The sequence below is a fragment of the Xenopus laevis genome, chromosome 6L, assembly GCF_017654675.1.
Source record: "Xenopus laevis strain J_2021 chromosome 6L, Xenopus_laevis_v10.1, whole genome shotgun sequence".
NCBI classification, from domain to species: Eukaryota; Metazoa; Chordata; class Amphibia; order Anura; family Pipidae; genus Xenopus; species Xenopus laevis.
The window spans coordinates 3,942,175-4,003,122 of NC_054381.1; the positions used below are offsets into that span (position 1 = coordinate 3,942,175).

The window sequence follows — 60,948 nt, forward strand, 5'->3', positions numbered from 1 at the left end:
GAATGGCCATAAGGAAGGCTAGGGGACAGAAACAAAGTGCCAGCTAGAGAGCCGAGGTCTAGGAAGCTGACAGAGAGCTGTCCAATAGATGGAGCAAAATGTCTGTGAAGCATATACTCATGTAGAGCTGCAGAGTGAAATATGTCTTTTGTTATCACATTGCCACAGTAATAAAAATGATAAAGGGTAAGAGTTACACAAAACATGTTTAACAAACAACACACTGCAGCGCAACTCCACAAGACTATACACTTCACTCACTGTTCCCTGGATCTTGATTAAATTGGTCTTTACAATGGGGCTGGTGTGGGTTAAAGGTGGGAAGGGATGTGTTTGCTTGAGAGACACCACAGACTGTACAACTTTGCAATTGATTGCTCTGGTATCTATGGCATTGCCTGGGGAACTCACACTCATACCTGTCTCACTGGCACAAACAGGGGGATAATTACTATCAGTGTTACACACATACTCCCTGTCTACTTACCCCCATCACTAACTGGCACTGCTAAACTTTCAGTGTTCAGTTCTTCCATTCCCTGTAATATTTCTGGTTGTGGCTCCGGGGAAGCTGCCAGTAAGGAAGAGACAGGTGTGAGTAAAGCTGGGATATTTTTAACTCCTATAAAAGGGGTTGTTCACCTTTAAATTAACTGTTAGTATGAGGTAGAGAGTTATATTCTGAGACAATTTTCATTTGGTTTTCTTTTTTTATTATTTGTGTTTTTTGAGTTATTTAGCTTTTTATTCGGCAGCTCTCCAGTTTGCTGTTTCAGCAGTCTGGTTGCTGCTTTCCAAATTACCCTAGCAACAATGCATTGATTTGAATAGGAGACTGGAATATGAATAGGAGAGACCTGAATAGAAAGCTGAATAATAAAAAGTAGCAATAACAATACATTTGTAGCCTTACAGAGCATTTGTTTTTCAGATGGGGTCAGTGACCCCCATTTGAAGGCTGTAAAGAGTCAGAAGAAGAAGGCAATAACTATAAAAAAAAGAAAAATGAAGGCCAGTTGAAAAGTTGCTTAGAATTGGCCAGTCTATAACATACTTTGTTAACTGAAAGGTGACTCACCCCTTTAACAAGGAATTCCTTGCACCTCTGTATTCAGCAATAGAGAGTTACAGTCTCACTATATCCCTGGCACATGAGCAGCCACAGTGAGCCAACAGCCTCCCTTTATTTCATTCCATCTGAAATGCCATGTACAGGAACCCGCTGCAGATTTATCAGGAATATGAATAGGAGAGGCCTGAATAGAAAGAGGAGGAATAAAAAGCAGCAATAACATTTTGTAGCCTTAGGCTATGGGCTCACAGGCTGAAGGCTCCGGCCTGCAAACACACACAGGCTGAGAGAAGCAGATCTGCTCAGTGTCCTGCTCCATTCACTTGAATCAGCCTGTGTCACATACAGTGGAACTGAGATCAGCCCAAATACATGAAAGGAGACATCTCAGGGCTGATCTCAGTTCCACTGTATGTGACACAGGCTGATTCAAGTGAATGGAGCAGGACACTGAGCAGATCTGCTTCTCTCAGCCTGTGTGTGTTTGCAGGCCGGAGCCTTCAGCCTGTGAGCCCATAGCCTTACAGAGCGTTTCTTTTTAGATGGTCAGTGACCCACATTTTGAAAACGAGGGCCGAGTTGCTTAGAATTACCCTCTATAACATCTGTCCCTTGTTCTGCTGACAGGCCCCACACACGCCTCTCCTGGGGAATGGGATCACCCAAACTTGCAGCAAAGCCATAAAGAGAGGCTGCAGCCATTAACTAGGATGAGGGGATGTGGGAAAGCAAAACAATGTCTCCCTGTTGTTTCATAGAACTATTCTATTAGTGCATTTAAACAAACAAATATCACCACAGGATTGTGCCTCAGAAGCCCTATGAACTGTGTATTTAGCAAACTCTCTAGTGTCTGACAATCACTGTTACTGAGGAGAGAACTTCTCTCTCACAGACATTACAGCAGCAGCAGGAGGAGGGAAAATCAATTTCCCAGCAGCCCAGGGACACAGGAAACAGGAAGCAGTTACAGGAAGGTTCAGCCTTTCCCTCTATCAGGTCTGGGTACAGAGAGAAGCACAAAGATCTCACTCCTCCCCCTGGGAAGGCAGCTCCGCCCTTTAGCCAATGAGCTTGTTTGGTTTGAGACCAATGAAATGATTGTGTGTCAGAGTTGTCCCTACTGCACAGACACGGCCATGTTGCTGGTGGGCAGATGCTAATCAGGAGAGCTGGCAGTGCAGGGTCAGTCACACGTGGGCACCAGATTAGAGACAAATGGGATTTGAGTGTCAGTTAAAGGGATGTGTCTGATGAGTGTGACTGTTTTCTGCTTGTTACTGAGTAGAATTGAGAGTGGATGAGAGCAGTGCATGCTGGTTAGTTCCATCTCTTTCCTGTCACACAGCTGATGTCAAGCTCAGGGACACAAGGGCCCCTCCCCCAGGCAAGTCACAAAGGATTGGGTCCCATGTTGAGAAATGACACAGACTTGTGATTCCTTTGTGTGAGGAGAGTTCACTATTGCCAGTATTTATGTAGTAATGAGGTTATTGCTCACTGCTCCCTCAGCTCTAGTACAACTCCCAGTATCCCAGCAGCAGTGGAGTAGGATGCCGGGAGTTGTAGTTCAGACTATACAGGGGGTCCCAGTTCAGAGGCCTGATATGAATGCTAGAAATAGTATATAGTTGTTACACAATGGAATCCTCGGTCATTTCTACTTTTATCTCTTTGCCACGAGGGGCCCAAGTGTTTTACTTCTGGTCTCACTCACTGACCCAAGTCCCATCCCCCCATTTCTATTCACATAAGTGGCCTCTGTCCTGGGATAATATCATGGTCTTGTCATTAATATCTCACTCCTACAGGGGTAACACAGACTTGGGGGACCCACTGACTCCCATTAGGAGACTATTCACCCTTGTATTCTGTGCTGGACTGGGACACTAATAACCCACCAGAGATCCTGATATCAAGGGCCCACCATCTGGAGCCCTACAAATGTTTCTTCCTATTGGGAACAACTCTGGTACCCCCATTCTTGAGGTTCATTGTTCACATGGAACGTATTAATATAGCCACATAAATGTAGTCTATGGAATACATATGTCATGTGAAAGTTTAGTTGCTCCAAGAACCATCACTTTACTACAAAATATATCATGTGACTCCAAGTGCAAATCCAAGTGCCACTGCGATTCCTTCAGTTCCATTGAGCAGAAGAAACAGTAGCTTATCTGAAAGCTGTTCCATTATGAAGTGCTGGCTCTTTCTGGAAGCTCAGGATCAGGCACAATTTACTGGGATGGCTTCGACACACCAATATTACAACTAAAAGATACATTTGTTGGTTCAGGAATAACATTTTAAATGTTTACTTATAAAAAAACGAAACCATAAAATCACAACAGAATTCTGTCATCATGTTTATATACCTCCTGGGTGAAAATGGAGGTTGGAGAAGTCAGGCAGGGAAGAATGGCAGCTAAACTCCAATATAGAAGCCAAAGACAAAACAAAAGAGAAATCACTTTATATTCAATGGTTTTTAATAAAGAACCAAGAGAGAAACATGGAAACCTGTGGCAAAGAACGTTGCGTGTTTAGCAACTCTCCTGCCGTATTCCTTTCCCTCAGCCCATTAGGAATATCAGGAACCACTTGCATTTGGGGGATCTCTTGCCCATTTGCCCCAGTAGTCATTGTGTGAATCCCAGTATAATATCTGTGCATCTCTGTCTGTACCCAGAAGCCCCTGTTATCTGTAATTGCACAGAATGACTCCTTCCTCTCAGCTCCTCCTCCTCCTCATGGTTTCACTACAAAATGTTAATCTTTTATAGACAATAAATCCAAGTGGGGTCCCTGGTCGCAGTTTCAGTGCATCTGCTTCACCCCTTTATAAAGTCATTTTTAAAAGCAATTAAAATGAGGCACACAATTAATTCCCAAACACTAAAACTGATTCCAGAACAATCAGGGCCCCCAATAAAAAAGGCCAAGGAACACTGGGGTAGAGTTGTTATGTTATATCCTCCAACCTCCCAACCCATAAGGCTACGGGGCCCATGGAATCCCAGTTAGAGCGTTAGCTCCAGGAGCCAGACATAGGCCACTGATTGGCCGTTTGCTAAATCCCCATGATAATGTGAGAACTGCGAGAGGCACATTCACTAAAAGAATCACACTATGAAAACCAGAATTTCTCTATTTCCGCTGAAGAGAAGAAACACTGAATGCAGTTTAATGAAGGAATAAAGTGCTTGAGGCAAAGAAATGTTCATTAGACAGAGCTGCTCCCGGCCAAAGTGAGAATAATGAAGGGCAAAAATGTTCTCCTGGGCTACAGATTGGTTGGCTCCCCGGCCCTTTAATCGTCAGCTCAACTGCTAAACACAAGTAACGATCCCCCTTATTATTTCTACCATGTTTCTCTGTATTCCAGCAATATGTAGCACAGTAACACCAGGCGCTGGATTCATTACGTTTCATCTTCTCTCTTTCTTTCATGATTGATTTGTATAATACAAAATATCAAAAAGTGTCTTTTTCTACTGATTTATAGAATTAAGTCACCCAAATGTTCCCATTGGCTGCTTTGTGTGTGGGGGGTGGGGGGCATACTTACAATTGTAGGATTCCAACAAATCAGTAATTAGGTAGACCTGGAAGAGAACTGCAGAAGAGATCTAGAAAGCAGATTTCTGTGGTACCTATGGCATTGCCAGGGGAATTCTCACTGATACCTGTCTCACTCATACCTGTCTCACTCATAGCTGTCTCACTCATAACTGTCTCACTCATACCTGTCTCACTCATACCTGTCTCACTCATACCTGTCTCACTCATACCTGTCTCACTGATACCTGTCTCACTCATACCTGTCTCACTGATACCTGTCTCACTCATACCTGTCTCACTCATAGCTGTCTCACTCATAACTGTCTCACTCATACCTGTCTCACTCATACCTGTCTCACTCATACCTGTCTCACTCATACCTGTCTCACTGATACCTGTCTCACTCATACCTGTCTCACTGATACCCGTCTCACTGATACCCGTCTCACTCATACCTGTCTCACTCTTACTTGTCTCACTGATACCTGTCTCACTCCTATCTGTCTCACTCATACTTGTCTCACTGATACCTGTCTGACTCATACCTGTCTCACTCATACCCGTCTCACTGATACCTGTCTCACTCATACCTGTCTCACTCATACCAGTCTCACTGATACCTGTCTCACTCCTATCTGTCTCACTCATACCTGTCTCACTCATACCTGTCTCACTCATACCCGTCTCACTGATACCCGTCTCACTCATACCTGTCTCACTCATACTTGTCTCACTCATACTTGTCTCACTCATACCTGTCTCACTGATACCTGTCTCACTCCTATCTGTCTCACTCATACTTGTCTCACTGATACCTGTCTCACTCCTATCTGTCTCACTCATACTTGTCTCACTCATACCCTTCTCACTCATACCTGTCTCACTCATACCTGTCTCACTCATAACTGTCTCACTCATACCTGTCTCACTCATAACTGTCTCACTCATACCTGTCTCACTCATACCTGTCTCACTCATACCTGTCTCACTCATACCTGTCTCACTCATAACTGTCTCACTCATACCTGTCTCACTCATACCTGTCTCACTGAGAACCTGAGTGCCCTCACTATGCTGCTACTGATGCTGAGATTGGGTAGAGGCCACACAATGAAAACCAATGAGATGGAGCTGTCACTGAGACAGAGGGTGTGTCGGCCATTTCATTGGTGGGCAAATATTACTGTATTAGAGAGTCCGACACCCAACATATATTATACTTGTGGTGGGAGTTCCCTCAGAATTAAAGGGGATGTTCAGCTTTAAATTAACTCTTTATATGGTGCATATAGTGATATTCTGTAACTATTTGCAATTGGTTTTCATTTTTTATAATTTGTGTTTTTTTGAGTTATTTAGCTATTTATTCAGCAACTCTGCAGTTTGTAATTTTGGCAATTTGGTTGCTATGGTCCAAATCCCCCTAGCAACCATGCACTGATTTGATTTAGAGACTGGAATATGAATAGGAGAGGCCTGAATAGAAAGAGGAGTAATAAAAAGTAGAAATAAAAATAAATGTGTAGCCTTACAGAGCATTTGTTTGTTTAGATGGGGTCAGTGAAAGTGAAAGCTGGAAAGAGTCAGAAGAAGAAGAAGGCAAATAATTCAAAAACTATAAAACAGAAAGCAAAAAGGTCAGTTGAAAAGTTGCTTAGATTTTGCAGTTGGGGGGCTATTGTAAGATATTGGGTTCTAGACGGTCCAATTAAACTGCAAGCTCCGCCCATGTCTAATCTACCAATCACATTGCAGGTTGAGCTCCATTTACACCACTGGTATTTACATAGTCAGGTGAGTTTCTCACGAGAGCTGCACTGCTGCCTCCCCCTGTGCACCTGCAGGTCCTGCTACTGTGTGGGGCTCCCAGAGGTAACTTGGGGCTATTGATGGGGAAAAGGGGGTTTGTGGGCTTGAGGGTAAGAGCTTTGCTTACTTGTGTTACCTGCATCGATTGGTATTGCTCTATACAAACCTATCCCTCTCAATTGCTAATTAATTAGGGTCTCACTGCCCCCCCCCCCACACGATTGCAGATTCTTCTTCCTCCTAGTTAAGCCCCGGTCTGCTACATTGTTCAGGAGTCATAACCAGCAATGTATTAAAAAGAAACAGGCCTCGCTTTCCATAGCAATTACATTTGCACTTAACTTTAATATAAATTCCTTCAGATATTTAATGAATGTGAATTGGGAAACTTAGAATCACAACACATTCTCTTTTACTTGCAAAAATAGTTATTATGGGGAGTTCCCAATTTACCAACAGGCAAGTGTGGACTTTATATGTGAAGCTTATTCTAGTGTGGGGAAATCTGGATGGGCTGCAGCTGAGAAAGAACATCATTAAAGGGGAAGTTTTGCTGAAATACATCCCAAATATAATCACTTGCCTAAGTAAAGAGGCAGCATCACTTTATTTTGCCAGTAAAAAGCATTTAAACCTGGAAGTACATTGATATCAGTGTTACACTGTTTATTTACTCACGTGTCCAGTATTGTGGGTTCTTTGCTACACAAAAGGGGAGGGCGATATATAAAGTCAAAAAAGTGACCAAGGGTGACTGTTACCCCAATGTTTCTATATATCTGTAACCTTGTTATGAGCTAAGGGAGCCCAGTCTGAAGATCAGTTAGGGGGAGATTTGGGGTGAGTGTTTATTTGTACCCTGGGTACCCCTGGAACTATAGCAGGGTGACACCCCAATGTTTCTATATATCTGTAACCTTGTTATGAGCTAAGGGGGCCCAGCCTGAAGGCCCCTACTGTTTTCCCTAATTGAATAACTAACTCCCCCATAAATAATACTAATAAAATAAATAGAAGTGGCAGCTTTATATGGTGGGTTTGTGTTCCTTGCTGTCAGGTTCTCCAGAGATGGAAACAAGGAGGTTAGAGGGGAAACTGGAGAATAAAAAGCTGGACACCGAAATTCTTTTTCCCACAATAAAGAGAGAAACGTATTCCACTTCTGCGGCTGGTAAGTAATGTTTTCTAGGTGAGATTCTGGGTTTGTCGGATAGACGGGAAGGGGTCGGGGCACCTGTAGGATGTTCTGCTCCAAACACATTCATGGCTTTGTCTTTACTGGCAGCTTCCCAGGAGGCAGAACATGAAATAATAGAGATAAAGAAAGAACTGAAGGATCATCCGCACCCAATGGGATTCACAGCAGCTCCACTTGCTGGTGGGGGTAAGTAGCCAGAGACTAGTTCTGTGCTCTGGGGCAGATAGTGAAATCATTTGAGGAGTTCAGTAGCAGAAAGTGATAACATTTATCTGAGGAGATCCAAATAATCTCTTTATTTTTGTTAGACAGAACCCATAGAAATTACATTTACAACGGTCCATTGAAATTATGTAAATAACTGGTGTTGGTTTAAATTATAATATCTCTCATTAGGCAATGTATTTGGGTATTTTAATATAGAATCCAAAGTACCTTCCTGTATATCCCAGGAAACTGAATCCAATCTTTCCCAATATACAGAGTTAACTGCACAGCTGCCTGTACCTGAGAAAAAACAAAACTCTGAAAAGTCTACTTTAGATAAATCATGGGCCCAGGTACTTTGCCCCTCCTGTGAAGCCGTGGCGGAACTACTGGGGGGAGCCAGGGCCCGCACCCCCTCAGGGCCCCCCGGCTGCTCGCGCACCACTCAGTTCTGCGGCTGTTTCCGGCCGTACGGAGGGGGGCAGGGCCCGGCTGCACGTCCCGCGCCAGGGCCCGCCCCCTCTAGTTACGCCTCTGCTGTGAAAGGTTCTGACTTATCCCTATCCAATTCCAATTTGTCCAGTATCAGCAGAGGCCGGACATCAGTGAAGGGACTGATTCCAAATGGATTGATCTATACTTCAGTAAAGTTACCAGATCAATTAGCGACACTATTGTCTGGATTGGTCTGGCCACACACACGTTAATGGGATACTGTCATGGGAAAACACATCAGTTAATAGTGCTGCTCCAGCAGAATTCTGCACTGAAATCCATTTCTCAAAAGAGCAAACAAATTTTTTTTTTTATATTATCTGACATGGGACTAGAGATATTGTCAATTTCCCAGCTGCCCCTAGTCATGTGACGTGCTCTGATTAACTTCAGTCACTCTTTACTGCTGTACTGCAAGTTGGAGTGATATCACCCCCTCCCTTTCCCCCCCAGCAGCCTAACAACAGAACAATGGGAAGGTAACCAGATAGCAGCTCCCTAACACAAGATAACAGCTGCCTGGTAGATCTAAGAACAGCACTCAATAGTAAAATCCAGGTCCCACTGAGACACATTCAGTTACATTGAGTAGGAAAAACAACAGCCTGCCAGAAAGCAGTTCCATCCTAAAGTGCTGGCTCTTTCTGAAATCACATGACCAGGCAAAATGAGCTGAGATGCACCTACACACCAATATTACAACTAAATACACTTGCTGGTTCAGGAGTGACATTTTATATTGTACAGTGAATTATTTGCAGTGTAAACAGTGTCATTTAGAGATAAAAACTACATCATAAAATCATGACAGAATCCCTTTAAGGTATTGTCGGACTGGGACACCAGGGGCCCACCAAAAACCTTAGACCAGGGGCCCACTCTTGGTACTAATATTCTTCATCTCCTCTATCAACCTCTATTCTCCTTGTCTGTTTTCTTTATACTATAATCAATTATTCCATCTATTTATTCTCTTTGTCCTCATAGAAATAGGGAATGACCATGAAATAGACCGAAAGTTTAGCAGCATGAGGGGCCACTGACACCTGGGCCCACAGGGAGTTTTCCTGGTATCCCTGTGGATAGCATTGTGCAAATCTTCCAACCAGGTTCCAATCCCCCACTCCTCTGTGACAGTGGGAAAGAGAGCAGCACAAGAACAGGAAGACTATTGATGAGCAATAATTATGTATATTTTATTAGCAGGGATGGACACTGAGAGCAGTGAGAAGCAAAGCACTGGAAAGGATCCCATCAGGAAGAAGAACCAATGCCAAGGAGGGAGAGTAGGTCACCCAAGGAAGAAATATAAATATGCAGATAGATTACAGTTCCTCCTGCCAACTTTATATGCAAGAGGGTGAGTGCAATTATATATCCTTCCTTCTTGTAAGTAATTATTTATATCATAATAATTTGACATTACTAAGCATATTTTATAAGGGATAATGTACCCCCTACTGTAAATGATAAGGATATTAGAAGTCACTGAGGGGTTGTTCTATGACCATATAAAGGCACAAGGCTGCAGGCTGAGTTATACAGGGAACTCTGAGTATCACTCATGTATTATAAGGGAAAATGTACCCCCTACTGTAAATGATAAGGATATTAGAAGTCACTGAGGGGTTGTTCTGTGACCATATAAAGGCACAAGGCTGCAGGCTGAGTTATACAGGGAACTCTGAGTATCACTCATGTATTATAAGGGATAATGTACCCCCTACTGTAAATGATAAGGATATTAGAAGTCACTGAGGGGTTGTTCTGTGACCATATAAAGGCACAAGGCTGTAGGCTGAGTTATACAGGGAACTCTTGAGTATCACTCACTTTTAGAATACTGATATTACAAAGACATGATTCGAGCTGATGGCAAAATTCTATATGTAATGTATGTATTTATATAACACAAGATATTGTACATAAAAATGTGAACAAGATGCCAGGGCCATATGAAATACACCCTCAGGTACTAAGAAATTAAGAGGAAAGCTGATGTCATTCCTGTATTGAAAAAAGGATTACAATCTCAGCCTGGCAATTATAGGCCAGTAAGTCTGACATCAGTGGTGGCAAATTATTTGAAAGCTTGTTAAAGGGGTTGTTCATCTTTGAGTTAACTATTCATATGATGTAGAGAGGGATATTCTGATACAATTTGCAGTTGGTTTTCATTTGTTATTATTTGTGGTTTTTGATTTATTTAGCATTTTATTCAGCAGCTCTGCAGTTTGTAATTTCAGCAAACTAGTTGCTCTGGCCCAAATCTCCCTAGCAACCAAGCACTGATTTGAATAAAAGACTGGAATATGAATAGGAGAGGCCTGAATAGAAACATGAGTAATAAAAAAGTAACAATAATAATACATTTGTAGCCTTATAGAGCATTTGTTTTTAGATGGGGTAAGTGACCCCCATTTGAAAGCTGGAAAGAGTCAGAAGAAAGACGCAAATAATTTAGAAACTATAAAGAATAGCTAATGAAGACCAATTGCTTAGTTGCTTAGAACTGGACATTCTCTAGCATACTAAAAGTAAACTTAAAGGTGAACCACCCCTTTAAGGGATCACATTCAAAATTATTTTCATTACTTGATCCCAACGAAGATAATTAATCCTTCTTGGAGGCAAAACCAGCCTATTGGGTTTATTTAATGTTTATATGATTTTCTAGTAGACTTAAGGTATGAAGATCCAAATTACGGAATGAGTTGTTATCCAGAAAACCCCAGGTCCTGAGCATTCTGGATAACAGGTCCCATACCTGTATTTTGCAACAGGGGGTTCTTTTATTTATTATAATAAACAAGTTTCAGTGAGTCATGTGACAGAAATGACATCACTAAGCTCCAATTATAACTGATGACATCGCTAAGCACCATTTATAAGGATATAATTTACAGGATATTCATTGTTTATTATATAGTGAATGAAGTACCCCCTCTTGTAAAATATAAGGATATTATAAGTCACTGAGGAGTTCCATGACCATATAACACAAGGCCGAGTGTTTTTATACAGGGCATGAAACTCAGAGGTTACTTCTAATATCCTCATACTTTGCAACTGGGGGTACTTTATTTATTATAATACACAAGTTTCAGTGAGTCATGTGATAAACATGACATCAGAACTCACGGTTTTTAACTGATGACATCAGAACTCACCATTTATAAGGATATAATTTACAGGATATTCATGGCTTTTGTGTATTATAAGGATATAATTTAAAGGATATTCATTGTGTATCAAGGATATAATTTCTTGGCTATTCATAGCTGTGTATTTTAATGATGACCTGATGTTACAGATTCTATGGTTACTGTAAGTGACTCTTGAGTATATAACCATTCCATTTACTCTTGATTCTCAGCCATTTAAGGAAGAAGGCGCTTCCCCCAGCAGAGAAGGGAGCAGTTTTCAATGGCCGCCCCCCTCCCATGAGCAGAACTGATCCCCCATCCCCCGCTGCTCCCCTCCCATCAACTTCATTGTCTCTTCAGACTCCGCCTCCCAGTAGGAAACGCAGTCGCTTGGAGGGAGTTGAGGGAACACTTGTGGGAATGTTGCGTTGCCTTGTGGACGTTCTCACAAAACAAAATGCAGAGAGTAAAGTAGAAGATTGTCCGGATCTCGTTTTCCTTAAATCCATGCTGCCGGGTATGAAGTTGGTCCCACCAGAGAGACGCGCTGCACTTAAAGCTGAGATCTTCCAACTCATTGTCAGCTATATCCCACACCAACCTCTTGTACCCTCATTACCCATCCCCCCTCCTAATCACTCCTACCCTCCATTCCCTATGCCAACACCCCCCACTCTATTTGGCTGGTATAACTCCCCTCCCCCATACCAAGGGAACCCTCCTCCTACAGGCTCGGCACCAATCCACTACCCAGGCTTGTAACCCTTTTCCTTAAAGGATAAGTAAACCTTAAAAATAAGTGAATGTAAAGCTGATGAGGGTGCTATTCTAAGCACTTGTGTAATGTACGTTCATTATTTGTTTCTTTTAGGTTCCAAGATATTAAGGGATACATGTACTGTTAATATGAATGAATTTTGTTACAACAGCGCCACCTGCTGGTCAGTTTCCCACCAGTCTGAGCAGCAAGTAGTCAAGGAAGTTGTCAGGAGAAAGATGTTCTATTGCTTAGGAAAGATTTAAAATGAAAGCAGAATCGGCAAGCACTCTACGTCCACTCAATGTTAAAACGAAGAACCTTTATTTCAACATAATAAAAGCAAAACATTGTCCGGACGCGTTTCTTATTCACGATACGTAGTCATAAGCATGGCATTCACAAGTGCCGAATGGCTTACTTAAATCTAAGCCACCGGATGTTACATCATTGATTATGCAATCATTAAAACCTGGGTGATTAACCCCGTTTCAAAACAGCCCAACATTTTAACAGTTAAAATAAATTATTCCTCGTTTACATTATCATATCATTTGATTAAATGGAATGCAAAGTTCATCAGTTTATGTACAATATATCTCAATAACTTTTTGACACTTTTTCCGTATGCTTCTCATTCATTATTCCCTGTAATATGAATATAATTCAATTCATCATTTTAACATTTCTCATTGCATATCTAAAACTACTTTGGGGATGAAATTTAGGCAAGATGGACATTTCAATTTATAAATTATTTATATATTAGAAGAAAATCAGTAAATTATTATCTAGATTTCTTAGAAAATTCTGTATGAACCCCAAAGTAGTTTTAGATATACAATGAGAAAGGTTTCTAATTTTATTCCTAAGCAGAAGAACATCAGCCTCTTTCTTTCTCCTGACAACTTCCTTGACTACTTGCTGGTCAGACTGGTGGGAAACTGACCAGCAGGTGGCGCTGTTGTAACACAATTCATTCATATTAACAGTACATGTATCTTGGAACCTAAAATAATTAATGAATGTAAATTACAAAAGTGCTTAGAATAGCCCCCTTGTCAGTTTTACATTCACTTATTTTTAAGGTTTACTTATTCTTTAACATTCCCATTCCCAAAGAGGCGGGGTTTAATGTTACTGGGTGGAGTTATAAAAGCATCATGGGATGGGTGCAACTACACGTATCCCCCGTGACCTGGAGGCTTGCTCAGTGTCTGTATACATGAGAAATATTCTTTCCACCAGTGCTGCTATAACTTGTGTTTCAGCCAATATGTTAATATTTTAATGTTTGTACCTTATGTCACTTAAATAAAGTATTGGATTTTAATTTTGCATATTGGGACTTTACATACTGTTATGTTAAGGATTCGTCTTTTTTTATATATCATACAGTTTGGGTTTCTGATTTAGTACTTGGGTATACTCTCTCCAGAAAGGAGTATTTCCAGCATCATTAGGGTTAATAGTGGGGTACCCTTGGCACAGTAGAACAGATTGGAGATTTATTCAGGGGCAGCTATGTGACTGGGGGTTCAGTGTACAGGGGCCCCTACACTTAAAGGAACAGTTCAGTGTAAAAATAAAAACTGGGTAAATAGATAGAACATGCAAAATAAAAAATAAAAAAAAATTCTGATATAGTAATTTGGCCAAAATATAATTTATAAAGGCTGGAGTGATTGGATGTTTAACATATTTGCACAGTCTTATCTATTTACCCAGTTTTTATTTGTACACTGAACTGTTCTTTTAAAGGAGAAGGAAAGCTACGGAGGCATTTTATTGCAAATAGATTAGCTGCAATAGTGCAAGTTAGAATGCTATATTTATTCTGTAGAATGTTTTACAATACATGAGTAAACGGCTCTAGAAGCTCTCTGTTTGTTTAGGATAGCAGCTGCCATATTAGCTTGGTGTGACATCACTTCCCGAGTCTCTCCCTGCTCACTCATAGCTCTGGGCTCAGATTACAGCAGGGAGGGGAGGAGGGAGAGGAACAAACTGAGCATGCTCAAGCCCTAGCCCTGGAGGTTTAAGCTGAAAACAGGAAGTCTGATACAGAAGCCCATGAGTACACAATAGAAGGAAAGAAATGTGCTGTTTCTTTTGACAGAGGACTCAGAGCAGCATTACTTTGAGGGTTTACTGGTATATTTAGGTGGATCATTCTGATCAGGCTTACTTAGTTTTAACCTTTCCCTCTCCTTTAAGTGTAGGGCCCCTGTACACTGAACCCCCAAGCACATACTCTGCCCCTAAATAAATCTGTTTTTTTTTTTTTTAGTTGAATACTGACCTGTTCCTTTAAAACAGGCAGGTTGTAGGTTTAGTTCCCCTTCAACTTCCCCTGTACTGTCCAAGAAAAACCCTTTTTATTAGGGATGCACCGAATCCAGGATTCGGCCTTTTTCAGCAGGATTCAGATTCGGCCGAATCCTTCTGCCTGGCCAAACTGAATCCTAATTTACATATGGAAATTAGGGGTGGGGAGGGAAATTGCGTGACTTTTTGTCGCAAAACAAGGAAGTAAAAAATGTGTTCCCCTTCCCACTCCTAATTTGCATATGCAACTTAGGGTTCGGATTCAGATTGGTATTCGGCCGAATCTTTTGTGAAGGATTCAGGGCTTCGGCCAAATCCAAAATAGTGGATTCGGTGCATCTCTACTTTTTATAATTAAAGGCTTTTTAAACGTCACTGCCTGTTGCTGCAGAATTTTGTCTTAGTTCCCCTTCAAGACAACTTGGATCTGGACCTTCTTCATTTTTGTTAAAAGGCATTTCTTGTGTGATTCCCGTTCCTGTAGGACAGTGAGTGGATCTGCCATGTTGCACAGCTCCTCAATGTGACGGATCTTCCTGGACAGCTCGTCCTTCTTTATTTCCAGCTGCTCCATCAGATCAGTGAGTGTGAGTGAGAGCTTCTCTTTCTGGCTGGAGATGTCACTCAGGAGTCGCTTCTCTAGGGCTTCCAGCTGTTCCCTGATGTCTCTAAACAGGGCAGTGACTCTCTCTGTCTCACCGGCTGCTTTTTCTGCCACTTCTCTCCTGCGCTCCTGCAGTCTCTGGGCTCCTCTCTCAGTCTCCTCTCTCTCTGGCCTCAGTTTCTCCACAACTTTCCTCAGTGTCTCTTTCTTCTTCTCAGAGGCCTCACTCAGCAGCTCCACCCTGTGGCCCCTGTGCTCTCCGGCCAGACAGCAGGACACACAGACACAGACAGACTCCTCCCAGCAGTAATATTTCAGGGGTTCATCATGGACTGAGCATTTCTTGTCCCCCATGTCCATTGTGGGTTCTATTAAGACGTGTTTCGCTGACTTGCTGTGCATCCTCAGGTGCTTATTACACACAGAAGCCTCACACAGGAGACAGGATTTAACAGCAGGTACATGGGAGTCACAGTAGGTGCAGGGGATCCCAGTGTCCCCCGGCTCGGGCTGAGCAGAAAGGAATCGCTCTGCTATGTTCCCCAGAGTTCTGTTCCTGGGCAGGGCAGGGCGCTCCTTAAACTCCTGTCTGCATTCAGGGCAGGAATAAGGCCCAGATCCCTCCCAATACAGCCCCGGCAGAATGGGCATGGTAGAGATACAGGTAGAGTCCTGCGTGGAACCAATTCATAAGACCCTGACTCAAACCTGCGACCTGAACCACAGCCCACATTACCCCCGGGCCCCATAGTCAGAGGGGGTGATGTACGGTAGTTACACCACTGCAGGTATCAGGGGCCAAGAGAAGAATTCGAATTTGTGCCATGTATAATGTTACCTGGAAACATCCAGCAAGTTGTGTATAGGCAGAGTCAGTTAGTAGTTTCACCCCCCTAACTATACATTAAGGCTGGGCCCCATCTTGTGAAACGACAATGACTAATAAGCAGGACCAGATTTACATAGTGGGAGCCCCTAGGCCGGCTTCATTCTTCGCCCCCTGTCCCCTCCCCTTTATTCGTGCAAATTTTCATCATCTGGACCGGAGCAATGGAGATTGGCACACGGGAAATGTAAAAAATAATTGTATCTGCAGCACATTCCCAGTGTTTTTGCACCAATGTGGGTGTGGTTGGGCAGCATGCCGCCCCCTGAAATCTTGCTGCCCTAAGCCCGGGCCTGCAAATAAGTGGCCCTCTGGTTGCTCTTCAGTAACAACTCCCGGCAGTTCCTGACATCTGGAGGCTGATGAAAAGATGCAGGGAGTTGAACAACCGGCTGTACCTGTATTTCTACTAAAGAGCCTTTTAGGGAAAATTAATTTGGGCTGAAGACTAGTGGATTTGGGGGACTGTGCCGTGTGGTGTCTGTACCTTGGTATAAACGACTCATGTTCTACACAAACAACACATTGGAATGGGGGTGAATTCTTAACAGGCCACTGATTCTCCTTCCCCAGGGAGAGATTTCACTCACACACAGGATTATTAGTCACACATTTTTATGGAGCCCCAACATATTAATCACTGGGTCCTGTGCCAAGACTTGGGTGGTGCAAGGGTCCCTAGTGCTGATCAGCCATTCATTTCCCTATATTTATAGCTGATGTGTCTAATCATGGCATGCCTAACAAGCAATTATTCAAGATACTTTGTGCATGGTGTAACAGAATCCAAGATAAGCAGGTCTCTTGGGAAAACTGAGACTAGCAGCATAAAGGGCAATTCACCTTCATTAGCCAAACTGTAAGAACGCATAAAACATTGCACTAAAACTCCCAGAAATTAAACTTTCCATAATCTGCCAAATTTTGTGAAATGGATGTGGTAATTAGGGGGTGTGGCATGTGACACAGATCCACTGTTCTCTCGAATTCTAGTCAGTGGTTATTACTGGAGGGCATCAAACTGAATGTTATCCCTTGACTCAGGGTCTTGGATGTATTTGTATGTGAGCTGAGGAGCTGAACTGTTTCATATATATACTGTTCATTAGGATGACAGTGGTATAAGTAGTGATTACTGAGAACTCTGATAACTGGGGGTAGAGACAGCAGAGCTCACAGGTTCAGATTTATTTTGGGTGCCTGACCCCTGACATGTGCACTGTGCTGTTGGCCCATACTCTTCGTCTTACTGTGAATGGGTCTCTGCAGTGTGTGTGTCTCCTGGTGTCTCTTTAAACAAGCTCAAGGCTGAGCAGGTACTTGTCAAGGACTTTCTATAAAGGGATCCTGTCATGGGAAAACATGTTTTTTTTCAAAACACATCAGTTAATAGTGCTGCTACAGCAGAATTCTGCATTGAAATCCATTTTTGAAAAGAGCAAACAGATTTTGTTATATTCAATTTTGAAATCTGACATGGGCTAGATATATTGTCAGTTTCCCAGCAGCCCCCAGTCATGTGACTTGTGCTCTGATAAACTTCAGTCACTCTTTACTGCTGTACTGCAAGTTGGAGTGATATCACCCCTCCCTTTCCCCCCCCCCAGCAGCCAAACAACAGATTAATGGGAAGGTAAGGAGATAGCAGCTCCCTAACACAAGATAACAGCTCCCTGGAAGATCTAAGAAAAACACTCAATAATAAAACCAAGTCCAAATGGGACTGATTCAGTTAAATTAAGTAGGAGAAATAGCCTGCCAGAAAGTAGTTCCATCCTAAAATGCAGGCACAAGTCACATGACTGGGGCAGCTGGGAAACTGACAATATGTCTAGCCCCATGTCAGATTTTAAAATTAAATATAAAAAATCTGTTTGCTCTTTTGAGAAATGGATTTCAGTGCAGAATTCTGCTGGAGCAGCACTATTAACTGATGTATTTTGGAAAAAACATTTTTCCCATGACAGTATCCCTTTAAAGAATTGCAGACAAAACATAGACCTTTAGAATTTGTTGAACGATTCTCAGCAGGGCCGGAACTAGGGTAAGCAGAGTAGGCATGTGCCTAGGGTGCAAAGCTTGGAGGGCGCCAGGCACGTACCTTTCTCCGCTTCCTATCCCTAGTCCGGCTGAGTGCGCTCCTCTCCTCTTCAGTCCTGTGTACTGTTTGTGCGCCAGCGCGTGCGCATGCGTGCATGTACATCGCACACGGTAGAAGGGGCGCCCGGCTGGCTGGGTTGCCTGGGGCGCCTGGCCCTGATTCTTAGATTTACTGCTTGATTCTGGGTTCATCAGAGATTTGTGCTGCTCTATGAGTAATCCAGTTCCATGTGATGGATCCTTGTCTGGAGTCAGAACATTGGGGGAATGACTGGCTTCTAGCACTGGGGGCACTCATGTCTTATCCACAGAGCAGGAGGTTCAGCATTTAGGAACTCGTCTTTAGAAGAAAAACACAAATAAGTGACAAAGAAGGTGTGTGTTATGCAAATCATATTCACAAAGTGTTCCCTAAAGCATATAGTACAGGTATGGGACCTGTTATCCAGAATACTTGGGACCTGGGGTTTTCGGTTTTTAAATAACGTTTTTTTTTTTGAAATTTGGATCTTCATACCTTAAGAGGTAGCTTTATTTAGATTTGAGTTGTGCTTTCCACGAAAAATTTTAGTTTTTGAGTTAAAAAAAAAATTTGTATATTGTAGTTTCTCAGGGAGGGACGGCTTCTGACTTTAGAGCATCCGCCCAGCGTTGCCACACCAGATTAAATTTGTTTGGTGCATTCCTATGTACAAACACTAATTGGACCAGTGTGAGATGCTCCTGCATAAGTGATTTCCACACTTGCACAGTAGGGAAGGTCTCCTGAAAGCCACTTAAGTGCTGTACATTTATGTGCTAGAAAAAGTGATTCCCTCAAAGGTGTATATAATGTGATTTGGCAAGATGCATAGTAATACCCTTAGGCAGGCTTTGGGGGACGCTGGAATTTGTAATGTAGTGATTTCGGTAAGTATCTCACATATCTCTGTCCAATTGCAGAGCAACTCAAGTGGAAAAAATCTGCACCGGGCATTTGAGATTTGGGCCAGCCGTCATTTGGTCTGACGTTTGCCCTGTGCATGTGGGCCGGGGTAATGTTTGCTTGGTGTAAAATAAGGGTTTGGGAGAATCTGCTTCTTACATTGAAGGTTACCAGACTTGGGGCCTCCAGGGCTTCCTCCCATTCCTCATCTTCTAATTCTGGTATATTGAGTTCCCACCTACATCTGAAATGTCACACCGTTCGTTTTTTATATTTTAGCAGAGTAAATAAATCCATGATAGAGGGTGGTTTCTGCAGAAGCTACTTAAAGAGATACTGACACCTGAAATTAAACTTTTTTTTACATCTATTATAATATTGGCTTTGCAAGCTACTTCTAACTTTGCCATAAAGTATTTGCCCGATGCTTTTACATTACCTGTCTGATCCCCCATGTTCCTGTATGAGGGGGCTGCCATATTTGTGCAGCAGGAGTCCGTTAGCATTAGAATCTGTAACTAACAGGCTGAGATGGGACAGTCAGGTTGGCAAAGTCAGAGAGTCAGGCTTAGGAACTTCAACTAACAATTATATACAAAAACAAACCTCTCAGCAAAAAATGATCAACATGACCTATAGGTAACATCTAATGTACATTCATATGCTAAAATTCATTTTTTAGTGTCAGTATCACTTTAAGTATTCTAGCGTGTTTTCCACAGAGGATTTTGATAATAAGAACGAGGATAGTGGCCATTGAGCCGTGGCAGCCTGATAGTATTGGTATATATGAAAGTCATTTTTAACTTGTTCCAAGGTTTTAAATACACCATCTACATATAGATCATCAATTATTTGTATTCCCTGCGGATGCCAGAAGCTCTGCAGGTTCATGTTTTTAAAGTGGGGGGCCCTTTCATTCTCCCACAGTGGAGTATTTGAGGAGATCCCCTGATATTGGGTTAGTGTAAGTGCGATCTCCCCACACTCTATAAAGAGTTTTTATAATAGGGAGCGGGCACTGTGGTGGCACTGCTTTTACTCCAGCATGTGCTAAGTATAGTGTAGGAGGAATCTGTTTTGTCCTGATTAGTCCATGGCAGCAGATGATGCAATTGGGATGCTAGGTAGTAGGGTCTCCAGTCTGGGAGGGCCATCCCACCCATCAATCCCACCCATCCCACCCTGCAGACTTGAGAGTTGCAGGACTGAATATGCAAATCTACTATGCTTCTCTGTCCAAACAAATGTCTTGGCGTCTGAGTTTAGTCGGGTAAACACCTTTTTTGATATGTCGATTGGGGTGTTTGCAAATATAGTAGTTGCGGCAGGAAGATCATTTTACAGATAGCCACTTTGTTAACGGCAGTTTATCTGACTGCCTATTTTAGTAAGCATGGAATTAAAATCGTCTTGCAGATAATGTCGACGGTTTTTGGCAAAGGAAATTCCTAAGTATCGGAAACTGGTTACCCATTGCAGAGGTTGGCTGGGTACTTAATAACTTGGGGTTTCATTATCCAGAGGAAATATATGGGATTTTCCCAATTTATAAGCAAACCAGAGAATTTCCTGAATAAATTTACTGTGCGGAGGAGTCTGGGGAGCCTGCTGCAGGGGCTGATGGAGAGGGGTAAAACCATTGTATGTATATAATTCTATTCATATTCCAGTCTGTCTCTGTGCCTCGTCCCTTTTTTATTCATTCAAACTATTTGCCAGGCAGCTCTAAACAGTGTTTTTATTTATTTATACTAGTAATTTTAATGATTCTCTTATAAATATTTCCAAACAAATGTAAATAACTCTAGTTTTCTATAAATGGCAGGATTTATTTTTTGTATTCATATTTGGGATAGGGCGGGTTTGGCCAAATACTGAACCTAAACACTTATTTGATTGTTCACGTTTGAGCAAAATTGGCAAAACTGCATAATCTGAGAACAAATATTTGCTAAAGCAGTGAGTGAGGGCGATTTTACTGACATTATACAAAAGGGTGCAAGTAGGAGACTCATTAGAGTTGTGATGCTTATGTGTAATGGGAGTCTGCTAAATTTCATTCCCACCATTGGCTGTTACATTATACATACTTCTCAAAGTCAGCAGGGCCCACACATACTGAAAGCTCTAACCACCAATATAATGGTGGCGTATCCTTCTCTGGGCTCATGTTGTTGCTTAATGTCACGTTTACTATTGGTTCAGATTGGGCTATGTCACTGATTGGAGGAGCTAGGTACCGCCTCTTAGGGAAGGCTGAATGATGTCAGTTCCTCCTTCTATACACAGGCCGGACAGAACCGAGATGTGAGGGGAGTGGGGAATCACTGAGGAACAGACTGGAAATTGTCCCCTGCTGCTCCCTGTAACTCCCTGCAACTCCCTTCTCCTGTGTCCCTGACATTCCCATCCCCTGTACTCACATCTCCAGCCTCATCTACTGGGTAAGTCATTTTCCCTCCTCCTCCTCCTCCTGTACTGTCTGTGGGACTGGGGCTTAATCCTGCTGCAGGGACTGATAGAGAGGGGAGACTGGGGGTTAATCCTGCTGCAGGGACTGATAGAGAGGGGAGACTGGGGGTTAATCCTGCTGCAGGGACTGATAGAGAGGGGAGACTGGGGGTTAATCCTGCTGCAGGGACTGATAGAGAGGGGAGACTGGGGCTTAATCCTGCTGCAGGGACTGATAGAGAGGGGAGACTGGGGGTTAATCCTGCTGCAGGGACTGATAGAGAGGGGAGACTGGGGCTTAATCCTGCTGCAGGGACTGATAGAGAGGGGAGACTGGGGCTTAATCCTGCTGCAGGGACTGATAGAGAGGGGAGACTGGGGGTTAATCCTGCTGCAGGGACTGATAGAGAGGGGAGACTGGGGGTTAATCCTGCTGCAGGGACTGATAGAGAGGAGAGACTGGGGGTTAATCCTGCTGCAGGGACTGATAGAGAGGGGAGACTGGGGGTTAATCCTGCTGCAGGGACTGATAGAGAGGGGAGACTGGGGGTTAATCCTGCTGCAGGGACTGATAGAGAGGTGAGACGGGGGGTTAATCCTGCTGCAGGGACTGATAGAGATGGGAGACGGGGGGTTAATCCTGCTGCAGGGACTGATAGAGAGGGGAGACTGGGGGTTAATCCTGCTGCAGGGACTGATAGAGAGGGGAGACTGGGGGTTAATCCTGCTGCAGGGACTGATAGAGAGGGGAGACTGGGGGTTAATCCTGCTGCAGGGACTGATAGAGAGGGGAGACTGGGGGGTTAATCCTGCTGCAGGGACTGATAGAGAGGGGAGACTGGGGGTTAATCCTGCTGCAGGGACTGATAGAGAGGGAGACTGGGGGTTAATCCTGCTGCAGGGACTGATAGAGAGGGGAGACTGGGGTTAATCCTGCTGCAGGGACTGATAGAGAGGGGAGACTGGGGTTAATCCTGCTGCAGGGACTGATAGAGAGGGGAGACTGGGGGTTAATCCTGCTGCAGGGACTGATAGAGAGGGGGAACTGGGGCTTAATCCTGCTGCAGGGACTGATAGAGAGGGGAGACTGGGGGTTAATCCTGCTGCAGAGACTGATCGAGAGGGGAGACTGGGGGTTAATCCTGCTGCAGGGACTGATAGAGAGGGGAGACTGGGGGTTAATCCTGCTGCAGGGACTGATAGAGAGGGGAGACTGGGGGTTAATCCTGCTGCAGGGATTGGACATGTAGGATAACAAGGTGCTCAGTTGATGATTATACATTTATTGTTGATTATGATAAAGTCGGTCACGGTGCTTAGCCCTCCTTTATTGATTCCAACATTGGGGTACTGCTATTCAGTTGATCTGAGTATTGTGGATAATATGTGGAGATGAGATGTGCTTTCTGATTCCAAACTACAAAATACTTCTGTGCAGTTGGTCACTTTAACATATATATATTATATAGCAATTTATACACATAATGTGGAGTATAGCACTTGTGTATTTTCTGGTCCAAATAATATTTTTCCCATATAAATGCTTCTTCACTTTTTCCAGTTGGTTTCAGGTTGTTCTCCAGAAATATTGACTTCCTCCAATTACTTTCCATCTTTTGTTTGTTCTTGTTTTTACCCCAAAATGTAAGTTTATAGTATTAATGTTCCAGCTCAAAAGACCCACCTGTTTAAAGAAGCTTATTCAATGTACCTTAATTAATCAGTCATTGCTGGATCATAAATCACAAATTGTTTCTAAAATTCTAATGTCTCAATTGAACCCTAACCTTAAGTTTATAAACTCTAATTTGAAGGGTCCTCTAATCGTATTGTATCTATAACCCTTGTTTGTTATCCTCCATTTATTCCCTGTTGTTATAACTAAGGTAAAGCACTGAGTATCTTGTCGGCGCTATATAAATTAATGATGATGCAGATTCTGTTCCAATTGGCTGATCATTTCTCAGTAGGATCTATGGGGAATATAAGTGCAACTATTCTAACAGCTGCATTTAAAGGAGAACCAAACCCCCCAACTAATGAAAACCCTTACCCTCCATAGTCTCCTCTCCCTGCACAGGTGTTAATACCTGTAAATGCCCCTAAGGGCAAGGCCAGACGTGGCGTTTTTACGTTGCGTTTTTAAAAAAGAACAGCCAGGCGTAAATACGATACTGAAACCACATGCGACTGTCAACATGCGTTTTTCAGCACGTAGGATTCTTTTCCCAACATGCACTTCTCATTGAGAATTTGGACGCCATATTTAAAATACGCTGCGTATTTACGTAACGTGTGGTTTCAAACGTGCAGATCCCATAGAGTCTATTGATTTGTAGTTTCTTGACGTATTGGTGATTCTGCTAAAAAAACGCCAATACTGGCGTCCTGTGGCGGATTTCAGCTTGCAAGCGCCCTGTGTGAATTGTAGGGATGTACCGAATCCACTTTTTGGATTTCACCGAACCCCCCGAATCCTTCTCGAAAGATTCGGCCGAATACCGAACCCTAATTTGCATACGTAAATTAGGGGTGGGAAAGGAAAAACATTTTTTACTCCCTTGTTTTGTGACAAAAAGTCACGTGATGTCTCTCCCTGCCCCTAATTTGCATATGCATAATGCCCCTAATTTGTATTTGCATATGCAAATTAGGATTCGAATTCGGTTTGGCCGGGCAGAAGGATTCAGCCGAATCCGAATCCTGCTGAAAAAGGCCGAATCCCGAACCGAATCCTGGATTCAATCGGTGCATCCCTAGTGAATTGTCATAGTGCGTTTTCCATTAGTTTCAGTGGTAGAGCGGTTTATGCGTATTTACGCCTGGCTGTTATTTTTTAAACATGCAACGTAAAAACGCCGCAAAAATGCCACTTCTGGCCTTGCCCTAAGTCCTTAAAGGAGAAACAAACCCTTAAAAAAAAAAAAACCCCTACCCTACATAGATCCCCCTCTCTGGGCAAATGCCCCTAAGTCTTTACTTACCCTTTGGTGCAGATTGTGTCCAGCGGAGTCCACGGGCGCCATTTTCTTCTCTAATCTTCAGAATGAGACCAGCGTAGCGGCCCAGTTGGAGTAATTTTCTGCTTTGCGACAACTGCGCAAACTCACGAAAATTGCCAAAGTGCCGGTCTTATTGCGAAGATTACTGAAGCGGCTGAAGATGGCGCCCGTTAACTGTGCAGGACAGAATCTGCAAAGGAGAGGGGGGTCGGTGACCCTGTGTGTGTAGAAAGTGCAGCAGAGAGGAGGATACTGGCTAAATAAAGGGTTAAATAGAGACAAGAAGAGCAGGGGGAAGCTGTGTAAGTGGATACTTTGTGTAACATCCCTGTTTGTAGGGGGAGGCAGCTTTATCCATTCTTTTTCTAACTGCCGATTCTTTTCTAACTGCCGACTGATGGCCCACGGGCTATTTCTATTGGTCACCCACGGGCAACTGTAAAATCTCTTTTCACTGGTGTCAGGGGGAATCTCTGGGCTAAAACATATGGTGCAGCCTTCAGTAAATAGAACTTGTGGCAGTTGTGAGATTCATACTGTATATCCGCCTCAGTCCTATCCCTGACTCTTGTCTCACAGACTCCAGACACGAGATAAAGCCCCGTATGTCCTGCTGTACGGAAAGCATTCTGAGCATGTCCTAAACCGCTTTCCGTACTGCTCTGCGCCTCTCTCCCTCCTCTCGCTGCTTCTAACTGCTGCTGCGGGAAATACCGCGAGAGGAGCCTAGCTCCCATGATGCTTTGCACTCCCGGCTCAGATGAAAGTCCTGCGTGTGCTGCGGGGATTTAGCCTCACAGAGGCCGGAAATGGACTGAGGTAGGAGCGGATATCATGAAAGTGTCACTGCTTTGCTGTTAATGACAGTGACTGGAGCACGTTACCGCCTCTACTTGCTGCTCTGTACAATGGCAGCCGCTCCTCACATTTATACCAGCTGCAGGATTACCGGGTGTAATTTTCAAAAGCAGCCAAAGTCGGCTCCAAACGAGCCAAGAACTAGCCCGAGGCGCTTCAACAGTAGCCCAGAAATAGCTCAATATGTGCAGTGAAGAATAGTCTAAAAAACGAATGAATATATGTGAACATACACCTTTTTTGTTTAGCAAATTTTTTCCTTAAAGGGATACTGTCATGGGAAAAAATTTTTTTTTTCAAAACACATCAGTTAATAGTGCTGCTCCAGCAGAATTCTGCACTGAAATCCATTTCTCAAAAGAGCAAACAGATTTTTTTATATTCAATTTTGAAATCTGACATGGGGCTAGACATATTGTCAATTTCCCAGCTGCCCCTGGTCATGTGACTTGTGCCTGCACTTTAGGAGAGAAATGCTTTCTGGCAGGCTGCTGTTTTTCCTTCTCAATGTAACTGAATGTGTCTCAGTGGGACATGGGTTTTACTATTGAGTGTTGTTCTTAGATCTACCAGGCAGCTGTTATCTTGTGTTAGGGAGCTGCTATCTGGTTACCTTCCCATTGTTCTTTTGTTTGGCTGCTGGGGGGGAAAAGGGGAAAGGGGGGTTATATCAGTCCAACTTGCAGTACAGCAGTAAAGAGTGATTGAAGTTTATCAGAGCACAAGTCACATGACTTGGGCAGCTGGGAAATTGACAATATGTCTAGCCCCATGTCAGATTTCAAAATTGAATATAAAAAAATCTGTTTGCTCTTTTGAGAAATGAATTTCAGTGCAGAATTCTGCTGGAGCAGCACTATTAACTGATTTTTTTTCCCCATGACAGTATCCCTTTAAGTAAAATGGCAGAGATTTGCCCCAAAATTGTCTGAAATTGAGGAAAGTCACAGGAAAATGTGAGAATGCAGTCCAGTGTAAAAATAAAAGCTGTGTAATAGGCTATGCAAAATAAAATATGTTTTTAATATAGTTATTTAGGCAGAAATATAATGTATAAAGGCTGGAGTGAGTGGATGTGTAGCAATAGCCAGAACACTACTTCCTGCTTTTCAGCTCTCTAACTCTGAGTTAGTCAGTGACTATAAGGGGGGCCACATGGGACATAACTGTTCAGTGAGTTTGTAATTGATCCTCAGCATTCAGCTCAGATTCAAAAGCAACAGATATGTCCCATGTGCCCCCCCCCTCAAGTCTCTGATTGGTTACTACCTGGTAACCAATCAGTGGAAAGCAAGAGAGCTGAAAAGCAGGAAGTAGTGTTCTGGCTATTATGTTACACATCCACTCACTCCAGCCTTTATACATTACATTTTTGCCTAACTGACTATATTAGATACATTATTTATTTTGCACAGCCTTTCTATTTACCTAGTTTTTATTTTTACACTGAACAATTCCTTTAAGAGTGACGGGAGACTGGGGTACAGAGCCCAAAATCTGGTAACTCCCGATTTCTACACAAGTCAGTCCCACTGCATGCTGGGTATTGTAGTCTTATATTCAACGTGGCAGTTGGCAAATTGTTATACAAAAACCACATTACCCAACATGCATTGGGAGACACAGGATTGGCACATTAGGGCAAGAAAAACATTGGCTGGTTTCCAAAGTGCAAAAGGGCCAAAAAGTAGCCCAAATCCTTAACTTGGCTGGTTTATACTTTCAAAACCTGCCTCGCCTTTGAATTGGTAGCCAAATTTGGCTGGAAAACACCGACCCGGCAATGGGGTGGTTCACCTTTAAGTTAACTTTTAGTATGTTCTAGAATGGCTAATTCTAAGCAATTTTTCAGTTGGTCTTCATGCCTAGTTTTTCTATTATTTGCCTTCTGACTCTTTCCAGATTTCAAATAGGGGTCACTGACCCCATCTAAAAACAAATGCTCTGTAAGGCTACAAATGTATTGTTATTGCTACTTTGTATTACTCCTCTTTCTATTCAGGCCTCTCCTATTCATATTCCAGTTCCTTATTCCATTCAGTGCATGGTTGCTAGGGTAGTTTGGATCCTAGCAACCAGATGGCTGACATTACAAACTGGAGAGCTGCTGTATAAAAAGCTAAATAAGTCAAAAAATACAAATAATACAAAATGAAAACCAATTGCAAATTGTCTCAGAATATCTAACTGTTAACAACCCCCTTTTAATCGACTGTTGGTCTTTATTATTTTTTGGTTAGTTTTGAGTGATTTAGCTTTTTGTTGAGCAGTTCAGCACAGCACATGGGTGTCCATATTGGACAAAGAAGTGTAATTTGTGGCTATTGTTTTATTGAAGATGTGGGTACAAACCATTATCCTTGCAATTGGTCGGACTAGATTGATCTTGTGGGTGTTATTGTGAAAAGCCAGAATTCAGCTGTGTCCTGGCAGGGGCTACAGATACAAGCTCCTCATACGTTGGCACAGAGACTTCCTCTTTACTTGCCCGGGTTGGCCAGTCAGTTCAGTAGGGGGCAGGGATCTGATGCAACACATATAAGGGGAAGTTAAGCAAAGTAAACCTCTGGCACGTAAGCTACTTTGCTGCTTATGTTTATAAAGAAATGCATGAGTTTGCAGCTCTCCATCATTAAATATAAACTGGTTGCTATATTAACTGACCTTAGCAACTAAAAAGAGCTGATATTATTATGAATAATTATTATTATTGCTTTGTATTCCTGTCTATCAGAGAAGCACTGCTGCCTGCTTGGAATGGGACAGCGCTAATAAGTTTCCTAAACTGGAGGCCATCACAATACAAATGTCATTTATCTGATCCCCATTGTAAGCAGCAGTCCTGTCCTGCTTTATGGCAGCTGAGATTCTAGCTATCTGTATAACAGAACATTCTGTCCCAGTGGCTGCACAGATCCTATCTGATCCCCATTGTAAGCAGCAGTCCTGTCCTGCTTTATGGCAGCTGAGATTCTAGCTATCTGTATAACAGAGCATTCTGTCCCAGTGGCTGCACAGATCCTATCTGATCCCCATTGTAAGCAGCAGTCCTGCCCTGCTTTATGGCAGCTGAGATTCTAGCTATCTGTATAACAGAGCATTCTGTCCCAGTGGCTGCACAGATCCTATCTGATCCCCATTGTAAGCAGCAGTCCTGTCCTGCTTTATGGCAGCTGAGATTCTAGCTATCTGTATAACAGAGCATTCTGTCCCAGTGGCTGCACAGATCCTATCTGATCCCCATTGTAAGCAACAGTCCTGTCCTGCTTTATGGCAGCTGAGATTCTAGCTATCTGTATAACAGAACATTCTGTCCCAGTGGCTGCACAGATCCTATCTGATCCCCATTGTAAGCAGCAGTCCTGTACTGCTTTATGGCAGCTGAGATTCTAGCTATCTGTATAACAGAACATTCTGTCCCAGTGGCTGCACAGATCCTATCTGATCCCCATTGTAAGCAGCAGTCCTGCCCTGCTTTATGGCAGCTGAGATTCTAGCTATCTGTATAACAGAGCATTCTGTCCCAGTGGCTGCACAGATCCTATCTGATCCCCATTGTAAGCAGCAGTCCTGTCCTGCTTTATGGCAGCTGAGATTCTAGCTATCTGTATAACAGAACATTCTGTCCCAGTGGCTGCACAGATCCTATCTGATCCCCATTGTAAGCAGCAGTCCTGTCCTGCTTTATGGCAGCTGAGATTCTAGCTATCTGTATAACAGAGCATTCTGTCCCAGTGGCTGCACAGATCCTATCTGATCCACATTGTAAGCAGCAGTTCTGTCCTGCTTTATGGCAGCTGAGATTCTAGCTATCTGTATAACAGAACATTCTGTCCCAGTGGCTGCACAGATCCTATCTGATCCCCATTGTAAGCAGCAGTCCTGTCCTGCTTTATGGCAGCTGAGATTCTAGCTATCTGTATAACAGAACATTCTGTCCCAGTGGCTGCACAGATCCTATCTGATCCCCATTGTAAGCAACAGTCCTGTCCTGCTTTATGGCAGCTGAGATTCTAGCTATCTGTATAACAGAACATTCTGTCCCAGTGACTGCACAGATCCTATCTGATCCCCATTGTAAGCAGCAGTCCTGTCCTGCTTTATGGCAGCTGAGATTCTAGCTATCTGTATAACAGAACATTCTCTCCCAGTGGCTGCACAGATGCAATGGATCCTAAAAAAACATTTTCATGGGAATTCATTGATCAAACACAATATTGTGACTAATAAGAGGGGCAGGCCTTGGCAAATGATGTATAATCATAGAAGCAATGGAGGTTGCTATTGGCCAAAGCAGAGACCAAATCTGACCAATCAAACCAATGTGATTATTATACCAGAGTCTGATTGGTCAAATGGATCATTAAGGTGCACTTACAGTAGCCCTATACCAGTATAGATCTCCCCTGTCAGCTAGTGGTTTCTATCTGTTTATATAGAATAATATATTGGCTTTAGCTTTAATATATATATATATATATATATATATATATATATATATATATATATATATAGTGAATAAAGTACCCCCTCTTGTAAAATATAAGGATATTATAAGTTACCGAGGAGTTTCATGACCATATAAAAACACGAGGCCGAAGGCCGAGTGTTTTTATACAGGTCATGGAACTCCGAGGTAACTTATAATATCCTCATATTTTGCAACAGGGGGTACTTTATTTATTATAATACACAAGTTTTAGGGAGTCATATGACAGAAATGACATCAGAACTCACCGTTTATAACTGATGACATCAGAACTCACCGTTTATAAGGATATAATTTACAAGATATTCATGGCTTTTGTGTATTATATATATATATATATATATATATATATATATATATATATATATATATATATATATATATATATATATATATATATATATATATATATATATATATTATATATATATAATATACTGTATATGTAAGAGAGTCTTGCGCCTTTGAGCTGCCTTGCTTACACCAATCTTTCCTCATTCCGTTGGAATATCCGTGATGGCCTATGCAATCAGAACTCCCAGTTTTATACAAGCCTGTTTTGTCTCCTTCTGAAAGGTGCCCAAGTGACTGATCCACAGAAATTTCCCATCAAGATAAAGGAAGAAAAATGGACTCGGAAGGTCATCTGAACCCAAGACAAAGCTCATCAGTTGATGTGGGTAAGTGGTCAGTTCATTTGTCACTGCAATGGATTTCCTTGCAGGTATCTGTAATTTAAGCTTCACCTTTACATGAATTATCATTATTCATACAAACAAGCAGGCTTTCAGCATTCTGTTTTTAAAGGAACTGTACGTGTTTTAAAGTAATGAGGATATAATGTATTGTTGCCCTGCACTGGTAAAACTGATCTGTTTGTTTCAGAAACACTACTATAGTTTATATAAACAAGCTGCTGTGTAGCCATGGGGCAGCTATTCAAGCACAGGATACACAGTAGATAACAGATAAGTACTACTATAGTTTATATAAACAAGCTGCTGTGTAGCCGTGGGGGCAGCCATTCAAGCACAGCATACACAGTAGATAACAGATAAGTACTACTATAGTTTATATAAACAAGCTGCTGTGTAGCCATGGGGCAGCTATTCAAGCACAGGATACACAGTAGATAACAGATAAGTACTACTATAGTTTATATAAACAAGCTGCTGTGTAGCCGTGGGGGCAGCCATTCAAGCACAGCATACACAGTAGATAACAGATAAGTACTACTATAGTTTATATAAACAAGCTGCTGTGTAGCCATGGGGGCAGCCATTCAAGCACAGGATACACAGTAGATAACAGATAAGTACTACTATAGTTTATATAAACAAGCTGCTGTGTAGCCATGGGGCAGCTATTCAAGCACAGGATACACAGTAGATAACAGATAAGTACTACTATAGTTTATATAAACAAGCTGCTGTGTAGCCGTGGGGGCAGCCATTCAAGCACAGCATACACAGTAGATAACAGATAAGTACTACTATAGTTTATATAAACAAGCTGCTGTGTAGCTATGGGGGCAGCCATTCAAGCACAGGATACACAGTAGATAACAGATAAGTACTACTATAGTTTATATAAACAAGCTGCTGTGTAGCCATGGGGGCAGCCATTCAAGCACAGGATACACAGTAGATAACAGATAAGTACTAATATAGTTTATATAAACAAGCTGCTGTGTAGCCATGGGGGCAGCCATTCAAGCACAGGATACACAGTAGATAACAGATAAGTACTACTATAGTTTATATAAACAAGCTGCTGTGTAGCCATGGGGGCAGCCATTCAAGCACAGGATACACAGTAGATAACAGATAAGTACTACTATAGTTTATATAAACAAGCTGCTGTGTAGCAATGGCGGAAATTGAAAAAAGACTATATGGCACAGGTTAAATAGTAGATAACTGATTTTCCTGAGTTCTGGCGTGAGACCTGTGTGTGTGTTAGTCTGATGCTGGACTAAATGGTGGGGACAACATAGTACATAGTCAATCTCCACCCCTTGCTCTAATGCAAGCAATTCTGAAGTGCAAGCTTTGTGGTTCTGTAGCTTTATGTTCAGTGTCCTATGCTTGGAGAACCAACTGCAAGCTTAGATTGCAAGCTTCACTGGCACAGGGACTAACAAGAATGACATATGGTCTCTGGGTTACTGTATGGGGGCTATAAGAAGAAGAAGAAGAATGAACTGGGCTGTGTTCCTGCACCTGCTCGGGCCTTTCTATGAAAACAGTCTGAGAGCAAGTTCTGCTTTTCACTTCCTACTGTCTCTGCTGAGCCATCACATTACAGGGGGAGGAGCGTGAAACAACTTTCTCTGTGGTTCTTGCTTAAACTGTCGGTTGCCTGATGGAGAAGATCATGTGCACCCTGTTTTTTTTTTATAGTTTTTGCTTTATTTGCCTTTTTCTTCTGACTCTTTGCAGCTTTCAAATGGGGGTCACTGACCCCATCTAAAAACAAATTTAAGGCAACAAATGTATTGTTATTGCTACTATTTTGTTACTCGTCTTTCTATTCAGGCCTCTCCTATTCATATTCCAGTCACTTATTCAAATCAATGCATGGTTGCTAGGATAATCTGGACCCTAGCAACCAGCTTGCCAAAATTGCAAACCAGAGAGCTGCTGAATTAAAAGCTAAATAAGTCAAAAACTACAAATAATAAAAAATGAAAACCAATTGCAAATGTTCTCAGAATATCCCTCTCTACGTCATACTAACAGTTAATATCACTGATAAGGAGGACCAACTGAAATTAACGGGCGGCTCCCAAATGTATGAATTTGTCATTTAAAAACATTAAGGATCCTAAATAGACTAACCTGGTCCAGAATATTGTAAATGCCAGGCAGGCTGCAAGGGGTTAAGAGGGAACTCCTGTTAAACCACTAGTATTAATACTAGTATAACTAGTCTTCAGCATTGGTAATTGAGTCCCATGTAACTGCAGTACAGGACCTGTTATCCAGAATGCTCGGGACCTGGGGTTTTCCGAACTGAACTCTCTGTAATTTGGATCGTCATACCTTTAGTCTGTTAGAAAAGCATGTAAACATTAAGGGGGTTATTTATTAAAATCCAAATGTTAAAATCTTGAAAACTCAAATTTTTAGAGGAAAAAAACACTAACATTGTCTGAGATTTATTATACCCTGATGCGGCAAAATCCGACAAATCCGCCATTTCAGACCAGTCGAGGTCCTGTATAAGTCAACGGGAGAAGCACCTATATCAATTTGAAGTTTTCGTGGTCTGTACTGTGCCCGAAAATCTGACTTTTTGGGCAAAAACGCAAATAATTTGAGGGAAAAAAGCCTGAAAAATGTAGTGCGATTTGGGTTTTCGCTCGATTTTATCAAGTTTTTCCATGATCCAATTAAATAGAGTTTTTTTGTTTTTTTTTTATTAGCTAAAATCGGGCATGGGAGTTTGGTTGTGGTTTGTTTTTTAAATTAAAATATGAGCTAAATTTGGTTTTTAATAAATAACCCCAATAGACAGGGTTTATCTCCAATAAGGATTAATTTATATCTTAGTTGGGATTGAGTACAAGCTACTGTTTTTTTATTACAGGTATGAGACCTGTTATCCAGAATGCTCCAGACCTGGGGTTTTCCGGATAATGGATCTTTCCATAACTTGGATCTCCATATCTTAAGTCTACTAGAAAATCATATAAACATTAAATAAAGCCAATAGGCTGGTTTTGCTTCCAATAAGGATGAATTATATCTTAGTTGGGATCGAGTACAAGCTACTGTTTTATTATTACAGGTATAAAACCTGTTATCCAGAATGCTCTAGACCTGGGGTTTTTCGGATAATGGATCTTCCCATAATTTGGGTCTTCCTACCTTAAGTCTACTAGAAAATCATATAAACATTAAATAAACCCAATAGGCTGGGTTTGCTTTCAATAAGGATTGATTTTATCTTAGTTGGGATCAAGTATACTCTCCTGTTTTATTATTTCAGGTATGAGACCGGTTATCCAGAATGCTCTAGACCTGGGGTTTTCCGGATAACAGATCTTTCCATAATTTGGATCTTCATATTTTAAGTCTAGAAAATCATGTAAACATTAAATAAAGCCAATAGGCTGGTTTTGCCTTCAATAAGGATTAATTTTATCTTAGTGGGGATCAAGTATACTTTACTGTTTTATTATTTCAGGTATTTTCAGGATAACGGATCTTTCTGTTTAATTATTACAGGTATGGGATACATTATCCAAAAACCCGTTATCCAGAACGGCCATCTCCCATAGACTCCAAGTTTTCCAAATAATCCAAATGTTTAAAAACAATTTCCTTTTTTCTGTGTAATAATAAAACAGTCGCTTGTACTTGATCCCAACTAAGATATAATTAATCCTTATTGGAGGCAAAACCAGCCTATTGGCTTAGTAGACTTAAGGTAGGAAGATCCAAACTATGGAAAGATCAGTTATCTGGAAAACCCCAGGTCCCGAGCCTTTTGGATAACGGTCCAAAGAAACAAAGAAAAAGGAAATAATTTTTAAATCTATGGATTATTCAGATAAAATGTAGTCTGTGGGAGACAGGCTTTCTGGATAACTGGTTTCTGGATTAGGGATCCCCTACCTGATAATAGTTGTCGCTTGTAAAATATCAGACTTTCAGATAATATAACCTTCACCTTTTCATATGTTTTCCAGATGCACAGACAGAAATATTAAAGATGACCATCAAAGAAGAACCTGATGTAAATGAAGATTCACACCCAGTGGAGACTGTGATCTGTACAGACGGGGGTGAGTAGCCGGGGAATCTGCTCGTTTTATCTCTCACCCTATTGACTGGTTTTATACACCTCTACTCATCCTTATAAGGGCAGAGACACACGCTCAGATTTGGGGAGATTAGTCGCCCGGCCACAAATCTCCTCTTCTTCGACTAATCGCTCTGTATTGCCTTCCCGCCGGCTAGAATGAAAATTAGAGATACACCGATTCCAGGTTTCGGTTCGGGATTCGGCCTTTTTCAGCAGGATTCGGATTTGGCTGAATCCTTCTGCCCAGCCGAATCAAATCCTAATTTGCATATGCAAATTAGGGGAGGGGAATTGTGTGTCTTTTTGTCACAAAAAAATATGCAAAAAATGGTTTCCCCTTACCACCACCCCTAATTTGCATATGCAAATTAGGGTTTGGGTTGGCCGGATCTCTCGTGAATGATTCAAGGGTTTAGCTGAATCAAAAATAGTGGATTTGGTGCATTCCTAATGTAAATCGCTGGCGGGATGGCACTCGGAGCGCTAAGTTTCCCGAAGTTTCCTCTAGAGCAGGGGTCCCCAACCTTTTTTTTTACCCGTCGGCCACATTCAAATTTAAAAGGGCTGGGGAGCAACACAAGCATGAAAAAAAATTCCGGGGGTGTCAAATAATGCCTGTGATTGGCTATTTGTTCGCCCCTATGTGGACTGGCAGCCTACATTGAGACTCTGTTTGGCAGTGCACCTGGTTTTTATACAACTAAAACTTCCCTTCAAGCCTGGAATTCCATATAAGATCCTGCTTTGAGGACACTGGGAGCAACATCCAAGGGGTTGGAGAGCAACATGTTACTCACAGGCAGTACTGGTTGGGGATCACTGGCCTAGAGGCAACTTCGGAAAACGAAGCGATTCGAGTGCCATCCCTCCTTCAATCTACATTCTAGCCTGCGGGAAGGCATTTCAGGGAGATTAGTCGCCCGAAGAAGAGGAGATTTGTCGCCGGGCGACTAACCTCCCCGAATCTGAGCGCGTCTCTGCCCTAAAGCTGACAAATTATCAAAAAAGAAGCCATTGTCATTGTTTGCTAAATCTTGAAATTTCCATATCAATTTGCATTCCTTCCAAAATGAATAATGAGCTTCAGTTTCCCTGTTAAAGATACAGTAACAATTTTTTATTTTTTTTTAACTATTCGTTAGTGTAGAACTAAAAAAAACACAGACATATTAAACGTTTAAATCGCTAAGTCTTAAGAAGAATTTTTTTTCACGATGGATCGCCTTTTCTGAGGAGGAGCGCAAGCAGAGTTTCGGAAGTTATTTCTAAATAAAGACTTGCTGATTTAAAAGTTTCATTTGTCCTTGTGTTTTTTTTTTGTTCTATACTAATGAATTTTTTTAAGATCAAGAAATAAAAAAGTTTATTTTTTTTTGTATGTTTAGCGCCTAATCCCTATTCACTTGCACAGTGTTGGAAAAAGGGGTATGCCATCTCTTTTAACATTTTATTGGCTCTGAACAAACAATGTTTAAACATGAATCCCCAAGTTGATTTGTATTACAAAAAAATGACATCTATACGACTTCCCTTCCTGGTGTGACCCCTAACAAAATATAAAAATATAGCCTTACAGAGCATTTGATTTTAAGATGGGGTCAGTGACCCCAATTTGAAAGATGGGAAGAGAACATGGGCATGCAAGAAGCCAATAGGATGGAATGTGTGTGTATTTGCTGTCTTGCATGTTACATAATTATTGAAGAGCTTTTGGTTGTGTAAATCTATAACCTTATTGAAAGGGGCTCTGATTATATTCCCAGCCTCCATTAGGAACAGCACTGTGCATATTGGGAATAAAATGACAGTAGTACAGGTACCAGAATGCTCGAGACCTGGGGTATTCCGGATAAGGGGTCTTTCCGTAATTTGGCTCTCCATAGCTTAATTCTACTAAAAGATCATTTCAACATTGAATAGGATTGTTTTGCCTCCAATAAGGATTAATTATATCTGAGTTGGGATCAAGTACAAGTTACTGTTTTATTATTACACAGAAAAAGGAAATCACATTTAAAGGAGAACTAAGGCCTAACTAAAGAAGTAGGTAGAAATGTTGTACATGATGTTTTGTGCTTCTGTACCAGCCCAAGGCAACCACAGCCCTTTAGCAGTAAAGATCTGTGTCTCCAAAGATGCCCCAGTAGCTCCCCATCTTCTTTTCTGCTGATTCACTGCACATGCTCTGTGCTGCTGTCACTTACTGAGCTTAGGGACTAGGGTTGCCACCTTTTTTGGAAAAAAATACCGGCCTTCCTATATATTTAACTTTTTTCCCTTTTAATAACATTGGGATCAACCATCATTTTACTGGCCAGGCCGGTAAAATACCGGCCAGGTGGCAACCCTATTAGGGACCCACTCACAATATACAGTACACACAGAATAGAAATGTCACAATATAAGGCTGATTAGTAATTAATACACATAATTACTACATGGCAGCACAGAAACCAGTGCAATTAGCATCAGAATTAAATAATCAGCAAACCTGTAGCATCAGCTTATATTACAGCCAGGGAAGCTCATTTTCTTCTGGATAATTAGTGACGAGCCCTAAGCTTAGCTTCTCAACAGCCAATCAGAGCCCACTGAGCATGTGAGTGTCACAGACACTTTCCAAGATGGTGACCCCCTGTGACAAGTTTGAAGTCCTGGATCATTGCTGCTATTGACAAGCTCAAACTTTAGCCTCGTGCAATAAGTTCAGTATACAAAATATGCCATTTTTAGCCACGTTCATTTTTAGGGTTTAGTTCTCCTTTAAAAATGTGAATTATTTGAAGCATTACAGCTTTCTGTAATACAGAGCATTACAGATAACGAATCCCATACCTGTACTGATTCTTACTCTGGAAGCTGCCAAAATAGGAGGAGGGGCCTGTGAATGGGAAGAAGAAGAACTTTATCTACTGGTGCTCCAGCAGAGCTCTTCAACTGCCACTCACAGACTGAATGTGGATTTTTATTGACCCCTGTCTGCTCACACGCACTGTAGATCTTTTTTTATTGTTAAAAGATCGTTTGTGTTTCACACAGGTGCTATGAGAATAATTTCAATTTCTTGCAGGGCCCCAGTTTTGTTGAGCAGATTGTTTCCACTTATTAAAGGACCAGTAATCGTAACATATTAAAGGGTTCTCAGGATGAACATTTTATTCTCTCCCATGGCAACTACTAGGTGGTGCTGTCCCTAGGATTAACATTATGACTCCTTCCTTTTTGGGAATTGAAATAATGTGACCTTTTGTAGTCACGACCCAAAGGATACCTGTTCTAATAATATTAGTGCTTCCCAACGTCCACCCTTCCGGCTCTTCTGCTTTAACTCTATACATTTCTGCTAGACGTTCTACACTCCTTCTAATCTCTTGTGTTTTTGTCTTCTAATTAGCAGATTGTCAAAATGAAGAAGACAGCTGGGGCCCTAAAAATTCCAAACCTTCGTTAAGACTCCGGAGCTCCCAACTGTCAGATGCCAGGAAGATGATCCGAAGTTCTGGCGTGTTTCCAAGGCTGATGCTGCACAAATCAGTGGCTAGGTCTGAGAGGGAGGCTAGGGCGAGACTCGAGGAAGACTCCGCAAGCACCAACATATTGTGTTTTATCTGCTGTAAATGTGGAAAAGGCTTTCCTCTGAACAGTGATCTACTCACCCACGACTGCACCCATTCTACAAATAATAATAATAATAACAAAGCCACCAATAAACGCAAGAGAGGGCGCCCAAGGAAGAATCCAGCTAAACCTACGGAAGCCCCCAAGAAGCAAAACAATCGTAAACCTAGCAGCCTAGAAGCAGAGCAGGAGGTCAGTAATGGTGAGAAGTCTTACACGTGTCCAAAATGTGGTGAAGGCTTTTCTCTAAAGTCCGACTTTCTATCGCACAAGAGGAGCCACAGAGCTGAAAAGCCTTATAAATGCAAAGAATGCGGGAAGGGTTTCTCCCGCCAAATCAGCCTTTTGTCCCACGAGTCGTTACACACCGGAGAGACGTCTTTCCCATGCACTGAATGCGGGAAAATTTTCCCTCTAATGAGAACCCTTCTGAACCACCAGAAAGTCCACCGAGGGGAGAGACCCTTCATATGCTCTATCTGTGGGAAAGGCTTTACCCTCAAGTCCAGCCTCTCCGTTCACGAGAAGATTCACACGGGGGAGAAACCGTTTGAGTGTAACGTGTGTGGCAAATGTTTCGCTCTGAGAACGATGCTCCACAAACATCAGCGAAATCACTCTGGAGAAAAGCGTTTTTCATGCGCCGAATGCGGGAAAAGCTTCTCTCACAAGATCACTCTTCTGTCGCACGAGAGGATACACACTGGGGAGAGACCTTTCACTTGCAACCAATGTGGGAAAAGCTTCTCGCAGAATGGTAACCTCTATCACCACCAGAAAATCCACTCGGGGGAGAAACCCTTCACCTGCTCAGAATGCGGGAAGAGCTTTTTCCAGAAGAATAAACTTCACCGGCATCAGCTGATACACACAGGGGAGAAGCCTTTTAAATGCGCAGAGTGCGGTCGAGGCTTCTCCCAGAACGGCAACCTCCGTACCCACCAGAAAGTCCACACCAAGGAAAAGAGTTTCATGTGCTGCGAATGCGGCGAGAGGTTCTCTGCCAAGTGTAGCCTTGAGAAACATGAGAGAATTCACTCAAGCTAGAGACCTCTGTATAGGCCAAGGCCCTTATAGCAATGGATAAGCCTCAAAGATGGAACGTTTGTTGAAGAACTATTTGGCCAGAGTTTGTGGGACATTCATATCAAGCTAATCTCATAGATGCATGTCCTGCAAACTGAAGGCTGCTTAGTTATGCCCCTTTAATTGCATTTTGATGGCGGTCTTATCATTTCTCTGGACGTGAGGTGGACACACAACCTTCGTATTTGCCACGGCCTCACAAATTCTCTGACTGGGCACTTGAAGACTGTGGATGATGAGAAGATGATTCTCAGAACTGGACCTGTTATGGTAGGAGCTTACGAGTGGACCCCCGACATGGCTCTCTTAAAGGGGAACTATCGTGAAAATGGAAATTTAATATAAGCTTCCACATACTGAAATAGGAAACTTTCTAAATACAATCAATTAAAAATTCTGCATCGTCTCTGAAATAATCAAGTTTATGTTCACTATTCCTCTCTCAGCATCTGTTTCTCTTCATTCTGTCTTCATGCAGCAGTTGGGTGTCAGATGAATGATCCAATATATCTTATAGGGGGGCTCCTTTCCTAGCAGATGAATTAGAGCTCACTCAAATAACTGATTCCAGTACAAACAGAATCTAACAAAATAACTGTCTTTTGCACAAATCCTGCATGTAGAGAGACATGATGTCTGGTGAGTTTAATAGAGTGACCTCTAATACATCTTCCAGGCAAAAGGAGCCCCCCTATAAAATATATTGGATCATAGGAATAGTGAAGATAAACTTGATTTTTTTCAGAGACGATGCAGAATATTTAATTGATTGTATTTAGAAAGTTTATTATTTCAGTATGATGAAGCTTATATTAAATTTTCATTTTCACGATAGGTCCCTTTTAAATCGGCTCACAGGGCAGTTTGGCAGTTGAGCTGCCGACCTCTAGGGAAGGCTTTATAGGCTGTACAGGCAATGGGCTTACTGGGAAAACACTGCCTGCCACTATTTACATGCCTCTCAGCTGACAATCCTTGGTACAGCTGCTGCAATAGAGGGCCCACCCAAGTGCTTTCAGAAAATTGCCTCCCACTTAATGGAACAGTCCAGTGTAAAAATAAAAACTGGTTAAAATAGGCTGTGCAAAATAAACAATGTATCTTATATAGTTACTGTAGTTAGGCAAAAATGTAATGTATAAAGGCTGGAGTGACTGGATGTGTAACATAATAGCCAGAACACTACTTCCTGCTTTTCAGCTCTCTTACTTTCCACTGATTGGTTTCCAGGCAGTAACCAATCAGAGACTTGAGGTGGGGGGGGGCACATGGGACATAACTTTTGCTTTTGAATCTGAGCTGAATGCTGAGGATCAATCGCAAACTCACTGAACAGTTATGTCCCATGTGGCCCCCCTTATAGTCACTGACTAACTCAGAGTTAGAGCTGAAAAGCAGGAAGGAGTGTTCATGCTATTATGTTACACATCCAGTCACTCCATTCTTATACATTACATTTTTGCCTAACTAAATATATCATAAAATTTTTTATTTTGCACAGCCTATCTATTTACCCAGTTTTTATTTTTGTACTGAACTGTTCCTTTAAGCACTGCCTCCCATGTCTGCTCCCGGGCTTAGAATAAGACGGAATACAGAATATTCATTACAGGCATAATACACAGCGAGGATCGGAGCTAGTACATGTGACAGTGCAGAGACCCAAGGTTTCCCTCTTTCTGTTATTTCTTTACCCAAATTATTAGACAACATGTATGATTGGCCTGTTTCATTGTCAGGGAAGAAATGTCTTTGCTTCTTAGCCAATGCCCTGTTCTTTGCACCAAATCCATAATCCACAATTATCCTCCAAAAAAACAAGTTCAAACCCTTACTTGCATTTTCAGATTTAAGAAAAAATGCGGCAAATGCTGAATTTTGGGAGTAACAGCCGCTGAGACTTGTGAATCCCTGGCATTGGTGCAGCTTTATTGGGATGTAACCAGTAGGGATGCACCGAATCCACTACAATACCGAACCAAATCCTAATTTGCATATGCAACGGTAACTACAGAGGAAGCAGAGCCTGTGACTGCAGTGGGGCCCAGGAGGTATAGGGGGGCCTAACTAATGAGCAATTGTAACATATATTTGGTAAAAAAAAAAGGACTACTTCTGGATGTGTTGAGAGCCCTTAAAGGAACAGTTCAGTGTAAAATAAAAACAGGCTAAATTGATAGGCTGTGCAAAATAAAAAATGTATCTAATATAGTTAGTTAGGCAAAAATGTAATGTATAAAGTCTGGAGTGACTGGATGTGTAACATAATAGCCAGAACACTACTTCCTGCTTTTCAGCTCTCTAACTCTGAGTTAGTCAGTGACTATAAGGGGGGCCACATGGGACATAACTGTTCAGTGAGTTTGCGATTGATCCTCAGCATTCAGCTCAGAAAAGCAGGAAGTAGTGTTCTGTTCTATGCACAGCCTATTTATTTACACATTTTTTTTATATTGAACAATTCCTTTTAAATGAATTGCTGTAGGGCCCAGTAACATCTAGTTACCCCACTGATCACAGCCAATAGGAGCCAGAAGCATTGAGGGAAATGGAATGGCCCAGTGGTTCTGGCCAGTTAATAAGCAGCTTTGTGGTTGGACAATAGAAGGCTGGAATCCCTCCCCAGTGATTTGGATGGAAATCGCACGTCATTGTCATACAAATAAGAGTGAACAATTGTGTGTGATTTGTTTCAGGTCACTAGTTGCACCACTGCCCAAACATACTGTAGCTCTTACACTTCAATTCAGAGGAGGCGGAGCCTATTTATTCTTCATTAAACTGTAAATCTACATTAGCTGGATAAATAGTATTATTCACTATTTATTCTTAAAGGGCACTTGTTACCCTAAGATACAGGTTAATGGAGCCCATACTCCAGTTACAGTAGTTTTTTGTTTGTTTTTTTTAATTTGCCCCCAACCAGTGCTAATACCCCCGCACCAGTTGGAGTAGCCATGTTGGGGCACAGGCAGAATGAGCGAATATCACAACTTGCTCATTATGTGACATCAGCCGCTCATTCAGCATAAATGCACTGCACAACATGGCCGCTCGCACCGGGAGCTCCTGACAATTTGTTTTTTTTAAAAGAAACTACTGTTACCCCCAACTGAAGTGCAGGCTCTTATTAGCCCACACCTTTGGTGGGGGAATATATTTTAGGGCTCTTATAATAGGAGTTCCCATATAAGTCATAGGTAGCATTGTACTATATAATGGAACCCAGTATGGCAACTCCCTCCCATTTCAATAGATACAAATATAACTGGAAGGAATACTCTATGCAGAAGCATATTAAGGCAAACACAACTGTCAGCTCCAACTTGGGAAGGCATGCTCTCTATGTTTAATAAACTATACACAAACCTTGCAAATTGGGATAGGTTTTCCCTGTAGTACAGGTATGGGACCTGTTATCCAGAATGCTCGGGAACTGGGGCTTTCCGGACAACGGATCTTTCTGTAATTTGGATCTTCATACCATAAAGTCTACTATAAAATCATGTAAACATTAAATAAACCTGATTTTGATTCCAATAAGGATTAATTATATCTTAGTTGGGATCAAGTACAAGCGACTGTTTTATTATTACACAGAAAAAGGAAATCATTTTTACAAATTTGGGTAAAATGTAGTCTATGTGAGACTGTCTTTCTGGATAACGGGTTTCCGAATAATGGATCTCATACCTGTACAGCCATACTGCTTACTTTGGCAGAGATGTATTCCATCCAGTACAGGTATGGGATCTATTATCCGGAAACCCGTTATCCAGAAAGGCAGTCTCCCATAGACTCCATTTTATCCAAATAATCCAAATTTGTAAAAATGATTTCCTTTTTCTCTGTAATAATAAAACAGTAGCTTGTACTTGATCCAAACTAAAATATAATTAATCCTTATTGGAGGCAAAACCAGCCTATTGGCTTTATTTAATATTTACATGATTTTCTAGTTGACTTTAGGTATGAAGATCCATTGTCTGGAAAATCCCAGATCCCGAGCATTCTGGATAACAGGTTTTTTTTCATGTATTTCGAAGTATTTCAGCTGTGATGGTTAAAAAACAGTGGGAGCCGCCATACTGTTCAGCGGCAGCATTTAGAGAGCGGGAACCTTCTTCACGTACAGCTCTTAATTAGTATCGCGTCTCGTTGGGAGAGAAGAAATAGGAAATGAGTCCTTGTGATTTATAGGATATATTTCCCTATAGGTGGGTTTTGCCAGTTAGGATATAAAGTAGGGGACATATATATATATATACACACACAGGAGAGCTGCTTTAGCTCCCACGTGTGCGGCAATATGATATTTATAAGCCTGTAGATACAAATTTATTTTTCTTTCCAGCAGACGCGTCACGTTTCTATATGCTATTTTTTACACTAGAGTAACTGTTTATACCGCTGCAATGAGCTGCATCCCTTCAACTGAAAGCAACATGTTTTGGGTTTAAAAAAAAAAAAAAAAAAAGTTTTGCGTTTTTTCTATTTTCTGGCGCTTGTTACAAATAAATGTAAATGTTCAATCTCTTGCTGTGTGTACCCTGTGCTTTTGCGTTTTTCTGTGTGGTGAGTGCATATATATGTGTTTGGGTCGATTTGTATTAAAGGGGACCTGTCACCCCAAAAAAAATAATCAAAATCCTATTTTATCACATTAGTCAAGCAAAATGAACTTTAATTACACAATTTAAAATATTTGACTCTTGTTTCCTTCAGTCTGGGAATTCATAATTATAACAAGCAGGCAGGAGCCATTTTGTGGACACTGTTATTAGGACAAGTCTTGTATCATCTCAGAATCTTGTTTGTGCACCAGAATGGGGGAGCTGATGTCCATCCCCATGTCCTGGTTACACAATTAAATGGTGAAGAGATTGGGGGGAATGTGGGGAGAGCAGTGACATGTAGGAAGTGCTGAATGGAAAGTGAAAGTAATTGTCTAAGGCATAGAGGAGGGGCAGACAATATTTGATTGACAGCTGAGATGTTTAAATGAGTTTACAACAGCTATGAATGCTTTAATAAAAAATAGAAATTGAATTTCATGTTTAACTTGAAAAGGACTTTTATGATACAGATTTGTGTGTCTGAGTGACAGGTCCACCTTAAGGGTAGAGCTCCACGAGGGTTTTTAGTCAGATCAACGACAAAACGCATGCGACAAGTCGGATGGAGTCACACGCGTCAAGATATAATTGGACCAAATGAAAAGTCGGAGTTAACAACTACACGATCTGACTGTCGGACGAAGAAGCTGCTTTCTGCGTCCACATCCGACAGTTGTGTCGCGTTGGATGTAATGTAGTTGTTGCCTCCAACTTTTCATTCAGTCCAATTATATCTTCGCGCATGTGACTCCATCCGACTTGTCGCGGGCGTCAATCTGACGAAAAACAGTTGTGGAGCTCTACCATGAGCGTAAAGTTGGCCCATACACTGTAGTGTCTGTGGGAAATGAGAGGATCTACCACCGACGCACAGGACCAAAACCGTAGGGTCTGATCATAATGGAGGCCTTGGGAGACCCACAGAGAGGGGACCTCATCAATCAATGCAATCGGATTTTCTAATCTGCCTAATTCAGATTGTTGTCCAGATGACAGTTGGGTACGTTGTTAGGAAGGTCCCAGACTAGGGATACACGAATCCAGGATTTGGTTTGGGATTATGCCTTTTTCAGCAGGATTCGGCCGAATCCTTCTGCCCGGCCCAAACAAATCCAGTGACACTCACATGCTCAGTGGGCTCTGATTGGCTGTTGAGAAGCTAAGCTTAGGGCTCGTCACTAATTATCCAGCAGAAAATGAGCTTCCCTGGCTGTAATATAAGCTGATGCTACAGGTTTGCTGATTATTCAATTCTGATGCTAATTGCACTGGTTTCTGTGCTGCCATGTAGTAATTATGTGTATTAATTACTAATCAGCCTTATATTGTGACATTTCTATTCTATGTGTACTGTATATTGTGAGTGGCTCCCTAAGCTCAGTAAGTGACAGCAGCACAGAGCATGTGAATCAGTGAATCAGCAGAAAAGAAGATGGGGAGCTACTGGGGCATCTTTAGAGACACAGATCTTTACTGCTAAAGGGCTGTGGTTGCCTTGGGCTGGTACAGAAGCACAAAACATAATGTACTACTTCTTGTATGTATGTATATTTTTATTTGTATAGCGCTCCTCGAGGGCAGAGCACTGTACAGCAAAACAATAAATTAGTAGTAACAAACAAGGGGTCATTGGAATAAAAAGTAACAATAAGTGCATTATTAGAATACAATTCACACAAATATAAAATATAATTACAATACAGATTAAGTGCTCAGTGTCAAGGAAACAAAAGGCTAGAGGACCCTACCCCATAGAGCTTACAGTCTAAATGGGAGGGTAACATACAGACACAATTCAGAGGGGTATTAAGGTGCTGTGGGTTACAGTTTGTTACACTGTTATATAAGTGCCAGTTCAGCTGTTATCCAGGTGCTCCCAGAGGGAGTCTTTGAGTTTTGTTAAAAACACTGAAGGAGGATTCTCTCCTGAGACATTCAGGAATGACATTCCAAATATAAGGAGTCACAAGAGAGAAGGGTTTGATACGGGAAACAGCAGTAGTAGTGCTTTAGTTAGGCTTTAGTTCTCCTTTAAGTGATTTAAATTAATTCATTCTTACACAAATATGTAATGATGTGGGGGAAGGAAAACATTTTGAAAGCATTTTACCACCTAAAAATATCATGATATCAGAGCTTCAGAAATACTTTCTCTTCGGTGTCCAGGCTGAAATGAGGGGCAGGAGTGTCTCTTCCTTCCCCCGCAGGAAGTGGTCATAGTAGTGACTGGCATGGAAAACCCCTCCCATGTTCCTGTCTGTACTCTACATAGTGAAGTGCAGTAACAGTATAGCAACATAATACAATTTTGCAGAGCTTCATGACTGTGTTTATAATACATATAATTCTACAGATATTGTAATTATGTTCCATAAACTGCCTGGAAATTATTTATTTTATTTAAAGATTTTCTTTTTTTTCTCTTCAGTGAAGGAGAGCAGGGAAGGTAGTTATGTGTAATGCAATCAGGACAGGCAGGAGAGCGGCCTCAATAAAGTCAGGCACGATACGACTGATATTGGCACCATCATGAAGAGAAGCTCCCACATGTGCCCTGCCAGCAGGGCCGCCATTAGAAATCACGGAGCCCCGCCCACTCCACACCACAGTTAAAAGACTACACAAACATCAGCACTGAAAAGGTACCCCCTCCTCCACACACACAAGTTATAAAAAGCTATTGATGGTCAGGGCCCCCTTATAAGTTAAAAAAAAACCGTGGAGCCAGGGCCCCCCATAAAAGTTTTTTTTTTTTAAAGTTGGTGGTGAGGCCCCCCTACAAATTAAAATACATAATTAGATTAGGTGACCAGGACCCCCCTTACAAGTAAAAAAACAATTGTGGCCCCAGAGAATATTTTTTTAAAAAATACATTGGTGGCAGGGGCCTATTAAAATAATACATTGGTGGTCAGAGGATTAAAAAAATAAAAAAAACCATTGGTGTTCAGTAGAATTGAACTCGTCTTTCCGCCGCTTCAGGACTTCAATTTCGCCTGTTTTCATGACTTTGGGTCTTTTCGCTGCTTCAGGACTTCAGTTTCTGTTGTTTTCGTGACTTAAGGTCTATTCGCCGCTTCAGGAGAATATTTTTTTAAAAGAAACATTATTAGCAGGGGCCTATAGAGTTTTAAATAATACATTGGTGGTCAGAGGATTAAAAAAATAAAAAAAAAACATTGGTGTTCAGTAGAATTGAACTCGTCTTTCCGCCGCTTCAGGACTTCAAATTCTGCTGTTTTCACGACTTCAGGTCTTTTCGCCGCTTCAGGACTTCAATTTTGGCTGTTTTCACGACTTGCGGTCTTTTCACCGCTTTATGACTTCAATTTCTGCCGTTTTCACGACTTCAGGTCTTTTCGCCGCTTCATGACTTCAATTTTGGCTGTTTTCACGACTTCAGGTCTTTTTGCCGCTTCAGGATTTCAATATTGGTTGTTTTTGTGTCTTCGGGTCTTTTCACCGCTTCAGGACTTCAATTTCGCCTGTTTTCGTGACTTTGGGTCTTTTCGCTGCTTCAGGACTTCAGTTTCTGTTTTCGTGACTTTAGGTCTATTCGCCGCTTCAGGAGAATATTTTTTTAAAAAAAACATTGGTGGCAGGGGCCTATAGAGTTTTAAATAATACATTGGTGGTCAGAGGATTAAAAAAATAAAAAAAAAACATTGGTGTTCAGTAGAATTGAACTCGTCTTTCCGCCGCTTCAGGACTTCAATTTCTGCTGTTTTCGTGACTTTGGGTCTTTTCGCCGCTTCAGGACTTAAATTTCAAATGTTTTTGTAACTTCAGATCTTTTCGCCACTTCAATTTTGGTTGTATTCGTGTCTTCGGGTCTTTCCGCTGCTTCAGGACTTCAATTTCGGTTATTTTCGTGACTTTGGGTCTTTTCTCCGCTTCAGGACTTCAATTTTGGCTGTTTTCACGACTTCCGGTCTTTTCGCCGCTTCATGACTTCAGTTTCTGCTGTTTTCACGACTTCAGGTCTTCTCGCCGCTTCAGGACTTCAATTTTGGTTGTTTTCGTGTCTTCGGGTCTTTTCACCGCTTCAGGACTTCAATTTCTGCTGTTTCCGTGACTTCGGGTCTTTTCGCCGCTTCAGGACTTTAATTTCGCCTGTTTTCATGACTTTGGGTCTTTTTGCTGCTTCAGGACTTCAATTTTGGCTGTTTTCACGACTTCAGGTCTTTTCGCCTCTTCAGGACTTCAATTTCTGCTCTTTTCGTGACTTTAGGTCTTTTCGCCACTTCAGGACTTCAATTTCAGCTGTTTTCACGACTTCAGGTCTTTTCGCCTCTTCAGGACTTCGATCTCTGCTCTTTTCGTGACTTTAGGTCTTTCCGCTGCTTGAGGACTTCAATTTCAGCTGTTTTCACGACTTCAGGTCTTTGCGCCGCTTCAGGACTTCAATTTTGGTTGTATTCGTGACTTTGGGTCTTTCTGCTGCTTCAAGACGTCAATTTCTGCTGTTTTCGTGACTTCAGGTCTTTTCGCCGCTTCAGGAGTTCAATTTTGACTGGTTTTGTTACTTCTGGTCTTTTTGGGACTGTTCGGCTGTTCGGGACTTCAGGAGAGGTGGCACAACTTCTGTCAAGGGGGGCCTGGCTATTTTGAGAAGTGCAGCACAGCCGGACCCCTCTTCAGGCCTGGGCAAGGTACAGCAGTACCCCTGATGGTGGCCCTGCCCTATAGTTTCTCAATAGGAAAGTGTGGGCAGCGCCTCTAGACAGAGCAGTGTCTTGGACAGGAAGTGGCAGGAAGGGGTGGATCCAGTGCAGTTTTCAGGATTTTTCACAGAAATTTTACCTGAAAAATAATATGATAAAGACAGATCTTTCATTTTCATATAAGTGCACAGGCTTTAGCACATAATGTATAGAGTATGTCTCCTTCAACACATTGGGGGAAAACACAGTTATCTTCTCATCTTCAGCCTTCCATTTGCACTTCCTGTTGTGTCAGGAGATAATGGAACATCAGCAGGTACAATATAATGTCAGGGGTCCATTTATCCTGGATCGTTTGGTTTAACATTGGTAACTGCAGTGAGTGAAGTGAGGGAGAGACATGTGGGACAGTTGGGGCTCAAACTGCTACGCGTCCATATAAATCAGTGGAAAAAAATACACTGCCCACCAACATTATGGCCGCTGTCACTTCTTTGCTAAGAACACAGGACTATCTTTATTTGTCATTAGTACAGGGATAGATACTTTATTCTTTAGTTTGCTGCTGGGGCAAACGTGCCTGCTACTCATCACTACAAAGCTCTCTCCTTACTGCAATGTGAGGCCTGGACTTCTGGATCCTCATTTACACATTCTGTTTTATACAGTCTCATATTTACAGAGATGTCTGAATTTCTGTCCTGCACGTTTTTGGTTTCTATCAGATGTAGCTGCCATCCAACTGCTTCCTGTACACAGCACAGATAGAACTGAGGTGTGAGGGGACTCATTGAGAAACAGGCTGGGAGTTGTGTCCTGCTGCTTCCTGTAACTCCCTGCAACTCCCTTCTCCTGTGTCCCTGACATTCTCACCCCCTGTACTCACATCTCCAGCCTCATCTACTGGGTAAGTCATTTTCCCTCCTCCTCCTCCTCCTCCTCCTGTACTGTCTGTGCGACTGGGGCTTAATCCTGCTGCAGGGACTGATAGAGAGGGGAGACTGGGGCTTAATCCTGCTGCAGGGACTGATAGAGAGGGGAGACTGGGGTTAATCCTGCTGCAGGGACTGATAGAGAGGGGAGACTGTGGGTTAATCCTGCTGCAGGGACTGATAGAGAGGGGAGACTGGGGGTTAATCCTGCTGCAGGGACTGATAGAGAGGGGAGACTGGGGGTTAATCCTGCTGCAGGGACTGATAGAGAGGGGAGACTGGGGGTTAATCCTGCTGCAGGGACTGATAGAGAGGGGAGACTGGGGCTGAATCCTGCTGCAGGGACTGATAGAGAGGGGAGACTGGGGGTTAATCCTGCTGCAGGGACTGATAGAGAGGGGAGACTGGGGCTTAATCCTGCTGCAGGGACTGATAGAGAGGGGAGACTGGGGGTTAATCCTGCTGCAGGGACTGATAGAGAGGGGAGACTGGGGCTTAATCCTGCTGCAGGGACTGATAGAGAGGGGAGACTGGGGCTTAATCCTGCTGCAGGGACTGATAGAGAGGGGAGACTGGGGGTTAATCCTGCTGCAGGGACTGATAGAGAGGGGAGACTGGGGCTTAATCCTGCTGCAGGGACTGATAGAGAGGGGAGACTGGGGGTTAATCCTGCTGCAGGACTGATAGAGAGGGGAGACTGGGGGTTAATCCTGCTGCAGGGACTGATAGAGAGGGGATACTGGGGCTTAATCCTGCTGCAGGGACTGATAGAGAGGGGAGACTGGGGGTTAATCCTGCTGCAGGGATTGATAGAGAGGGGAGACTGGGGGTTAATCCTGCTGCAGGGACTGATAGAGAGGGGAGACTGGGGGTTAATCCTGCTGCAGGGACTGATAGAGAGGGGAGACTATGGGACTGCAGTGGTCTATTCCTTCAGCAGGTGTGATATATGAGGTAGGAGGTCGTTTAATTACTGGGACAAATGTAGAACAGATTAGGAAAATTAAATATTAACTGTTGAAAAATAACTGCATAAATATAATTTGACCACCAAAAACATGGCGGTCGTCTATCAGTTGGTAACATTTCCTATGAACAACAGAGACCATTGGGCATGCTCTTTTGGTATCAGTGTAAGGCTTGCTCCTTTCTATAGCCTAAAGGCGGGACTTCCTGTGCTGTCCTTAACTTCCGGTTTACATGGTGCATCGCTTACAAGGCTCTTTAGGAAGGTCTCTGCCTCATTGTTTATATCAGATTTAGATGTTTTGTAGCAGCTTTCCATGCACAGCCCGGGTAGAGCTGAGATTTGAAGAAACAGACTGGGAATTGTCCCCCGCTGCTGCTTGTAACTCCCTTTTCCTTTGTTCCTGACATTCCCATCCCCTGTACTCACATCTCCAGCCTCATCTACTGGGTAAGTCATTTTCCCTCCTCCTCCTCCTGTACTGTCTGTGGGACTGGGGCTTAATCCTGCTGCAGGGACTGATAGAGAGGGGAGACTGGGGGTTAATCCTGCTGCAGGGACTGATAGAGAGGGGAGACTGGGGGTTAATCCTGCTGCAGGGACTGATAGAGAGGGGAGACTGGGGGTTAATCCTGCTGCAGGGACTGATAGAGAGGGGAGACTGGGGGTTAATCCTGCTGCAGGGACTGATAGAGAGGGGAGACTGGGGGTTAATCCTGCTGCAGGGACTGATAGAGAGGGGAGACTGGGGGTTAATCCTGCTGCAGGGACTGATAGAGAGGGAGACTGGGGGTTAATCCTGCTGCAGGGACTGATAGAGAGGGAGACTGGGGTTAATCCTGCTGCAGGGACTGATAGAGAGGGGAGACTGGGGGTTAATCCTGCTGCAGGGACTGATAGAGAGGGGAGACTGGGGGTTAATCCTGCTGCAGGGACTGATAGAGAGGGGAGACTGGGGGTTAATCCTGCTGCAGGGACTGATAGAGAGGGGAGACTGGGGGTTAATCCTGCTGCAGGGACTGATAGAGAGGGGAGACTGGGGGTTAATCCTGCTGCAGGGACTGATAGAGAGGGGAGACTGGGGGTTAATCCTGCTGCAGGGACTGATAGAGAGGGGAGACTGGGGGTTAATCCTGCTGCAGGGATTGATAGAGCGGGGAGACTGGGGGTTAATGCTGCTGCAGGGACTGATAGTGGGATCGGGGGTTAATTGTGTCCATGCAAGATATTATTAATTCTAACTATTCCTGTGAGGAATCTCTGTCTCTAGCTTCCCAGCTTTAGGATTCTAGTCTAGTTGTCTTCCTCCTGTCTGTAGTTGTACTGTGTGAGTGTGAGTGTGAGTGTGAGTGTGAGTGTGGATATAACACAAGGCTAAGGCCGGTATTTTCTTCCAAAGAAGGTGGAAACACTTGTTTCAAAGTGAGTGTGACTTTGTTTAATACAAAATGTAGAAGAAGTTCTGCATGGAAGTAAAAAGATGTCTTTTTTTCTGCACCCTACATAAATGAATTCATATTTCTTTATTATGAACAGAACTTAATTGTAGCACTTTGGTTTCTAAGCAGACCCAGACTTTACCCACATGCTTCCCCCAAAAATAAAGGGTCCTAAACCACCAAGTAACCCAGACACCTCTGTGCCCTTAGTGTAATTAAAATAAATCCGGGACAGAAGTGTTGTTCTTGTAGATTGTGTATAGTAGTGTAAACTGTGTATTGTACAAAGTGTCTGTTATTCATTCCTTCTTGGCAGGAGTTAGAGATGCCGCTGCCCAGTGCTGTACCCCAGGCTCACACTCTCCTGCCGCAAGTAAAGATGGAGGAGGATCCAGTTCCTGTGACCGGTGAGTAGATTTTGAGAAATATTCTTTTTTTTTTTTTTGAAGCTCAAACCCTGTGAGTGCCGCAACCTTCTTACTTTTATATAGTGAATAAAGTAGCCCCTCTTGTAAAATATAAGGATATTATAAGTTACCGAGGAGTTTCATGACCATATAAAAGTACGAGGCCGAAGGCCGAGTTATACAGGTCATGGAACTCCGAGGTAACTTCTAATATCCTTATATTTTACAACTGGGGGTACTTTATTTATTATAATACACAAGTTTCAGTGAGTCATGTGGCAAATTACATCACTACTCACCGTTTATAAGGATATAATTTACAAGATATTCATGGCTTTTGTGTATTGTGTGTGTGTGTATATATATATATATATATATATATATATATATATATATATATATATATATACTGTATATATTCCTATTCTATTAAATAGAGGTGCCCAGCCTGCTCTGCTGCAGACATGGTGAGGTTAAAGGGGTGGTTCCAGTGCCAGATTTTGTGTAGCGGCTCCCCAAGGCTGCATGGTCCTAGCACCAGCCTCTTCTGTTGCACACGCTCCCCAATGGCTGCATGATGCGTGAGCGAGCGCACTTTTAATCGCCGGAGCACTGGCTTTGAGTCATTTTTGCCACCCTAGGCCCGGGCCTTTGTGGCCTCACCACAAATCTGGGCCTGGGTGGTCCACCTTTAAGTTAAATTTTACTATGTTATAGAATGGCCAATTCTAAGCAACATGTCAATTGGCCTTCATTTTTTATTGTGTTTTATCGTTTTTGAATTATTTGTCTTCTTCTACTGACTCTTACCGGCTTTCAAATGGGGTCATTGACTCCATCAAAAAAACAAATGCTCTGTAAGGCTACAAATGTATTGTTATTGTTACTTTTTATTCCTCCTCTTTCTATTCAGGCCTCTCCTATTCATATTCCAGTCTCTTATTCAAATCAAAGCCTGGTTGCTAGGGGAATTTGGACCATAGCAGCCAGATTTCAAACTTCAGAGCTAAAGCTAAATAAGTCAAAAACCACAAATACAAAATGAAAACCAATTGCAAATTGTCTCAGAATATCCCTCTGTACATCATACTAACAGTTAACTCAGAGGGGAACAACCCCTTTAATACTAGGACACCGTGTTGTGATGGCGGATATAAAACAGATATTTGCTGGGTCAGAAACACTGGATAGTTATTATTTGTGTCGTGATGAAGTTTTTATATATATATTTGTATTTCTGACACTGTGAAACATATTGGCAGGTTCCCCAGAGGTAGAAATAGAAATAATCCAGATCAAGAAAGAAGAGTCTGACTGTGAAGACTGTCTGACCCCAATGGGAAGCTCATCTGAGCCACTTAGTGATGGGGGTAAGTAGCCGCTGATTGTGACCCCGGTGTGTCTCCTTGGGGCAAATTCACTAAAGGATGAAGCGCCTAACGCTAGCGTTAATTCTCTAGCATAGTGCATTTTAGTTGATTTGCTGATTCACTAACGAACGTTGGCGTAACTTCGCTAGTGTAACTTCACACCCTTACACCTGGCGAATTTGCACAACGGACGTAACTACACAAATTCACTGACGCGTGCATTTTCCTGAACGCTACCTTTTACGCCAGACTTCCTTCGCCACCTCAGACCAGGCGAAGTGCAATAGAGTAGATAGGGATTGCTTCAAAAGTCCCAAAAAATGATGGCGGTTTTTCTTTTTTTATGGGAGAAAGGCTGAAAAAGATTGAAATTTTTTTTGGGGCTCCCCTCCTTCCCCCCTACATTTCCTAACTCATGGCAACTTAACTATACAGTGGGCACATGTGTAGGGCAAAATAAAATGAAGGTTTCCCAGGCTTGTGTAGTGATGCTACATATTCCTCCATTGTAACTTCAATTTGGCGCCGTATGCAAATTAACCATCGCTAGCGTAACTTCACTTTGCGAATTAACGCTAGTGCAACTTCACAACCTTATGCTTCCCCTGAGCGCAACTTCGGAATTTAGTGAATTTGAGTAGCGCTGGCGAAAATATGCCTGGCGAAGTGCGGCGAAGCAGACGCTAGCGCAACTACGAATCGTAGTGAATTTGCCCCCTTGTGTCTGTGCATCACTTGCATTTACGGTTGCCATTGGGCAGGGTTTCCTGAGATTGATGCGACAATCGGCCGATTGCCCCTCCCACTGCATCACAACCCCGCCTCCCCCAGGAGTTGTACGAGGGGAAAAAGTGGCAACCATACTTGCATTGATTGTGCAAATGATAATAGTGCAAATAACAAATTGTGGATACACAGACAAAACATGGTCATACCAACAACTCTGCAGCCAGTTATTAAAAAAAAAAAGTGCTGCAAGAACATTTGTACCCACAGAACTCAGTCGTCATTATTTTATATATTGATTAATGCACTACCGACAATGTTGTGTCCCCATGGCAACAAATACGTGTAGGGTCTTTAACCCCCAGAGCCTCTCCATGTTTTCCCATATTTATTGGGGCACCGCTAATTCATGTAGAGACGTTTCTCAGTTCGGTGCAGCTCTGTCGTATTGATAGTCGGGGCATCTGCTTTCCATTTAGTTATACAATTACTGGCTGTCAGAGACTAATGGCCTCGCTTGTAATAACAAATAGGTAGACTGGCTCTGAGTATTCTGCTGGTAGCACAGGCGGATTTACCATATAAGCATTCAAGAGCCTGTACCTAGGGCCGTAGCTTTAAAGTAAAACTATACCCCTGATCTATGTAGGTCTCTATAAAAAGATATTGAATAAAACAGCTCATGTAAAACCTGCTTCATGTAAATAAACCATTTTCATAATAATATACTTAATTAGTAGTATGTGTCATTGGGTAATCATAAATAGAAAATTGCCATTTTAAAAAATAAGGGCCGCCCCCTGGGATCGTACGATTCACGGTGAACAAAAACACACCATACTTGTTAGGTCACATGAGCCAATTAACAGACAGAATTGCGTCTTTTGCTTCCTCACTTCTTCCTGTTACAGTTAGAGCTGCAGTATTTCTGGTCAGGTGATCTCTTCCTGTTACAGTTAGAGCTGCAGTATTTCTGGTCAGGTGATCTCTTCCTGTGACAGTTAGAGCTGCAGTATTTCTGGTCAGGTGATCTCTTCCTGTTACAGTTAGAGCTGCAGTATTTCTGGTCAGGTGATCTCTTCCTGTTACAGTTAGAGCTGCAGTATTTCTGGTCAGGTGATTTCTGCAGCAACACAGAGACCATCGTGACATGATGGTTCAAGGCAAGAGATGTAAAAGGGCAATATTTATTTAAATATATATTCCCGGCACCAAATCTCAAATCCCGCCGGCTAGAATGTAAATCCCCGGTGTGATGGCGCTCGGAGCGATTCATTTTCTGAAGTCACCCGAAGTTTCCCAGTGAGGACTTCGGAAAATGAAGCGCTTCGAGTGCCATCCCGCCGGCGGGAAGTCAGGGGAAGGCCGGGCGACTAATCTCCCCAAATCTGACCATGTGTCTCTGCCCTCAAGGGGACCTCCCTCAGATGCCTATATGGTAAAAAAAAAATTCCAAAAAAAATATGGTAAAAAACACCCACTTCCCCTGCTGCTGGATACTTACCTATCAAATTCGGCAGCAGAGGTGGGGGGGGGGGGCCCTGTTTCACGCAAGTGACTGTAATGATCATCTCACCCCAGTGTAAAGCTTGAGGGGTGCCACTTACTGATTGGGGTAAGTAGTTAGTGTTTAACTCCAGGCTGGGTTTTGGGGGATTATTTTTTATTATAATCATTATTAAAGCTTTTATTATATACAATTAGTGCAGCAATTTCACCAGCATTTCTCGGTCATTTCTCTTGCTTTTCACATGATTTGGTAACATTACTAACACTGTATAATACCCATTGGCAGAAGCAGAACCAGAAATATTACAGATAAAGATAAAGGAAGAAGATCTGGACTATGAAGATCATGTGACTCCAATGGGAAGTGATGGAGGTAAGTAGCCAAGGATTCAGTCTGTAACATCATTATGTCTCCTTCCTTAAAGGGAGGGTTTACCTTTAAGTTAACTTTTAGGATATTATAGAATGGCTATTTCTAAGCAACTTTTCAATTGGTCTTTATTATTTATTGTGTTATAGTTTTTGAATTATTTGCCTTTTTCTCCTGACTCTTTCCAGCTTTCACATGGGGGTCACTGACCCCATCTAACAACAATTGCTCTGTAAGGCTACAAATGTATTGTTATTGCTACTTTTTATTCCTCGTCTTTCTATTCAGGCCTCTCCTATTCATATTCCAGTCTCTTATTCAAATAAATGCATGGTTGCTAGGGTAATTTGGACCCTAGCAACCAGACTGCTGAAATTGCAAACTGGAGAGCTGCTGAATAAAAAAGCTAAATAACTCAAAAACCACAAATAATAAAAAATTAAATCCAATTGAAAATTGTCTCAGAATATCCCTCTCTACATCATACTAACAGTTAATTTAAAGGTGAACAACCCCAGGGGCTTTGGAGAAATGGAAATAGCGAACGTCTAAACGCGGTTCAGTTTTCTGATACGTGAGCTGTTGGCTATAAGGAAACTTGAGGGAAATTGTTTTGGAGTTTCTAAATTACACACACAAAAAAGTCCGTGGGTCAGTTACACTGGGCTAGAGTATTAGGGCTGTTTTGCATCAACATATCCTGCACCTTAAATCTAGAAAGGTTGAACTTGATGGACGTGTTTCTTTTTTCATCCTAACTTACTATGTTACTTTTAGGGCCCTGACCAATGGGGACGCCTCACCGATGAGTGAGAAATCTCCTCTGCCACGATGAAGCGACTGACAATACATGCCGCTACTCGCCAGGGTAATCGCACGGAAACGTCTCCTTATACTTTTTCATTGATTACCCGGTCACTGCATACAATTTGTTTTACATGCAGTGATTCAAACACATCAAGAGGCAGGTATTGTTGTGCACTTCATTGTCTTTGGGAGAGGAGGTTTCCTTCATCTGTCAGGACCAATTGGATGCAGGACATAATACTTGCTTGCCTATACCTATAATTGCCACACTTTCCTCTGCCCCCTCATTTCTTTGCACCCAGAGCCCTCATGAGGGGGTTTGTCCCACAGTTTCGGATCAAAAAGAAGGAATCTAGAAACCTGCTGTGCTATGTTTAAGGGATTCTGTCATGATTTTACATGACAACAAGTTACACAGCATCTAAGTCACATGACCGAGGGCACTTGGGAAACTAACCACGTGTCTAGCTCCACTTCAGCTTTCTAAATTTAAAATAAAAAAATCTGTTTGCTCTTTTGAAAAGTGCAGAATAGCGGAGCAGCAGAATTAACTGATTCATTTTGAAAAAACGTAGGCTTTCCTGTGACAGAATCCCTTTAAAGGGCCATACATCAAACTCTTATTGGTGCGGACATGTGTCCCCTCCCCTTTTGTTCATTGCCTGTATATAGAGAGATACAGACCATAAATATATTCCAGCGTAGATATTCCTTTGTGCTAAGGACAGATCTACCTAAATTCACCTAATCTACTAGGTTTCATCATCTACCGTCCAAAAAGATGGTGACCCATTTATTAACACTGTGCAAATTAGGGATGCACCGAATCCAGGATTCAGTTCGGGATTCGGCCGAATCCTTCTGCCCGGCCAAACCGAATCCAAATCCTAATTTGCGTATGCAAATTAGGGTCTTGGAGGGAAATTGCATGACTTTTTGTCACAAAACAAGGAAGTAAAAAATGTCTTCCCCTTCCCACCCATAATTTGCATATGCAAATTAGGATTCAGATTCGGTCCGTTATTCGGCTGAATCTTTAGTGAAGGATTCGGGGGTTCAGCCGAATCCAAAATAGTGGATTGGGTGCATCCCTAGTGCAAATACACAAATGTGCTTTAGGACATTTCAGATGAGACATCTTCAGAGATCCAACATTTGATTGGCTTCAGTGTTGTACTGGGCTAGTGAAATGTACCTATCGTTATTAAATACTATTTCCTTATTTGTGTTACTTATTCATTTGTGTGTTACTAATGACATTAAGTTCTGTCCTGCAATGTTCTCTTTACAGACAATGAGACATTACGGAGCTCTTGGGTCCAGAAGCCACTGACTAACTTGGACTATGAGTTCAACACCTGTGGCCAAAGCCAGAAATACTGTTTAGAGAGACATGAGATGGAAGAGACAGTTCAGAACCCATTCACGTGTACAGAGTGTGGAAAGGGCTTCAGATATAAACCCCATTTGCAGAGTCATCAGATGGTCCACACTGGGGAGAAACCATTCACATGTACAGAATGTGGCAAGAGATTCCCAACGAAGAGAGCGTATGAGTGCCACCTCCGACTTCACACGGGAGAAACTCCTTTCACTTGCGCACAGTGTGGGAAAAGCTTCTGTAACAAGGGCAGCCTTCGTCTGCACCGGAAAGTTCACACCGGGGAAAAACCTTTCAAATGTACAGAATGTGGGAAAGAGTTTGCTCTAAGGAACAGTCTTGATACCCACTATAAAATCCACACAGGGGAGAAACCATTCCCATGCACACAGTGCGACAAAAGCTTCCGTTCTAAGAGCAACCTCTATAACCACCGTAAGGTTCATGCAAGGGAGAAACCATTCATGTGCACAGAATGCGGGGAATGCTTCTCTGTAAACAACGACCTGCTCACCCACATCTGTACCCCGTCTGGGGATTGTAGTTTCACCAGTAGACAAGCACATGTAAGAGCTCTAGAGAGGCCTTATATCTGTATAGAATGTGGGAAGAGCTACCATATTAAACATCATTTACAGGAGCACCAGAAGACGCACACGGGGGAGAAACCATTCGCATGCACAGAATGCGGGAAAAGGTTCTCTCGAAAGAGAGGCCTTAAATGTCACCTTAAAACCCACACGGGGGAGAAACCTTTCACTTGTACAGAATGTGGCAAATGCTTTGCTGAAAAGGGCAACCTTCAGAGCCACCAGAGAATTCACACAAATTCGAATCCATACGCGTGTGCAGACTGCGGCAGAAGCTACGCCACCAAGAGCTCGCTCATCAGCCATCATAGGGTTCACACGGGCGAGAAACGTTTCAAATGTGTCGAATGTGGAATAGCCTTTGCTGCGAAGGAATCTCTCCAGACCCACTATAATAGTGATAAGAATAGTTGTGTCGGCCCTGGGCCCAAACTTCACACGTGTGAGGAATGTGGCAAAAGCTTTAATTCAAAGTCCAACATGAAAAGCCACCAGATAGTCCACACAGCGGAGAAACCATTCACGTGCACGGAATGCGGCAAGAGCTTCAGGAAGAAACTTCAGTTGAAGAGACATCAGTTGGTCCATACAGAGGAGAAACCCTTCATGTGTCCAGAATGCGGGAAGGGATTCTCTAAAAGGATTCTGTTTGAGAGCCACGTCCGGCTTCACACAGGAGAACGGCCTTTCACTTGTATGGAATGTGGGAAGGGCTTTAGGAATAAACTTCAGCTACAGAGACATCACAAGAGGCACACACAGGAGAAACCCTTCGTGTGCACAGAATGCGGGAAGGGATTCACTGCCAAGAGCCGCTTTGACATCCACATCCGAATTCACACAGGGGAAAAACCCTTCCTTTGTACGGAATGTGGGAGAAGCTTCTCTACCAAGTGCAGCCTTCATATGCATCTTAAAACTCACAAAGGGAAAAACCTTCAGACCAACAGAGTGTGCGAAACCGTTTGCTCCTAAACGTCGTCTTGATATCAATCATTAAAGGGATACTGTCATGAGAAAACACATCAGTTAATAGTGCTGCTCCAGCAGAATTCCGCACTAAAATCCATTTCTCAAAAGAGCAAACAGATTTTTTTATATTCAATTTTGAAATCTGACACTGGGCTAGACATATCGTCAGTTTCCTAGTTCCCCTTAGTCATGTGACTTGTGCTCTGATAAACTTCAGTCACTCTTTACTGCTGTACTGCAAGTTGGAGTGATATCACCCCCTCCCTTTCCCCCCAGCAGCCAAACAACAGAACAATGGGAAGGTAACCAGATAGCAGCTCCCTAACACAAGATAACAGCTGCCTGGTAGATCTAAGAACAGCACTCAATAGTAAAATCCAGGTCCCACTGAGACACATTCAGTTACATTGAGTAGGAGAAACAACAGCCTGCCAGAAAGCAGTTCCATCCTAAAGTGCTGGCTCTTTCTGAAATCACATGACCAGGCAAAATGACCTGAGATGCACCTACACACCAATATTACAACTAAATACACTTGCTGCTTCAGGAATGACATTTTATATTGTACAGTGAATTATTTGCAGTGTAAACAGTGTCATTTAGAAATAAAAAATACATCATAAAAATGATGACAGAATCCCTTTAAATTCACACAGAGGAGTAACCTTAGCTGTGTAAAGCACCATCATGCTAAGGAGAAACCATTCATGTGCTCAGAAGGTGGAGAATGCTTCTCTTTTTAAACATTTATCTGTAAACCCACCTCTGTTCTCCGGGGATTGTAATTT

At 42.4% G+C, this 60,948-nt stretch overlaps 4 protein-coding genes across 12 annotated transcripts in view; 3 read left to right on the forward strand and 1 right to left on the reverse strand.

Moving 5' to 3' along the window:
• LOC108719576 (glutamic acid-rich protein-like) overlaps nt 1-1,995 on the reverse strand; it is a 13,772-nt gene extending 11,777 nt beyond the window's left edge. Inside the window, exons 1-2 of the mRNA XM_041566999.1 lie at nt 1,079-1,995; nt 488-571 (exon numbers count right to left, since the gene is read on the reverse strand). The gene's annotated coding sequence lies outside the window, so the exon portion shown is untranslated. The remainder of the gene's footprint in view (nt 1-487; nt 572-1,078) is intronic.
• A 4,422-nt stretch (nt 1,996-6,417) lies between these two features.
• LOC108719555 lies at nt 6,418-12,266 on the forward strand. 4 transcript variants are annotated; one of them, XM_018268495.2, is made up of 5 exons: nt 6,418-6,508; nt 7,503-7,616; nt 7,731-7,829; nt 9,549-9,705; nt 11,722-12,266. In XM_018268495.2, the coding sequence occupies exons 2-5, from the start codon at nt 7,514-7,516 to the stop codon at nt 12,251-12,253; spliced, it is 891 nt and encodes a 296-aa protein (XP_018123984.1). In that variant the 5' UTR covers nt 6,418-6,508; nt 7,503-7,513; the 3' UTR covers nt 12,254-12,266. The 4 variants fall into 4 exon arrangements, with proteins under 4 accessions (XP_018123984.1, XP_018123985.1, XP_018123986.1 ...); XM_018268496.2 differs by having other exon boundaries at nt 9,552-9,705; XM_018268497.2 differs by lacking the exon at nt 7,731-7,829.
• A 9,087-nt stretch (nt 12,267-21,353) lies between these two features.
• On the forward strand, nt 21,354-39,833 carry LOC108719543 (gastrula zinc finger protein XlCGF26.1-like). 6 transcript variants are annotated; one of them, XM_041566952.1, is made up of 4 exons: nt 21,354-21,538; nt 30,471-30,570; nt 34,591-34,686; nt 38,101-39,833. In XM_041566952.1, the coding sequence occupies exons 3-4, from the start codon at nt 34,614-34,616 to the stop codon at nt 39,369-39,371; spliced, it is 1,344 nt and encodes a 447-aa protein (XP_041422886.1). In that variant the 5' UTR covers nt 21,354-21,538; nt 30,471-30,570; nt 34,591-34,613; the 3' UTR covers nt 39,372-39,833. The 6 variants fall into 6 exon arrangements, with proteins under 6 accessions (XP_041422886.1, XP_041422883.1, XP_041422888.1 ...); XM_041566949.1 differs by having other exon boundaries at nt 21,355-21,538; nt 30,471-30,574; XM_041566954.1 differs by having other exon boundaries at nt 21,355-21,538; nt 38,104-39,833.
• A 10,948-nt stretch (nt 39,834-50,781) lies between these two features.
• On the forward strand, nt 50,782-60,302 carry LOC108719526 (gastrula zinc finger protein XlCGF26.1-like). Its single transcript, XM_018268437.2, has 5 exons — nt 50,782-51,039; nt 52,345-52,435; nt 53,698-53,805; nt 56,327-56,413; nt 58,509-60,302. Exons 2-5 carry the CDS (start codon nt 52,354-52,356, stop codon nt 60,161-60,163), a joined length of 1,932 nt encoding a protein of 643 aa, XP_018123926.1. The 5' UTR covers nt 50,782-51,039; nt 52,345-52,353; the 3' UTR covers nt 60,164-60,302.
• The last annotated feature ends 646 nt before the right edge of the window (nt 60,303-60,948 follow it).

Bases quoted from the DNA above. Each gene is read 5' to 3' on its own strand.
- LOC108719526 (XM_018268437.2), top strand. From the start codon at position 52,354: ATGCCGCTGCCCAGTGCTGTACCCCAGGCTCACACTCTCCTGCCGCAA. The intron at 53,806-56,326 runs GTAAGTAGCCGC...ACCCATTGGCAG, and splicing joins TGAGCCACTTAGTGATGGGG to AAGCAGAACCAGAAATATTA. The intron at 56,414-58,508 runs GTAAGTAGCCAA...TTCTCTTTACAG, and splicing joins TCCAATGGGAAGTGATGGAG to ACAATGAGACATTACGGAGC.
- LOC108719555 (XM_018268495.2), top strand. From the start codon at position 7,514: ATGGAAACAAGGAGGTTAGAGGGGAAACTGGAGAATAAAAAGCTGGAC. The intron at 7,617-7,730 runs GTAAGTAATGTT...CTTTACTGGCAG, and splicing joins GTATTCCACTTCTGCGGCTG to CTTCCCAGGAGGCAGAACAT. The intron at 9,706-11,721 runs GTGAGTGCAATT...CTTGATTCTCAG, and splicing joins CCAACTTTATATGCAAGAGG to CCATTTAAGGAAGAAGGCGC.
- LOC108719543 (XM_041566949.1), top strand. From the start codon at position 30,523: ATGGACTCGGAAGGTCATCTGAACCCAAGACAAAGCTCATCAGTTGAT. The intron at 30,575-34,590 runs GTAAGTGGTCAG...TATGTTTTCCAG, and splicing joins AAGCTCATCAGTTGATGTGG to ATGCACAGACAGAAATATTA. The intron at 34,687-38,100 runs GTGAGTAGCCGG...TCTTCTAATTAG, and splicing joins TGTGATCTGTACAGACGGGG to CAGATTGTCAAAATGAAGAA.